This window comes from Camarhynchus parvulus, chromosome 5, assembly GCF_901933205.1.
Source record: "Camarhynchus parvulus chromosome 5, STF_HiC, whole genome shotgun sequence".
NCBI lineage: Eukaryota > Metazoa > Chordata > Aves > Passeriformes > Thraupidae > Camarhynchus > Camarhynchus parvulus.
The window spans coordinates 32,523,763-32,595,851 of record NC_044575.1 but is presented as its reverse complement, the minus strand read 5'-3'; the positions used below and the strand labels follow the sequence as shown (position 1 = coordinate 32,595,851).

At 36.8% G+C, this 72,089-nt stretch overlaps 1 protein-coding gene across 1 annotated transcript; it reads right to left on the bottom strand.

Annotated features, from left to right (window-relative positions):
* Window positions 1-22,652: 22,652 nt before the first annotated feature.
* AQR (aquarius intron-binding spliceosomal factor) lies at window positions 22,653-69,294 on the bottom strand. Its single transcript, XM_030949368.1, has 35 exons — window positions 69,116-69,294; window positions 68,099-68,155; window positions 67,257-67,297; window positions 66,230-66,265; window positions 65,056-65,176; window positions 63,616-63,756; window positions 61,971-62,039; window positions 61,394-61,494; window positions 60,658-60,734; window positions 59,381-59,445; window positions 57,380-57,496; window positions 55,808-55,921; window positions 54,939-55,042; window positions 54,330-54,432; window positions 53,208-53,328; window positions 51,338-51,479; window positions 50,458-50,636; window positions 48,508-48,675; window positions 47,938-48,107; window positions 44,548-44,789; window positions 42,906-43,049; window positions 42,318-42,387; window positions 41,271-41,381; window positions 40,020-40,129; window positions 38,547-38,682; window positions 36,648-36,857; window positions 35,707-35,844; window positions 34,774-34,845; window positions 33,184-33,371; window positions 31,411-31,582; window positions 29,003-29,173; window positions 28,134-28,219; window positions 27,167-27,341; window positions 25,742-25,855; window positions 22,653-23,174 (listed from the first exon to the last, which is right to left on the bottom strand). Exons 1-35 carry the CDS (start codon window positions 69,209-69,211, stop codon window positions 22,929-22,931), a joined length of 4,407 nt encoding a protein of 1,468 aa, XP_030805228.1. The 5' UTR covers window positions 69,212-69,294; the 3' UTR covers window positions 22,653-22,928.
* Between the last annotated feature and the right edge of the window lie 2,795 nt (window positions 69,295-72,089).

Sequence of the window (72,089 nt, the reverse complement as noted above, 5' to 3'; positions counted from 1 at the left end):
CATCCTACATTCCCTCTGGCTAGGGAGAGACAGACTCTCCTGAAACTGAGACAGAGCCAGCTCTCACTGAAAAATCTATGAAACTATTTGTATTTTCTTGTTTACTGCCCAACTAAATTTTTGCTTTCTCTACTATCTCCTCAAGTTTTACATTTCTAATCCAGCAGGACTCACAGTTAGGATCCTGGTGCATTTGAGAACTCACCAGTCCACACACCAACACACTCCCATATATTGCAAGGTCAAATGAAAAGGGCACCACACAACATACGTAATTCCAAAATATCATTTCCTTCCTTGTAGCCACTTGAAAATTGCCCATCTAAAGTTATTCCTTAGGCCAAAATAATTCTGCTTTCTGCAATAAAGTGTCATCACAGACTCAAGTAAACCAGAGAAGCAAAAACCTACCGATGGGTTATGCATTGTATGTTATGCAATGTCATCTACAGGAATAACACTCCAGCAGCTCTGGCTGACCGGGGCCCCCACATGCTGTGTACATTTCTCATGACTTAGCTGTTGGGAGTGACCCCAGGGACAAGGGAAACACAGGCAGTACAGGGTGCTGGAGAGCAGACAGATCTGCAGTGGACGTGCTCTGCATGTCCCTAGAACAGCCTGAACACACAGGAGCATGAAGCCTCAATGTGTGTGATTATTAATAGGAGAGCAAAACTAAATACATGTATGTCTGTATATATATATAGATGTATATATATATATATCTAGGAGACACATGCATATAGGCAATACTGGGTGTGTTGTTCAACCAACAAGACACTGTTGTGGCTGCAGTCAAAATGAGAACAAGTCCTTACCTTTGCATGGTAAAAATGTGAACAAAAAAAATCACACTGAGATCTTATGATGCCTAGAAATCCTCACAACAGCTATTCAGCTTTTGACTAAAAAAAAAAAAATACAAAAGCTTAAAAATATAGCCATGATTCTTTAAAAGCTTTAAAGCATAGAACATCTATTACAACAGACTTCAGATTATTTACATATTTAGCAATGCATTCAGAAATTGCAAATGTGTAGGATCAGATCCTCTCTGTATTTTTAGTTCAGCCTTTCAGTTTATTATTTTTTTCTGTAAATTTCCCAATAAAATCAATAAATTTTTCATAATATACCAAACAATTTTATATACAGTATATCCCGACCTATCAGATTCTACAGCAACTTCTCACTTAAAATCTGCTCTTTCTAAATCCAATGGATGTTGACGTATAAAATCTGTCCTAGCACAGAGCCAAATGTTACCTCTCTTAAGCCTCAGGCCAGTGTAGTCTTTGAAAGAAACTTAACATTTTCAAGAATAAGAAGCAAATGCCATTCTGACAGGTTTTCTTTTGTCTCTTTTGTCTCACAACAGCTGTTTGGAACTATGTGGTCTTTAGAAATATAAGCAGCATTGCAGCAGAGTCTTGTTGATGGGCAGAAGTCCTGATGAGATAAGAATGCCAAACATGCAATATATGATGAAAATCACTGTCATGAAGGAGTCACTGTCACGAAGGAGCCATGTGTTGTTATCAATGTCTGTGCAGTTATGAATCTCCCTGTGAATGCAGACATACCAAGAGAAGACAGAGAAGACAGTTCTGCAGTCACCACAAATCTGAAATTATTCCCTATGAAGCTACTGAAATCTTGAACCTTCCAAGTGAGAAATCTTTCTCCTAGAAGAGTCTCCCAGCTTAATAATTACATTGTCTGGTAAACTTTTCCAGAGAATTCACTGGGTGTTCCCTTTTCTTAGTTATGTCTCATCCACCCTAGTACTAGCCCATGTTTCATGCTTTATATATTCCTTGTCTTCTCAGCATTTAAACCCTTCACATAATTGCAAGCTCTTATCATCTCCCTGCAAGTCTCTCTCCCTCACTCATGTGCTGCTGCACTTCTATAATTAACCTAAAACATCCTAAGTGTGCGCTGAAAGGGTAAAATCAGGAGGTGGGCACTGGGAGTCAGACATGCAGCTAAAACATCTTGTTATAAATAGGCAGGGGCAGCGTAAGTGGAGGGGAGTGGCTGTCAGAGGAGTTTGTTCTTCTAAGTCTCTCACTCTCCAGGGGTATTATTTGCCACATGTCAGTTCCAAAGAAAGGATGGAAGGATGGGATTCTTACATGCATTCTGTGCCTCTCCTATGAGGAAAAGCTGAGAGAATTGGGAGTGCTCAGCCTGGAAAAAAAAGAAGGCTTTGGGGTGACCTAATTGTGTCCTTCCAGTACCTGGAAGTAGCCGACAAGAAAAATGGAGAGGAAGTTCCTAAAAGGGCCTGGAGTAACAGGATGGGGGGGAATAACTTCACATTGGACGAGACTAGATTTAGATTAGACATTAGGAAGAAATTATTTTAATTTGAAACTAAAAGACCCTGAATCTGCCAGCTGCTGCAAAGTAAGGCGAGAGTATCCAGATTGTTTGTCAGCTGCCTTTTCATTTTCCAGAATCAGAGACAGATGTCTCATGATTACAACAAAAGCAGCAATTTAACAATCTTTTTTAATTGCATTCTCACTAAAGAATTACCCTTTAATAGAGGAAACCATCAAATCCTTTCTTTTCTGTTAACCTTTTTACTTGCATTTGCTTCTACTGTGTGTGAAAGCAGGAGGACCAACATTTCTTAATCTGCATAGACTAAGGAGAGAAGGAAGTGATGCTTTACAGATGAGAAGCTAAGCTTCAGCAGGATGAAGTCACACTGGAAATTAGCAGTTTCTGTAAGAATTGAATCCTGCTCCTGAAGACCAGTTCTGCCATTGAATAAGAAGCACTCCATTGCTCTCAGATATGAGTACATAAGATTTTCAGAATCTGTGGTGTGTGCAGAGAGTTTGCTTTGCCACAATTCATAGATATATCTTTCTGAAGAAAAGTTGTGTTACAAGACCCATGGATCCTGCTGATGCTAAAAGGAATTCAAAGATATTTGATAAGTCTCATAAAATTGTGATGGTTCCCGCATACAATTTTGCTAAGCTGTGAGATGATTTAGATAAAAAAATCTCAGTTATTTACAGAGGGTGTAGCTGCACTGTGTTACATGGAGTTGAAGTAAGTGGATTCAAGTGTAAAACTGGATGATGCAGACATTGGCTTGGAACTTTCTGTAAAAAATATTTATCTTGCTAGAAAACCAAAGCTCCATCAAAATACATTTACCCCAGAAGTTTGTCACTCCATTTTTCAAAGAATGCTCTCAAGTCAGCTCATTTTACTTTCTTACAATTTAAAAAAATCCAGAAAGCTAAAGATTTACTTTGCAGAAAATTACTAAGAAAAAAATTATTTGACGGGAACTATTTTTTCACAAATTTTCTTTCTAAGTATTTTGATATTTTTTCCCCCAGACAAATTCAGCAGAAAAATTTCTTTTGTCTCACTGTTTTCAAATGATGAAAATTAATAATAAATAATAATAATTTATTAATAATAAACTTAACAGTTTATTAAGCAAAGCTAAAATTCTGATAACGAAAATGAAAATTCTCTGGAATCTTGCTGACCATTAGATTCCCTTGAAAATTGAGCAATTAGCAATTAAGCAACTTGCTACAAGATTGAAGAAGCTTTGCAATGTTACCTTATAAAGAGCCTATGTAATAGAAAACCAAAATCTTATAAGAGTAAACTCATATATTGTATATTGTATTGTATGTAAATTCAAATATTTTATGTATGTAAATTCAAATATTTTATATTGTGGTTGCATATCATGTTACAAATGCAAATTTTATCCAACTTTTCCCTCCTTTTGCATAATAAGAGAGAGAGAAAGATTGAGAGAGAAAGCATAATTCAAAAATCTACATTTACCAGGGAAGGAACATGTAATATGGGTTCCATTTCCTGAATTTTCACTCAGCCACTGGATCACAAATTTTGCTTTCACAGGGAACCTATAGTATGGCTACCTTTTTTGGGCAGGTATGGCTTAGGCTTTTTACCAGATTTTATCAATCATATGTGCAACATTTTAACAGTACTGACTAGACTTTTAACATCTCAGACAGCATTTATTAAGTTACTCCCATTAAGTACCTACAGGCTAAGAAAATCAATACCACAACAAAAAATCAGAGTGAAATGAGAATAGCAAACCCACATTTTAAGCCATTATAGAATGCTTGGTGATGGAAACAATCTCAGCGGACTAAAAGGAGATTACATTCAGGGTTTAATAATTTTCTAAATAGTATTCTAGAATGACAGTGGGAAATATTTTCTACCAGTACTTATTTTGTCAGTTATGTATTCAAAGTCCCAACTACAGAAAAAAATAAGTCGGGGTGTCCCTCATTTTCTTGCTAAAAGCCCTGTTTTATACACGACTAAGCATTTGCCAAGATTTAATTAACATGATAGAAAATGGGGCATTTCTGAGTTAATTGTAGAACAGAATACTAGATTTCCAATGTATTGGAATACATTATTTGAGGTGCTGTCATCCTTAACATAGGAAGATATGTTACTGGCTCATCAAACTTAGTAATTATTTATGCTTGCTACAAAGGTGTCCAAAATTCAAATTTCAATTAGCATTTTGTATAAAGTTGTCCAGTATGTACTACAGGTAGGAGTTGTAGACAGCAGCAATAGAATTTTCCATTTAAAATACTGTTAAGGCATAGCTAAAATTTCTATTGATTGTCATTTATCCAGTAAAGAAATCACTAACAGGAGCTATTCTAAGCTTGGGTACAATGATCCATTGCAGGTGGGGGTTTGAATCATTGCAAAACCCTGAAAAAACTTACGGGGAAAAAAGGGTCAAATTTGAAAGGTTAAATACATATTCAAGGAACAGGTAATCAACCTAAAATCTCAGTAATTCAAGATCAGAGAAAGTACCAGACGGAAATCATCAAAATCTCACTGGCAAAAGTTCATCAAGTCGACTGGGGAAAGTATTGCTGAAAACACAGTTTTAATAGGTTGCCTTAAGCATAGTAGATGTTCAGGGGAAAAAAAGGAAAGGTCAGTTCAATGGTTCATAAAGCAATTATTTCCCCATAAAATATTTTTGAAAATAATACACATAGTACAACCAAAGGCAGTTACCATAAGGAAAATCTAAATATTTGCCTACTTTGAAAAATGGTATATTAACTACCAGGCCACAAGAGGAATGCCCTCAGAGGAATGGCTGTCATGATAAGCAGTTGTTTCCCAGTGCCAAATGTCTTGTCTTGGATTGTATTGTCTTCATGACATAGCTTTTCATGAAGAAAATTTCAAATATAGCATATTGCATTTCAAAATGAGATAAAAGGGCCTTAAAACAAATGATTCAGCAAAAAGTAGTAAAAAAGAGCAGTTACTTGCTGAGGGTTCCAAGCCATCTCACATATTGCAGGTGGAACCAACACACCTATGCCAATTCTCTAGACTCCTGCTGAGTGAGAGGCAACTAAGAATTAGGTATGCAGCACCTCCAGCCTTCCTTACATTTAGCACACTACACATATTTTTTTTGAAAGTAACAATTAAAATCTATGATGCTTTCAAAAAAGATACCATTTTAAATCTAAAGGCCTTAAATACAAGAATCTCTTCTGAAATATAAATTTTGTTAAAGATTTTGGAAACTGAAAATAAATACTTTGTATTCTGTAAGACTCATCTGCATTGTTTCCTTTTTCTGTCATTCATGCTCGAGCTGATTCCCAGTGAGCACCCTATGACAACTCAGATGGAAATTATCTAGAATGCAGGTTCTAAGTACTCCAGTCCAAGAAAAATGGGAATTAATTCCAGGAAATTCAGAAACATGGTATGTTTGAGAGAAAATCTTTAGAAGAAAGCTTAAGGAGTTCACAAAAACAGCACCAAAATTCTTAATAAACTCTCACTGAATATATTGTCTTTGAAATAAGCCCGAGAAGAATTGTCTAGGGTATATTGCTTTCCTATCAATTTAAGAAGGACACAACAACTATTTATAGTTAAATAGAAGGCATAAATGCCCAAGGATAAAGAAATATTTGTTTGGTAGAACTATAAGTAGCATATTTAATCTGGCCATTAATTATGAATCATTCTGTACCCTACAAAACTGTTAATTTAGGTTGTCACCTTGGAAGGATACTGGAAGAGTTCAGACCACAGCAGAAACTGGACTATTCCTGTTGAACTAAGCAGCTGACATATTATTTTGCTGAGTCAATTTCCATAACACCAGAGAGAAGACGTATTTCCATACAAGAATAAAATAAATTCAAGATTAAATAAATAATAGGATGAATATTGAAAATATTGTGTCTAAATATACTCTGAAAATTCCAGTTGGCCTGGAAGCATATACACTATGAAGTTTACATATAAACTAAATGAGTTCTCAAAGCCTGAACATTAGGAGAAAAATATAGAATATGCACTGTAATTACAGTCTTGGGCTAGCTAACAGCCTGCCTCTGTCCTAAAGTCAGTAGTTCTCTGGATCTTCAGAGGTCTTTTGGTCTGATATAACTATGATGTTTATGCGTCTTAGTGAATTTTACGTTCCCAAAATTCCTGTGAGGCTTCTATGCATAAAGCAGTGAGGTACAGGTTAAATGATTTATTGATAAACAAAATATTTATCAATTGTTTATCAACCCAAAAATAGGAAAAAAATCTTCTTAGAAGTACCACTCCAGTGTTTTAAGCATCAGTCCTACAGTCCTCAAATTTTCTAAATACCCCCCATTCCTTCGAGTGTTTTGGGGCATGCAGTTTTACAGATGACATTAACATGATGACATAGTTGTCAGCATGAGGAAACTCCTTTGCTCAGCCATGTTTTCCAAGCTGATCTTGAAAGCCCTGGAAAGTACTGCTGGTTTCAGCAGTTATATCCACCTGAAGCCAAAGAGCAGTAAGAGTCTGCTTTCAATTATTAATAAAAAGGAAACTAAATTCTGGAGGCCTTACCTTACGGAAAATTATCTGTGCAGTATTCAAATGAAAAAAAAATATTTTGAGCACAGAAACACAAGGGGTTTGAAAATCACAGCTTAACATATATTCTTGGTTTACCTCCTGGTTTTGGAACTGTTGGGAGAATGTAGTTGGATATAAAAATGTCACTGCTAGCAAAGCAACCTGTATGATATCATGAGAGATTAATTACTTAGAATGGAAAAAATATGTGAGATAGGTGAACTCTAAAGGGAAAACTGAAGAAATTATCCTAGAAATCTGAGGTAGGGAAAAGAATGTTACAAAAGGTAAATGCTGTGGGATGCAAGGACCAAAGGGGGTGCACAAGACAATCCACTGGGGCGCAGGAAGAACATATTCATTGTACCATTAATAGATAAGATAAAAAATATTTTTTAAATTGTGTTTGTTTCATCTTCATCTCATTCACTGTCTAATTTTCTTTTTAAATAGGTTTTATAGTGTACAGAATGTGTTATTACAGTAGCACTCATACATAAGTTATACCTTAATAAATATACATAGATTGGATGTGCTCACTTAACATTTTTACTGACAGAGGTGTGCAATCAAAAAAGTTTGGAGACCACCAGCCTAGAACACTTAATGCTGGAAGCCCATTCCAACTAGGAAACAGTAAACAATAGGATGTAGCCCAAAATCTGATCAAGGATGGCTGAACAAGAAAGCTTAATAACATAAGGTTTAACAGACTGTGATCCAAAAAACACAACAAAAAACCAAAGCACCACAACACAAAATAAAATGCAACAACCCCTTAAGACATACTCAGCACAAGGAATTCTACAATTGCTATGTCAGGCATAAAAGCAGCTTTTTAAATATAAAAGGGACTTTAACAAAGTGTGTAATGGAGAAGGTAGAAAATATAATTAAGGTAGAAAATATAATGAAGGAAAATAAAATCTACTTTAAAAATCTTTAAAAAACTAAAAATCTTACAAGAAAAAAAAAGAGAATGCAAATTACAATGAACTAAACAAAAACCCAGCAAAAACAGGAAAAATAGAGGAAAGACTTAAAGAGACTAAAGATGGATAGCACATTAAGAGTGAAAGGGAAGGGAAAAGAATGAAGGCTATTCTGACAGACATTTACATCTGTATTGATTGGTGGGCTCCAAAACTCATTGCAATCCAAAAGTTTTTGAGCAATCACCTACTAATTTTTAATTTGAGGGAGATGGGGAGGGAAGAGCAGATTAAAGAGGTGCTCATAGAGATCACTCAACATTCTAATTCCCCGTGTACTTCTCACAAATCCCCCTGGGACTCTGGGCCACAGACACAGCCTTGACACGTTGGTGCCCTGTGGGTGTGTAACTGGGTGTGTGACAGAAGTGACACAGAGCCAACCAGCTACTGCTCCAGCACTCCCAGGCAGCACCTGCTAGGCTTGAGTAGCTTAAAGATGTTTGTACATTGGAGGTTCCATTTTACCAGCCAGTGCAATCACTGTTGGAAGTCACAGAGCAACATTTATTATTGACAAGGAAATCTAATTACAAGATTGATTTTTAGAAAGTGGACTTCTATGCAGAAGAAAAATTAACACATACAGATATTTCAAAATCAGCTTTTGACAAAAAAATATGTTTTTTCAGAAGTTTTTCTCAATTCTGTTTGATTATTATGGATCTATAAAAGAGGGAGAAAAGAGAAAATATCTGAGTCATTCTGTCTGTGCTAAATAAGTCAAACAAAAAATATGCTTTCATTCCAGCACTTAAAAACCAACATATAGCGAGTCCCTCACATGAACCACATTCTAAGTTTAGGGTTTGAGTTTTGAGTATTTATTTCTCTTATTTTTAACATCAAAAACATATACTGTGCCCAATCTAAATCTCATATTTCCACCTGATGTATTAACATGAATGTTAGATGAATGTTTAAGGTCTAAGTTTTATTCAGTTTTATCTGTCTGCTCTGCCCTAGCAGAATTCACAGCTTCCATGTTAATACACAGGGGAAGTTAAATGTTTCAGAGAACAGAATCAGCAAAAAAACCCCCCAGTGAATCACCTCAGTCAGCATTGTGTATTCTCTGATTCTATCCTCTAAAATATTAAATTTCTCCTGTGTATCATCACCCAGTTCAGCATAAGATGATGCTTGAAGGTTGAGGCTAAATGAGGACAAGGGTATTTCTGAAATACCATTCATCTTCAAAGCTTAGACGCTTTTTTTTGCCAGTTTGGATTCACAGCCTGAAACCACCTTCTCAGGGCTAAAAAATGCATCAGTTATGGCCAACTTTATTTTCCAAAGGCTTTTTAATTGCAGTAGCTTATTCATAAATAGCTTATTCTCAAATAGTGTATGTAATCCTTTTGTGTTCCGACTGAGGTAGAAATACGTATCACTGCCTCTCAGAGCCAAGTTCAAGGTAGTTCTAGACAGAAGCTATTACAAGAGTTATTATGGGTAGCTCTACACAGGATTGGATCTCTCACTATACCCTGATGATTATGTGCATCATCAAAAATAGGTAATATTTGAGATATCAAGAGAGATATTTGGGGGTTGTTTCTCTATCTATTCTTCCTCTCCAGTAGCTAAAAAGTAACTGCATTACATAAACACTGTAAACAGCCTTAGAGATGGTTCTCTAAGCTGTAGGCTGGAGAAGATGGACTCTGGTTTCCTCAAGCGTTTTCCTGTACCCTTCTTCACCAGAGAGTTTTCCGAGGGTCCTGCAGAACAAGATGATACATTAATCTCCACATATGAAAAGCTCTGGAATAGGTTTGAATAAAATTAAAGTCTGAAGCATCCGACCCATAGCACATCCCTGTGGTGATACCAAAACCCCTGCTGAAGAAAATATATGCAGTTATTTAACTTCTACTTAAGCAGTAAGAGGAACATTCCTGACTTTGGATTCTTGACTTTGCAAGCATGGTATACTTTCACTGAATTGTCTTTGCACAAAGTCTTCAGGGAGATTTAAAAAAGGAAGCTGAAATTCAGAAGTGACATCATATAGCACCATAATGCTTTTTTCCCCAGCGAGGTTTGGGTATTTACTTTCACCAATATTACTGTCACAGAAATATGTGTGTTTCCCACAACCATGTTGGAGATTAGTATCATTCCTGTGTGTATTGTTTTCCTCTAAGTCTTTCAACAACATCTCATCAGCCCTATAACCTCATTCTTAGTTACATTCAAGTCTATCTCCACAGTATAACCTCGGCTACCCTATTCTCCTGTTTTCAATCTTTTCTAATTAATTAGGTTTTGACACTGAGTTCAAAACCTGAAAAATGCATATATAGCTACCTTTTCCAAGTGAACTACCTTCTAAAAGTACAAGGTATCATTACTCATTTTTGCTACAATAGCAATTTTAGGAGACAAACCTCTGGATTGTTAAGGTTTCTGTGACATGCTCAAGAGAAAGGTTGTTCAGACCTGAAAAACAAGGATTAACAGAGTAAACTCTGAAATCCAACAGCCTACAGCTGAGAGCTGCTCTGATGCAGAGTTGTCTGCACTGCCTGGCACAGGAGCTGCCCGTTGCATGCATTGTGAGCACGCTGCCTCCCCAGCAACACTTTGCCCTTCAGTGACACTTCGCTTCATTCATCAGCTCCTGTTGAAGCCAAGGGAGGAGAAAGGAATCCAGGGAGGGCACACAAGGCTACTCCTATGGGCCAGCCAAGAAACACCAACAAAATAAGGCATGAGGCAAAATAATCTCCTTGATATGCAGATGGCAGCGGTTTCTGCCATCTGAAACCACTGACATGGAAAAGAAGGGTTGATTTTGACTGCAAGTGCATATAGAGATATATAGATAGACCTCTTTTGTTTGAATTTTTTTTTTTTGAGGGAAGGAGTGAAAGATATTTTCAGCCAAGAAAGAGCTGTTTCCTCTATTTAGCAAAAGTCTAATTTAAAAAATACCAAGTCACACATGCCTTTTGGGGTTTCTTCCTGAGGAAGAAAGGAAAATACCAGATTCCCTTTAATGTGTAGCATTCTAGAGCAGAATGACTTAGACGCAAACTTTTAACACAGCTCTACAGAGATAAGTTTCAATGTACCTTCAGTGTATGATAAAATATGGCTATAGATGAAGAATAAAATTAATATATGGAAGACCATACATTTGGAAACAATACATTATTAAAATCCCAAGAATAAGACTGTGGCTAGTCTATAAAGCTGCAGGACATTGCAGGCTGACAACATTGCTTATTTTCTGGCTTAACGAGGAATAGGTTGCACACAACCAGTAGCAGGTTAATTAAGTTTGCATATCTGCTGGTTCTTTTCATTATCACCTATTCCCTGTGATGAGCTTTGAGACTATGTGCTTTATTTAACAGATCCATCAAGCCTATTATCCACTAAGAATATTAACAGCTATCTCCCCAATGACTGAGATGTGTTGTGAGCTGTCAGACTATTTTATTTCTGCCGTGCTCATTCTTTCAGCAGACTGGAAAATTACAGATATATTTATGATAACACCACACAATTGAAAACACAACCTGCCGTTTTCTGATGGTCTTGTGAGAGGTCCAACAACTAAATAAACCTAAAAAAAGGATACAATGGAAAAATAAAGTATCATATCTAAAATACGGAGACATTTCTCAGTGTTTCATTTTTAATAATTCATAATTGAGATTTCATGTTAAAAATACAAGCTGCTCAGGAAATTTTTTTAAAATTAGAATCCAAGAACTCTGTACACTCTTGGTTATCAGATGACTGCTATTAACTACTTATATATACAAGGTGATAAAGGGGTAAAACATCAAGGAGAGAGAAAGAGAAGAAAAAATTGGGGTAGTAAAAAGCAGTATTACTCAGCCTAATGAGAGATAACTGGATATGGTACAGTATTATTGAGTTAAACAGATTGCTCTAATTCAGATGTTCATGAAATACATGAACAACATACAGGAGGCACTTCTTTAAAATCATGACGAAGTAAACAATGACATGAAAAATAAGAGTATCTGGGTGTATGGGCAACATACACAGTTCCATTTCTTCAGACAAGTTCTGCTTATAAAGCATTTAAAGTATGATCAGAAAGAATGCTTTCTTGAACAGTATAGCTTTACCTAGAGAGTGTTGCTCGTGGGCAAATTTCATAGCAATCACACTAATCGTACTAACACAATCACACAATCTAACATACTAATCTAACATACTAATGCAGTTTTCATCATTCCTGCTAATGAAAATGGACCAAAGAAGGGCTTGAAGATCAGAAGGTGTGGATTAACTAGCTGAATTTTTACTGCCTTATGATATCATACTGTAAAGTACACAAATTTATCAATTATGAGTAAAACCAGAAAAATATATGGGAAACAGCCTTCCTTACCTTGACAGCACAGATTAATAGCTTTCTAAATGATCATATTTTCTCCAGTGATCATTCACCAAGGCAGGAAAGCAATGTGAATACGATGTTTGTCACCCTCCTGTCTCCTCTTGTGTCACATGAACACCATGAACCCCACTGTAGCCAAAACACAGCCATGCCACAGCCACAGATGTGGTCTCAGCAAGTGGCTCATGCCTCAGGAGGGCTGCAGGGGATGGAGGGACTTCTGTAGAGAGCAAATGTCTCTCAGGAACAGAGGTGCTCCTGAGCCTGACATTCCCCAACACTCACACCTGTAAACTCAGGAAATATCTTTGTGCTGGCTCATGGAATCCCAGCTGGTGGCTGGGCTATCTGGAGCTGCTGGGCAAGGACAGAAATGTGCAGAAGTCACCAGCATCAGCCAGAGACTGCACATTCCAAGAGGTATTGATGGCTGCCCTGGTAAGGCCCTTGTATGTCACCTATTCTGAAGAGCTGAAGATGCAGCTTCCACCTCAGCCATGGTTTGGCAGATGCGTTTCAGTGAATACAGTAAGTTTCTTCTGATCTCAGCTACAAAACATGAGGCAAGGAAACTAAAACAGACACTAATGCATGTACATGCTGTGTTTTGATTAGTGAAAACTTCTGGAGGAGAGACATGGCACACCTGAAGATATTAAAAATTATTCCCTCCATTCCTTCCATGACAGGAATAGAAAAATAAGGAGGGCTAGAAAAATTTTGCAGTGATCTTACAGGAAACTTCACTATGATCACTGTGAAACAGCATATTCTTCATGTCATTCACAAGGCATGAATCAGATCAGGTTTAGATTGGACATCAGAAAAATGTTCTTCCCCCAGAGGCACTGGAACAGGCTCCCCAGGGAGCACCAAGCCTGACAGAGCTCAAGAAATGTTTGGACAATGCTCTCAGGCACAGGGTGTGACCCTTGGGGATGGTGCTGTGCAGGGCCAGGAGCTGGACTCAGTGGGGCCTTTTCAACCCAAATATTCTGCGATTCTGTGATTTTGGTAGAGGCATACCAAAGAAACAGGAAACAACCAGACAGGGAGGAAAACATGTCCCAAAACCCCTATGCCAAAGTTTCTGCTTTTATTCATCATACAAGCACTTCCTCAAATCCTCCAATTTACTTGTCTTTGCCATCATTTTGCCAGATGACAATAACATTCTATGGCTTCCAGGGAATGCTCAGTCTGTATTTCTGTTAGCCCATTTGGTAATTTTTTAAAAGGCATTTAACAAATGCTTTTGTATTGACAGCTTTTTTATAATTCAATAACGTTTATGCTTCAGAAAATTCTGTTAAAATCCACTTAGACTATATTAAATCACATCAGAGTGAAATGCTGTAAGATGTTCTAAGTAACTTTCTTCTTGTAGAGATATCTCAAAGAAAGTCTCTGCCACAAAATGAGTTGAGCATTTTTTTTAACAAAACATCTTGTAGTCAATGTAAATATATGTTGATTTGAACTATGTCAATTTTTTTTTTTCACAGTGTATATGAAGAAGTCAGGTTTTTTCCATAAATTTATTCCATCAATGAAGTTGCAAAACAAATATTTTTGTTGAAAATTTAAGTATATGGATGTCATGATATTCACAGTTATAATGCTGCTGGCAAGGTGACAGCTTGTCAGCTGAAATTTTAAACACGCAGCCAACTTAAGCAAAAGAACAAATTAAAATAAAGGAAATGCACCAGACACAGCAAAATAATAGCACTGTATCTTCAGTCTCATATTTGCTGAACAGGCCCTTAACAATAATTTGGGGGTGGTCTGAGTTTTTTCTTCCAATTGAAAACAAACAAAACCTTCACTCTGAACATGTACCCACAGAAAAAAACATTGCAAATTGGTGCTTAATTTCTGATTGCTTTTCCTAAACAATTAAATAGCTAATTAAATCTGTCTTCAAAGTTCTTAGTTATGAATATATTTACAATGTCCCAAGTCTGGCTTCAAGCTAGAGCAAGAGAAGAAAGTACATTCTTTCTTGTTCTATTGAGTGAGGGACTTCCCTATTTTAAACAGATTTTACAAGTGATAGTCAAAAAATTTAATTAAAACATTATGAATACAGTCAAGTATTTTCTCAGAATTACCCAGATTGTTATGAATAATTGTTCCTTGTCTTCAAGACTGCTGATTTGAAAAGATACTGATACCCATAACAGCATAGAGGTAGATTTGAAAGGAAAAACCCCTATCCAAACCAAAACTTTTGTGAATACAACAGCATGTAAACATCAAAGTCAAAACCCATAACCTGAAAATCTGCATATATCTCCTACCTAATGCCACAGGGTTGTGTGGCTTAAGAGAGGCTTTGATGTACATGGCTGACATCGAGTCAGGCAGTGGCAGTTTGACACTTTAGTGTTACAATTACCCTTATAAACAGAATTTGCTTATGAGCAAATTAATTCTTTTTGACATTAATCTCTCAGAGGCTCACCTTGCAAGGTGAAGCTTATCCCCTCAACTGTGTGTTGAATGCAGCCACACCTAGAGTGCAAAAATCTGCAAAACTCATTCAGCAAAGTTTCCAAGCTGAGGAGTTCCTATCAACAGCAAACTGAGGCAGAAGGCAGAGGGTACAGGAAGATTCCCACTAAGACTTTTCTGGTTGACTTGAGGAGAGCTTGGCTATGCAGGCATCAGTGTGAAAACAGTAACAAACATAGTTGCCTCTTGCTTCTCAAAGGAGAAAAGTAGCCTAAGGTGCAGACAGGTGCCAGCTGGGAAAATATTTTATCAAAGCAGATGTATTTATAGCTCATTTACAAGATGTTGCCAGAAGAAACACAGAGCTGTTCTTACATTCATAAATTAAAGCTAAACCACTGAGGTACACATTTAGCTCACTGCCACACATTACTGGGCATCTCCTCATGCTGTGCTCATGGCTTATTATGCACCTTTGATCTAAAGGTCTCACCAGTTTATACCTTTTACCTTCCAGGTCCCAGTTACTCGCAGCCATGCAATCCCTTATGAAAAAGTTTGGGTAGCAATTTTTAGGATGAATTTATATGTGGGTAAATTTATCATCTTTCTCTAAGGTCTAGGAGAATCAAGATAAATAGTTTAGATCGAAAGCCTCATTAGCTTGGGTGAAACTTGCTTTCCTCTAGTACTCTCCTTTCCTGGTAGAATTCAGAAATGTAAGAGAGGGATTGCCTTGTCTTGCCTTCACACCTCCTCCATGGTAGAGAAGCATTAGCAATAACAATAATTTGCATTGGCCCTTTATTCCACTGTATTCATTTTGGAACACTGTAAGGTATCGTTTCTAAATGTAATAAAAAGATGCAAATAGAATAACTTTAAATTTGAGGACAAACCCTTTTATGTAGCTTAAATTGAAAGGTTTTTTGCATATTTACATAGGAAGAAAGCACATTCACTCAGTTCCTTAAAATGAAATAGTATCAAAAAGCTGGTTTAAACTAATAATGTACAAAATAGGCTTTACCTTATATTTATATAAAATCTCAGACTTCATACTGGCAAAACTGAACACATTTGTGATAATAGTAAGAAATTCTCCTTAGAATCAGCTTGATATAAATTTACCACTACACAAGGTATGCATGTGTACTTCCTCTGACATTTGTGTTTCAATAGATAAAAATTTAAAGTATTATACCTGCTGTGTTTGCACAGTATTTGTTTCCAATTTACAGTGATTGTTTCAGCTCAGAGTCACAGGAAGGTACTGAGCACCGAGATGAGTCAGGAGCAGCAGCTGTCCTCAGTGTCTGCTCTCATTGCGCAGCTCAGACTGACAGAGCGCCAGCGGGTGAGCACTGCAGGAGCAGGGAGCAATCTAGGACAACTGTCCCATCACTGAAGTATCTGTGCATGCAGGAACAAGATTAGCTCATAGTACATTAGAGATCAAATGAGATAAAGAACTGAGCCTGTGAAAATTTCTTAGCATTTCTTAGCTCTGAGTAAAACTAGCAGGTGCCTCAAACATGGACACAGTGGACCAGGAAAAAACAGTACGATACTACATCTTTTACCAGGACGGGAAGGCAGGGCATTTAGGACAATTCCAATACCTTGAACTTTATGAAGGTTATAGTGAATCACCCACTTCTGCACAGAGATTGGCCATTTTTCAAAACTGGGACACAAATGGTAGTGCAGGAATGGTTCAACATTCAAACATATTTGACCAGAGCTGGTCATAGTTTGATGTTTCCATTTTGTGTGAAACTCCAAATTTTAAATTCCTTTCAGTGCTAATTGGATCAACAAACAAAACAAAACCACAGAAATTTTAAACAATCAAACATGTTGGGGTGGTTTTTTTGGTGTGGATGGGGCTTTTTGTTTGATTGGTTGATTCCTTTAGTTTGCTTTTGGTGTTTTTCAATATTGTACCTTTTACTTTCTATTTCATCCCTTGACTTCCTAAAAATGTATAATTCATGTAAGGGAAAAGTACACTACTAAAGGCTTGAACAGTTTCTATTTGTTGTTTGTTTTTAAATAAGTGCCCAACAAATTGCAACATTAATGCAACAGTTTGGAAAAGGCATTGCTTTGGGAAAGTTGTCATCATGTCTAGAACCCCATTATTTTTGAAAACAATATCCCACAGGAGTTCCCAAATAATGTAATTTATTTTCTGTTTGAAAACCCATAGCTCATCACTTAAAAGTTTATGTAAAACACGTGTTGCAATAGTTCAGATACAAAGTTATACTACAGAATTTAACTGGAAGCCCTGGGTTCTGGCCTTGCTCTCCACAAGATTTCTCACTACTACACATCAACAGAGATAAGAGAATCCAGATCTCTTATCAGGCTAAAAGTAAAAAAACAGTCTGCAAAATAAGAACTCACTATTTTCTTGAAGGTGAATATGTAGCATTCTCCTCTAGAATCTGTATGAAACCACAGAACTCCTAATAGAGACTTAGTAAACATTTTAATCAAATAATAGTAATTTTCAGTATATCATTCTCATATGCAAAACCATTATCTCTTCTTATCTTAAATTTAGTGATTCTTAGGTTTAATTCAGAGCTATACAGATGCAATATTTGGATTTGCATGAATTCTCTTCAAATTTAGATCATATGTTACATTGCATAATTACAATAGAGCAGTTTTTTTATTTAACCCTGATCACATTTCCAGGGGTTGTCAGTGACAGACAGCAAGAAAACCTTTCCACAGTTGGAGTTTTTTTTCATCCCAGTTAGCGCTGTTCCAGTGCTCTTGAATGTGTCCTCAGCAGAGGAAGATTATTGGTGAGTCGATTTCTCCCCTCTCTGACTCAGCTTGCAAAACATGGTCTCATTTTAGAAAACAGGTATTGCCCAATAGGACATGACTGCTGCTGCCAAAATTCACTCTGAAAAAAATAGGGCAAGCCTAAACTGCTGTGGCTTGTGGTCAGAAACAGAATCTTTGTGCCTCTGTACTGAGCTTTTCCCTGCCCACTTCTGCTGCAACTGAACTACTTCCTTTCTTCCTTTACAGCAGTTAAGGCACGTTCTGTCCCTAAGGACTGTCCCATCTAAAAATAAGTGCTCTTGACACACAAGAGATGTCAGACTAGCATAGCAGGATGCTGAAGCGTCTCTAGATGTGCAGCAGGGCTTCTCTTACAGTGGGTTGCAGCAATTTAGGAATTCACACTTGATAAATGCAATACGGGCGGCTTCTCTTTATCTCTTGCAAATGGTGCCAGGACTGATGTATTCCTGATCCTTATTTGGCAATCCAGCTTGCTTCTTTTATGCTGTTCCTTGGAATCACAAATTTCTAATGTTTGATTAAGCAAACATGCACTGTTATTGTATATAGCTTTTTCACTGACATCTAAGGTGAACTAAGTCATTGTCAGCTTCTGCCTCAACCTTTTGTTTGGGTCTACATTTTGTTAGACCATACTTGTACAGAAACATACTCTGCTCTGACGGTGTTTCTAAAGAAGAAAGATAACACCTGAACTCTGGGAAGTTTCTCACCTATAGCTGGAACAACTCCTCTTCAGCTTCTTTTTGAATCTCGTTTTCCAGATACAGCGATATAGCAACAGGCTATTCTGTATTATACACAATTAATGCTATTACTTGATTCAATTATCTTTGCCCTTTCTTCTTTTTCAAGGTGAGTGAAAATCATAATGGCAGCTAAATAAAACACATTATCTTTCTTAATAGCAACATATTACATTGTCCCTTATATTGTTTAGATTAAGCTAAAGCCCTGCCAGAGCAAGGCCTGGAGAGATGATCTGTCTTTCTTACCTACCGTAAGTGTGGGGAAAAAAATCACTTTCTTATTACTGTAGTAGTGTTTAGTCAGAAAAAATTATTGTTTCTCTCTCTTCTTTTCTCTTCAATGTAGCCATTTTGTAGATGCTCATGTTTGCAAGGTTTGGAAGTTTATGTACTGTCCTTTTTCAGATACCTCCCAAAAACTTAGGAAAATACTTAATTTACAGAGGATACTTAGCTGAAAGTCTTTCAAGAATGTTCTGCAATTTGCAATGGAAACAGCATTCTTTGAAAACATTATAGCATATGATCATTACACTGTAATTGGGCTTTTCCAACAGCTACCTAAGCAACCAATACTTTGCGGAGAAGGATTGCAAAAGGACTACGCTTGAGAAACTGCGTAGCAAAGGAAACACTAAGGGCCATAAAAACAGCTTCCAAAACTCCCACAAAAACATTAATTTTCAATTGATTTTCTCTCCTGAGAGCATTACCATATTTGGCAAAGGAAACTATGTTGTCATCTATCTTAACAGCACTCACAGCTTCTTGACTGCTGTGGGTTGTGATTCATTTATTGACCAGGACATTCCTTTTTGTTTGCTTGCTACAAGATTTCAAGCGTTACCTACTTCTCATTTCAATCGAATTTTATGTCACTGTGTTTATCCAGCATGTGATTGTCACCACCTCTAGGTCTTCTTTCAAAAGAATTCAGTGATTTCAGAAAGCTGGTCACCCTTGTCCTGTCAGCAAAGTAATTCTGTTAAAAAAAAAAGACAAACACCTTAATTTCTACTCCTTGTGAGAATACTTTTCTTCAGGATCCATAGCCTTTTACATGCTAGGAAATGGCAAGATCCATTCCAAGAGGGAAGGGAAACGGCCAGTGTTTGCTTCCCCTCCAAAGGAAGTTAGGTTCTACCTTACTGAACACACAGAGCAGTACTTGGTATAAACTACTAAAGCAAATACAATGTAGGGTAGCAAAAAGTAATGGACCTGTCTTTAGAAGTTTATCATATATTATTATATTTAATATTACAGATTATATATATTGTATGTCTTACATTTAATTGTCCCTTCTTTTCCCCTTGGCAAAACTGCTCCTGAATGTTCTAGTCCTGACCTACCCACCACCTTTGCCAAGCCCTTTCAAAGTCCATACTAAAAACTAAAGCAAAAGCAAACTGTGCTCTGAGAGTTCCCAAGGCATTTTCTTTGATAATACCAAAACCTGCACTTACTGCATTGGTTCGGTCACAGACAGAAACCAGCCTGGATTTATATAGCATTATTTCACCTATATATGGATGACAGAGCTCAAAGTAACTTGCTCTTTACCTTTCTTTTTCTGGCTATTAGAGAAATGAACAGGACCTTGCCTTACAGTATCATTTTTGCATTAGCACTACATCAGCAGCCAAGGGTTCAGCTGTTCCCAAACCAGTCTCTAAGCAAGACTGGAAAGTAGTAACTAAATTGTTTTACAGGTTCGGTGTAAGAGGAAAATAAGGCAATTCATGTAAGGGTTAGCTAAATAGATATGAAGAAAAACCCCTAATTGCGCTTTAGTTTCACTCAAATGTCCTTAATGGATTCCTTACTCTTTAGCTTTGGAACAATAAAATAAAGCAATGTTCTATCTTTTCCCCAGTTCATACCCTTAGGGGACCTTGCCCTCAGAAAGATGTTAATTTTGTTCACTAAGTTTTCATGCACTGCTATAATCTTTGCAATAATGTTTAAAAATACTTTTTTTTTAACAATTAACAATTATTTTGTTCATTTAAAGGTTCTGTCTTTTTAAAGTAATTAAATTTGGTTTTTTTTATTTCAATACATATAGTTTAACAACTGGATATTGTTGTTCACTTGAATAGAAACGCTAAGTCCTGAGAAAATATTGCCATTGGAAAGCAAACCACATAGATCAAAATTACAGCTTTAGACTCCTTCACTTCTCCCACCTAATCTTTCTTGAAAGAAAAGGTGCATCAATCATAAAAGACTAGTTTGGTGGAAAAGACAAAGTTTATCCTTTACCAAAAATTAAAAACAGAACTAAAAAGCTTTGGAAGTAAAAGGCCCCAAACCCAACCTCACTCTCCAAGGCAAAAAGCCTCAAGAACTTTCCAACCATTGCTAGAATGACAATGTGATTTTCCCAAATTCCTAAGGATGTATTCTCCGAACATGTCTGTGAAAAAAAGTCAATTTTAACACGTGGAAGATGGCATTAAGGATAATGAAGGAGCTGCTCTGCTCAAGTTACCTCAACAAAACCCTCCACTTGTTTTACAGGTGGTGCTTGGGGCATCAGAAAGCTGCACATTAAAACTGTTCAAGCTTTTACAATTGTTTGCAGTTCCACTGCCTCTTCCTGCACTTTAGCCAGAAACAACCTCCATTGCCACTCCTCTCCTGACTTCAGGGCACCACCGAGGTCAGTCTGGGACAGCTCCATCCTTGGCTGCTGCTCTGCAAGGACTGAGCCAAAGCGACCAGGCACACCTGGGGCCTGCACACAGAGCACAGCGTGGCACAGCCAGCTGTGGACAGTCCCCTGCAAACTGCACAACTCAAAAAGGTCTGCAGCCCCCTTCAGCTTCAGGTGTTCATTAAGAGACATTCTGCCCTAATTTTTTATAGAATCTCTGTCAGTTAAATTATTCCTTTTAGAACAAAACCTCAAGCAACTGGAGAATCCTTTTCAAATTCCTAAAATACTAAAGCAAGTGAATTATTGTCAAACTCAGTATTTATAGGAAATTAGCTGGAAAACAAAGATGACAACCCTCATCTGAGCTAGTTGCTTGTGGCTGAAGGCTGAGTATTATTAAATTCTGCACGAACATGATTGTTACTGCATGAAACTTAATACCCATATGTTCAACACAATTAGTTCTTCCAAGGCAGGCAATTGAGTAATAAACAGTACCATCCTTTAAATCAAAACACAAAACAAGGATGGAATACAAATTCTGCATTATTATTAGTTTCTTGTTTGAGAAAACTTCATTTCAGCAAAGGAAGAACATTAAAGAACATCGTGTACTGAAGGTAAGTACACGCTACTCCTGAGCTTCACTCTGAGAGAAGAGAGAGAATGATTTCAGGATGAGGGGCAGATGAGATCCCAGCACACACACACTGGTATGCAATAGATGAACTTCAAGGAGCTTGGCATACATTTAACTTGATACTGTTTTTTCCTGTACTATACTTTAAAAATATTAAGGAAAAAAACCTAAACTTCAGTGCTGTTAAAAAAAGCTTGGAACTTAATTATTTTCTAATCATTCTAGCAAGTCCATCTGGCAGCTTCACAACTGCAACACTTGAAATCCAAGAGTTTTCCCTTTGCCAGCAAAAGGTGTTCTTATTGCTATTGTTGTGTTTGAAAATCTACTTGGAAATTCCGAAGTCTCATTAAATCACTGACTGATATGACAAGATGGCAAGTATTCATAATGAATCAGAGACAAATCATTTCTCTGATCACTTTATGAAATGTGCACCCTCAGAAGTTACCCTAAAAAAACCCCACTCAACCGTTATGTCATTAATATAAATATTGCGTGTTTTACATATCCTGCATTCAGAGAACTACTTTCTCTTTTCTTCCTCGTGTGGCTTTAGCCTGGGCAATTACTGTGTCTTCTTCAAACAAGAGAAATTTATTTCAAAACACTGATTTAGAACCCAGTGCTGTTGAAAAGCTGCATCCTGCCTTCTTATGTACAGAATAAAAACAGCATCAGAAGAATGATAAGAATGATAAGAAATTGCTACACGTATGTGGATCCTGAGAATCCAATAAGGTCAAAATTCAATAAAGCTTTTGATCACTTCCAAGTCCCATGACAATTCACATTTCTCAGACATACAATCAGATATCTTAATGAACTTGAGCCTATGCCTAAAATACCATCTCAGTGTATACAAGCACAGTTCTGCATAAGGAATTCTCCATGGAAAAATACTAAGGAAACCATAAGCCATGTCTGACCAATACTGAATATACCTAGTGAGGTTTAGTGGGTGACTGAATTAAGAGTCAAATATTCAAAATTGGTATAAAAAGCATCTTTACTGAACTTATAAAAAAGGAAAATGCATATAATTTGAGACCATTAAACAAATTACATTACCAATAGTGATAAGAACTCAGTAGAATGTTTGCCAAATACCTTGCTTGTCCACAAAGTATTCATTGAAAAATATACCAACCAAGTATTACAGAGGCAACCATTTAATGAAAGTCAATGTAAAAATCGCAATTATTTTTCCAACTGCTCTTTTCCCTGCCAATTTCCCAAAATGCATTAAGGAAAAGGATTCCATCAATCACTTTTCAGTCTCATTCTCAGGTTCACTGTCTCCACTATCACTGTCTCTTCCAGGGTGTTCTGGCATTTTTCGATGTTCATCAATTTCATCCACATTCAATTCTCCTTCCTTCATCATTTCTTCCACTACTTCACTTTCTTCTGCTGCATCTTCCTGCATGCCCTGAACTTCACCTTCTGCTTCAGTCTCTCCAGTTGGTGTCGGTTCTGGTTCTTCAATCATGGCAGGTGGGGGCAGTAAATGCTAGATGATTGAAAAAGGAAGGATTTTAAGATTTTACACTTTAGCTTGAACTGCTCATCTCATATTTAGAATTTTGCATTAGATAACAAATTAACAACAAACACTTAAAATTTAGAAGTCATAATGATTTGTAAGCAATTCACACCTATATATAAAAAGAATTAGCATAATGGTCACAACATAGTCATCTTAGATACATTTTTTTTTAAGAGGGTGTAAAAAATCTCAGGACTTCCAATTTAAGGACAGAAAACACATTTCATTGTCTCAAACACTCAGACAAGTAATAGGGTTATGGTAAATCCCTACTTGGAGCAATATGCGTATTTCTACCCAAATCTCGTCTGTCACCATTTCAAACTCCAAGATATGTTTAACTTGGTTTTTGATGCCTTCAACAGGCCTGTCTTTAACAACTCATATCCATAATTTCCCCTGGCAGCATCTTATAAAATAGTATGTGAATGTTATCTGTACTTACACAATTCGAGTTTCACTAACAGTTAAACAATGCTTAAATATTTTCACACAATACTTCTGAAAATGTAATTTCATGTATTCACAGTGTTCTGCTTACCAAAGAAATAGTTTGTAAAACCTTATAGGCTGGAATCATAGCCAAGTAACACAAGTGGACAAAAAATACCAGGAATACATTGAGCTGATGAGTATGGATGAATGCTATACAACTGGAGGCTGAACAGAAGCACTCACACTTCTTGCAGCCTGACATTATTCAATGACATGATGGATATTTCTTTAGAATACTTTGGATCATTTTAATGAAATGCAATCTTGAAAAACTTGACCATTTGTTTTGCTCAAAAAGCAACTTTGTATCACATGACAAATGAGGTGCTTAATTACAGTGACGTTTTACTTTCAATTAGATGACACTAATATTAAAAAATTGCATAGGCAAATCTACAAATCAATTATGATTACCAGCAGAGATATAAAAACTATTTTCTATAGACCTTGAAGTTATCAGACTGGTCTCTATATCCATCTGTACACAGGAAAGTGTAGTTCCCAACCAAAGATCACCAACTATATTAGACAAACTAGCTTCAAAGCAATTCTTGTCAGGTGCTTATAGGACTGGTTTTCTAAAAAAACAGTGTGGATTTACTTCACTACTATAAAAAAAATTACAGTAAGAAGAAATTCTAGTAGTGTCCTCTTTGTATATCCCCTTTTTTATAGCACACAGGTAATTACAGCATTTCTTCAAAATAGTGAGAAGTATCCTCTCTGTTCAGACAGCCTGGAAAAGGATTTTTCTGGGTAACAAAACACTTCAAATTTGGCTGAAGATTTCTCTCAAAAATAAAAATAAAATCCAGAAGTTACTGGGTAAGAACTGCAGAGAAAAATAAATTTTCGGAAAGTCTGACATTCAGTTAGTTTTGGGTTCTGATCTCTGCTGATTACACTGTTCCATATTAGATGAAACATGGAAGAAAAAAAGGAAGAGGATGTGACAGAGACATCCCTGCACTAAAAAACAGGACCTAGATCTCTTAGACTATCTGTTCAAGGACAGTCATGTTCACATTCTGTTCCCACAGTCAGCTAATACAGAGAAAGCAATGTCCTTTTACATCAATTTTGTCCACTTTCAGAAATCTTTCAGAAGAGCAAAAACCAGTAAGGGAAATTCAGAGTACCAGGAAAGAATAAATTATAGGTAATACAATATATAGGTGTTATATAATATATGAGAATAATAGAAAGATGTAGGTAATATAAAGATGACAGGTAATATAAAGATGACAGACCCTAGACACTGTGTGAAAGCTGATGCAGTTAAGGGGGAGCATTTAAGACCATTCCCTTTTGGTTTAACTACTTCTAGGCTTTACAGCTCCAAGTATGCTAAAGGCAGCTTTCTGCTCAGCACACTATCTAAGCTACCTCAATTCTCCACTCACTTACATGAGACTACTAAGACTTTCTGATGGGTTCTGAATTCTGCTTCAGGGATTAAACAGTGACAAAACTAGGTACAGAAGTGTCTACAACTGCTTCCAACCCCATGCAATTCTCATTGATGTTGAAATATGGCTGAAAAAAATTGCTCCAGAACAAAAAACACTACAGTTGCAAACCAATCTGGATAACAGGGAGATTCAACAGGATCAAAATGGTTTCAAGACATGATCTGATGTTTCCCTTACAAAACATTACTACATCATGCACTGGTGTTATAATCCAACTAGCTGAAATCCCACACTTACCTGAAATGTAAGACACAAGTCTCCCTCAAATTAGCACCAGACAAGCTAGTTCTTTAGTATTAATGAACAGCATTTTTGGCCCAGACAAAGCCATCAATGCACTTGTCATCAATTACTGATAGGTTTGGGTCCTTAAACTGGGGCTTTAACTACTAGAAGATATAACTTTTGCTACAGCAACATTTTACAGGACCTTAATATTCTTTCAGTCACGAACACTTCTTGAATTTTAAATATAACAGAAACAGACTCAAATCTCAACAGTTTTCATGCCATTTACAAAAAAATTATTTATTTTAAATGCATTCCAAAACAGAAGTTCCTTACCTGTTGATGGTGGCGTGTACTCTGTATCATGTGCATATACATATTGTACACAAAGTTAGCCATTTGAGGCATGTTCTTAATAACATGTATTTGGTGAGCTGGTCTTTCTCCATTCTAAGGAAGGGGAAAAACATTGACATTCAGCAAATAAAGCAAAACAACCACAATTCAGAGGTTATTTAACTATATTAGAAGTCAAAAGCCCCAAGAAATTAAATAATGCTTTTCAAAGAAAAAAAAGAATTGGTGAATTCTTTGGAAAGTTAGGAAGCATAGGTCTTACATTTTGGGGAACTGGACCAATCATGATACTGCAGCCTGAAGAAGAAACTTCAAAAGGAGCGGCTGGATTCTGTCCATGAAGTACATTTTGGACTCGAGTAATTTAATATATTAAAGGCACAAATTGTTTATGATCAGATTAGGATTTAGCCTCTTGCCTGTCACAGCCCAGCTCCTTGCTCACACTCACTGACCACGCTTGTTGCATTCTTGTTGCACAGTTGATCTGAAAGTTTCAACTGAAAGGGCTCCCTCCCAAACTTGTCAACAGCATTTAAGACCAGAGAAGGAGCTGTAACCAAGTTTTGGGTGCATGCAGGCATCCCTTCTCAAAGCTTCAGAAAGCAGAGCAGATATGCTCCTTTGTGTCTTCATTTAGCATCCTGCTGTGTGCCCTGTGCTTAGATTCTCAACACGAACCTTTCCCCTAAAGATCTAGTGCAGTATTACAAATTAGGTTTTTGTACTTATGAACCTATCTCAGCAAAACTTATGAACCTATCTCAGCAAAACTCTCATGATATTGAAACCAATTTTAAGAGAAAAAAAATTGTAATCCTGAGTTACTCGGTTACATGTAATTTTACCTATTTAAGTGAGAAATTAGTATCTTTATGTAGCTTCACTTGAGAAATAACATAATTTTGTTTCATAACAAGACCAAAAACATGTAAGAACTAAAAAACTATTTTGCTCACAAAAAGAAGAATACTAAATCATTCAGACAGGCAGAATTCAGGAAAAAGCAGGCACAACAGCTACTGATAATTAAATTATACTGATAATTAACTTTTGTGGAAACATCTGGTGTGTATCATGACAAAAGATAACTCCAAGGAGTTATTTGTAGACTCACAGAATCATTAAGGTTGGAAAAGACCTCTAGTATCAACAAAATCCAATCATCAAGTGGCACTGAGAGTTCACCACTAAACCATACCCTCAACTGCCACATCCACACCTTTTTTTAAATACTTCCAGGGATGGTGATTCCATCATTTCCCTGGGCATCTTGGTCCAAAGCCAAGAAGCAGATGCACCAGTCTAGCAGAGAAAACAGTTTCACCTCTTTCACCACTCAAAAAAAGTGTGCAAACACAAACACCCATTACAGATACCAAAATCCAGCGCAGCTGCTCCTACCTGTCTTGCCGTTGGAAAACATTCTGCGGGAACAATATGGAGGTGAAGTGGTCGAGCTGTGAGTTGGCTGAAAGCTGGAGTTAGCTCAAAACAGTTCTGAAATAGTGATACCCTTGCAAAGATATAAAGTCCAAGTCTGGCTCTTGACATGGCAACGACTAATCGTCGGACATCCCTTCAGAAAATAAAATCCAATGTTATTTTCTACTGATGACACACTTGCAATAAAAATAAGTAGACATACACAGGAGTCTTAATTAAAAGAAATATAAAATCACCTGCCCAAGTACTATCTTGTCTTTAGTTTTTTCCCCTACACATTGTTCCAGTAACTAGCAAATCCTAGTACCATTATACAGAAACATAAATATATTGGTTCAATGTACCAATACCACTATGAAAAAACCACCCTCTACCGTTTTCCTGCACCTCAAAAGTTGAGAGTAAACATTGAGAAGAAAATCCCAATAGCATTTCTTTATCTAAACAAGAAAAGATGAATTTGATAACTCATCTATCTACCTAAGATTAGACAAACCAAAAGTGAAAACATTTAAAACTACACACAATAATGCAACTTATGCAACGATCAAACACTTCCGATGCAAAATAAAATCTTCATTACAGGAAAGGATCTATGAGAAAATTTAAGCCTGCATTTGCTCAACAGTACTACAGTCCTATCATTCTACTAGGGTGAAACCAAGAACAGCCCATCTGCAGCAATATAAACTAATTATAGGGTAAGAGCCATTACCAAAGGATAAAGTATTTGAGAAGAGGGTACCAGACAGTTATAAAATTAAGTCTGTCTGAACTTCATTATATACACAGCATTAGCATAGAACTTAATTTCTACCACACACTCATACAATAGGATTTTTCGTATAATGTAATATAAACATTTCTGTATCTGATACAGAGTACAAGTACTGCTATGGCATCACAGGAAGATGTTCTTACATACCTAAGGTGGCCTACAGCTTTGGTACGCACTAGGGAAAGCAGAATGTAATCGTTCTGCTGGCCTTGAAACCTGTCCACAGTTGTTACCTAGAGAATCAAAAAATAAGGAAAAAACTCTATAGGTTAATCCTTGCCATTTCAATTAAAACATGACACCAAAATTTTAACATTGACTTTGGACTGAGATTGCAGTAAACACAAAGAGAAAATTCTTTAACTGATTTAGCTGGCCTCTAACAAAAAGCCTGGGTTTTTTTCTGGAATACCTTGGGAGGAGCTTTTGTCTCTGACTGTATACTGTTTCTTTTACTTCTTTTTGTTTAAATTTGGACAGAGAAGTGAGGTGCTAATACCAAAAGATTATGGAAAGCCATTAGCTTTGTACAATAGTTTTAACCTGCAGAATTAGCACCAGATATTTATAACTATATTCTTTATGTGTTTCTTCAGATTCATGATCATACATTCTATCAAATAATTTCTACCTTGGGTGGATCTTTCTAATGATGCGATTTTGGGGAATGATGTTATTTTTTATCATTTGTGATAAAAAATACAAATTATAAAAAAAGAGTTATTCTGTCCCACACAGCCTATAGTCTTTTCGCCTTCATCAACTTCACTCTGTCAAATTATCAACAGGCAAAAACAAGGGCACTAATCTATGAAATTCCATAGAATATAGGTTCATAAATACGCGATTAAAGACAAAATACTTCCACAGATACCTGTATAAGTATAGCTTAAATTAACCTGATTTGCCATATGACAATTTGAAAACCAGAAATTGACAACTGACAATATGACAATAGAAAAATATGACAACGGAAACCAGAACTACTGCAATGACTGATACATTTTCAAAGTCACCTTGTTTGGCCTTCCAATCAGAGGATTGTTTCCACATCGCTGATTAATGACATCACGGATCAGGTGTTTCTGTCCATTATATGTTGTCAGGATACTTATCCTGTCTGCAGGATAACCAAGCAGGCACATATACATGAAGACTGCCACAACATACTCTGCCTCACCAAGATTCTGAAGATTAAAGTAAGAGAAAAAAAATGACAAAAAAAGACAAAAAAAGGGTTACTCATCTTGTAACGTTACAAAGAATAACACCTGTGACATTGTCTGGTATTTAGAAAAATATTTTAGTGCTGAGAGAAATGTCCCTAGATCTGATGATTGTTTGCTCACTTCAGACAAGCCACTTTGAAAGAATGAAAGAACCACAAGTAGGTTTAATACCTTCAGTCTCATTCCTTTTCAGACAACTGTTAAAAATATCTACATCAATATTATTGTTAGTCATTGATTGAAACTTCACAATATTTACTCAGAAAAGATGCAATGACTCACTCCCCAGTAAACTGAAAGTAAGAACTAGTTGCACTAGTATAAATAAAGTCCTTTTAAGTATTAATTAGGAGACAGACCTCTGGACTATCAAATCCAGTTATTTCCACTGCAGGCCATCCTATTCAATTACAAATTACCAGCTGTTATTTTGTATATTGTAACTTTCTCTCTCTGTCATTACTTTATGAGCCTGTCCCAAAGTACCACTCTTCTGGCTATAGGAAGCTTTGTTCTATTTCAAGACTGATGTTATTCATAGGCTATTTAAATCCATTTTCTGTCAATAAAAATTATCTTTCAGGTTAAAAAGTTGTTCTCAAATGGTGACATTTACTCCTGCTCTATTTATACAAGGAATTTTATCCCCACTTGGCGTATGTTTGAATAGGCTGGACATACCAGCCTCATTTATTTTTTCTTACTAAGTGGGCTCTGCATTACTTGGAAAATGCAGTTGCCAGGCATATCAAACACCTGTGGGTGTAAAGCTATTCTACAAATTTTAATCCCCTTTAACTCTGGAAAGAAAAGCCCAAATTCACAAAGAGAATTATACATGACAATAATCTCTCATCTCATGAAAAACCTTGAATGCCACCAACATACTCTGCTAAATATCTTTCAATTATTAAGATCACCAAAAAAAAAAAAAAAGTAATGGTAGGAAGTATTAGAAGAGTGTGCACATGAGAGTATTGATATAATAAGAAGTGTGTTCTATGTCTTCATGGCAGTGTTCTTAATCTTCTTTAGCCAAAGAGTGGTTTAAAGCAGTGCTCACACTCTCAATTATGAGGCACTCCTTTCAGCTGTTTGTGTTCCACTGGACAACTTTTTACTACTTGCATGTTAGAGTTTCAAAAACAAAACCAAAATAGTATCTCCAAGCAATTCTGTCCTCAATCTAGCAATGGGATAAAGTGGATTATGATTAACCTTTGCTTTCTTCTCTAGTAGCACACTAATTTATACTGAAAAAGTATTGAGAAGAACCCAAGCAAAACCTACGAATATGTTTCATACCTTTTTAAAAACAGAGATTCACATGTGTCTCACTGATCTTCAGAGGGAAAAATGAACATGAATATTATCATCATAAAGTATATTGTTTGCTTTCCATAATATTAAGCGAAATACAAGGTGTTAACTCCATGTTTGAATTAAACTCCTTAACTTGCACATCACTCCAGCTCCAATTTTTCCAAAGTCCAAGTTTGCTATTTTACGCACCATAGTTTGTTTCACCGGTTTTTAAAACAAGAAAAATAAAACTACTGAAAATATAAGTATCTCATTACAAGCATAAAATGTTTTCTTAATTTAAGAGAAATAGAGACTGTTGATGATGGCTTAATTCCAAAATTTAGTTGTGAGTTTAGAAATTCCAAAATTAAGGTTTTTGGCAATTTACTTCACCCTCAATGTCCCTACACCTCTTATGTATATTACTAGCAGTACTGTTTTATTTTTTAATGAATGGGCATTTTAGCATTCCTACCTATAGAATAAATAACACAGTGACTCTTCAAACTCAGGTAGGAGCAACCAAGCAAACTTCAATTCTTTGTGTTCAGGGGAAGTGCTATAGTTTTTCCACTATCATTGTACAGCTGAATTACAATGGATTTTAATTTGCCTTAGGTCAAAATTACATTTTGTAATGAATTACACCAAGTCTCATCCCTCCCTTAACAATGAGAAAACAAAGTAATTCACTGAGCAAAAGCTCCAACACCATATTTTCATTTTCAACATTCAAATTTCATTAAGAGGAGGAAAAAATCATACATATGACTCAATTATCAGAGAACATGAACTGAATGTCAGTTTACTGTTTTTGATAGTCTGTCTTCATTGCAGATCTAACAAGCACTCTTCAAGTTAATTAATAACACATGTAGTACTTCCCTTACCTGATAGAAATAAGGATTGGGTTCAGACTCTCCTACACCGTTGAAGTCTTCTACATTTATAAGCTGGAAGTCATACAAAAAGCCAGCATTGGCTGTTCTGAACTCTGGCAGAAGCTGCACGTGAGGCAGGTTACCCAGGTTCTTGTAGCGCCAGTTGTAGAGGTTACACAAACTGTTCAAAACCACACAGAAACAAAGCACACAGAGTGAGCTACAGCAGGCTCTTCTACTCATCCAAGAGAATTTACATGCATATGAGATCAGAGCTTCTGTAGGTTTTCAGTGAAAAGAGTAATTCTGCTAGGCAGCCTGTACATATATAAATGAACACACCCGAACAATCTATCCAGCAACATTATTTTTAGGTCGTGATTCTGTTTTGTTCTCTCTCACTGAAAACTTCAGATGTCATGTCAATGTGGCACACTTGGGTTTAAGTCTGTTCCTCCCGATCAAGCTACAGATTTTGCGAGAATTCTAGCGAAAACTTTCATGGGTAACAAAACTTAAGGAATATTAGTCCTTCTTTACAAAACAGAAGGAATAAGGAAAGTAGTACTTTCTGCGTTAACTGCGGTAAAGCTTCTTACAGTAAAAAGAAATTGATTTCCTTATTTATTTTGTGTATTGCCTAGTATTAACACGAGACATGAATGGAAACAAACAAAATCTACCTAATTCTGAATGATTCCTGATATTTCTAGGGACAGTAATACTAACAAAATGCCTCATTCACAAATGCCAAATAATATCCAGACAAGATTAAGAAGCAGATAGCTCATAGGGAAACTACCTGTGATCACAAAAGACAAAGCATAGGAAGTAATTTCTTGATCAAGAAATTACTTGCAAAGCTAAGAACTTTTGCTCTCTTATCACTAAGAAGTTCACTAAGATTTTGAAAAATAAACTTCATTCACCAGCACATTCAGATAAAATCTTCATTTTAAAAATCATATTGAACTGTCATTCATAAGACTAGAAAATAATATTCCAGATTCCAAACGTTTCCTACGTGAAAAAATTGAAGTTATCCTTTATATTGCTGACTACACTTTATGCCTAAAATAAAGATTTAGAACTAAACTTAGAGTAGCAAGATTTTATATGGAGTAATTTTCTCTTATTTGGTGCTATTTTTCCTTCTTAACATGACACAAATATGCAATGTACACAATCAATAAATCTGGTATTTAAATTACCACAGTGAAATGACAAATACATAGATAAAAAAGAAAAGCTATTACACTACAGAGTCGCAGCATCTCCTGTATAAGAACAAAAAACCTTTTTTATAATAAGAACAACCTGAATGTGCCCAATCTCTGGATGCATCTCTCCTGAAATACTACAGAAAAACAGTCTTTTACAGTCTTTAAGGGAATTATTATATATTCAATGTTAAATAAATCAGATTTTTATTTAACTTTGAATATACTAAATGTTAGTTTAGCAAAGAAAGATTATGCAGTTTCATTTGTAAAAAACACTGAACACTTAAGACGAGTAAGTACCTTTAAATATAATTTTCATTAAAGTATTCATGCAACAGCGGAGTACTACTATATAACAATAACAATGAAGAAATAATCTGATTGCATTTCAGAGAAGTAAAATCTGCCTTCCTAGTCTAAGCTAAAATTAATGGAACCAAATTCCAGTTTTGCAAACTCCTGTCCTAACAATAAAAACCAGCTTCCCTAGGTGTGTGCGCTCTTCTCATTTTTAACTTGTTACTTTCTTACAAGCTAGACAAAGGATTTCTTGCCTTACCTTGCTCTAGCTCTTCCTTGTGCATCCAAGTCAACAGTTGGCACTCCAACACGAACAAACCGTGTAAAAAGCGACTGTTCCATGTTGGAGTACTTCTGAAAAGCCATGTTCTTAATAACTGGTGGCAACTGATGATGGTCACCAATCATAATCCACCGCTTCAAACGACTGAATCCATCCTGGGGGTTCTAGAATTGAACAGTTACACCATTGCAACCATTACAATATAATCAAGGCACTCAACACAGTAAGAGTGAGATTGTCTGCCTTTGTCTTAGCCCTTCAACATTTGTTTTTAAGCTACACTGAACTTCAGTCTTTTTAAAGACTGCTAGCTTCCATCCAATCAGAGAGTAGAACTGTAAATAAAGTCTCTTTTCTTATAAAACAAGTATCTTTATCTACTAAAATTAGCAGAGAAATATCAGAATAAAGATCCTATTATATTGCTTTAAAGGCCAAAACCCCTGACTACTTCATAGTAATAGCAGTTAACCCAGAACTGTCCCCTGAACTTTATTTTTGGATTCTGAGGTCGTGAATATGAAGCATCTGAAACAGGTTTTAGTGTTCAGATGTCTGAAGCAACACTGAACCTGCCTTTCAAGTGTCTCTGTAGTTCATGCTTACTTCTGTAATTCTCAAATAGCCTCTTCCATGACCAGGATGTGCCCCTAACTAATTCCCATCTTGGCTCTTGGACTGAATGCTCTTCACAATTAGCATCCTGGAGACTTCCAGCTGTCAGATCCTCATTACACACTCCTGTGATAATTCCCTTTCCTCATGGGAACACTATTTGAGACAGAGCATAAAGCTCCTTTTCCTGCCACTTGAAGTGGAAGAGCACTGAAGCAGTTTCTGATCAGACAGCAAGGAAAGAAAACTGAACTCTGGACTGTCCAATCCCTCAAGCCTGAAAATGCCTTAGAAAGAGGATGGAAATAATTTTTATTAGCAAGAATAAAAAAACCCCACAAAAACCCAAAGCTTACTGTCTTTTTTTTACTCACTCCCAGAAGTTTCTTCTTTGCAGATGATGAAACATTCTATATAGTTTTCTGTATGTATCAGCCATTTAAATCTTGGACAAAGATGCCCCCCAAAATTCTGTTTTTAAAAATTTCTGAATGAATTGCAAATAAAGAAATCAAGTACTGCCACTCTGGAAGGCTAGATCCTTAGGTTTTGTTAAAATTAAAACCCACTCAATTTTCAAGGACTATATGGATGCCTCACATAAATAAACTCACGGAATATCCCCCATAATATGCCTCTATGGTGAAATGGTCTAATGATACAAACTCTTCAGTTTCGGCATTGCTCACATATAATTATTTTCCCTCACCTGCCAGATGCAGCTGGTTATTCAACGCTCATTTAAATATTTGAAAAAAATAAGATGCTTACTTCATTGCATAAAATAATTTCATAATTAAAAATCAAATCAGTCAAATCAATGTGAAAGGTCTTACTAGCAAATATCAGTTCTGGGTTACTTTCTGCACATGATATTTTTAATATTCAATACTGTTCAAGAGCACAGAGACTTTTTTATCTTTTTAAGATCTTTTATGTTTCAAGTCTAACCTGCAACAGGAGAGGTATAAAGGTTTCTATCTCCAGAATCTGAGCAGACTCTTCCATTAAGATGTTGTCATACTGAGAAAAAAAAAGTACAGAGATATCCATAAACACAGTAACACAATCAAATGCATTTATTCAGCCTACCAAAATAAATTATCTATTACTTGTTCAGATTTTGCCAGGTGGGACAGTTACAGCAAGATTTCACCTTATAGGCAAAATAACAGCATTACCAAAGAGGTGAAGTCCTACTACACCAATGGCAGATCTCTCTGTACCTGTCAGGGCTTATACATAGAAGGAATCCATGACAGAATTACATTACACGCTTCCTATATGCCATAACCACAAGAGAAAAGTTTTCTGCAGCGGAGCAAACTAATTTGGTATCTCTGCACTGAAGCTGAAGAGGAGCCATTTTGTGATCCGATACAGTACATGATCGGTGCAAAATAATACTGAAAGAAGTACTGGTGACTGGCTTTTCTCAGAATAAAAGACTGCACTAAATTAATAGTTATAGTTACCACTGCAGAGTGAAACAGCATTACATCATAGTTCTTTTTCCTCAAATTGTTAATTTTTTAGGTAAACAAAGGTGTAACAGCCACGTTTTTCTACCCAGTTCTGCCTCTATTTTATTAATCCTATCACTGCTGTTTATCATGTAATATGGCAAAACTGACTTTTTTAAAAAAGCATTATTTACCATTTTTTGTATATACAGTAACTTAAAAGTGATTTAATCTTTTACTGACAGAAGTTATATTTTTCTTCAGTAAAATAAAAAAATTGAAACATACAGGTAAAAAAACACAACTCTGAATAATCTAACTGCCTAGATTTGGGGCAGATAAAAAGATTCGTATGGGGTGGGGAATAGGGGAGAACCAACACCAAAATCAAGCACTACAGTAGCAGTAGTATAGTCATTACTTTGAAACCTAATTCAACCAGGTCCCGTCGTTTCAGAGCAGCATGAGTACAAGTCATGGCAATGATTTTTGCTTCTTTCACCAACAGGTATTTGGATCTATCCAGGCCACTGCGGAGAAGCTCAAATGCTCTGAATTCCTATGGAGGACAAAAGAAAAGTCTTGAAAGTCAGAATAGGAAAAAATATCACTTAAAAAATTAATCCACTCAAACTATGTGACCGCCTTCTTGATATAATTAAACAAGAACATTCTGAGGGTATGTACTGTTAACAATCGCATCTGAATAATTTATTGTGGTTTCTAGGCTTAGCGTATTTTGAAAAACAATCTTGTAAAAACTATGAAAGAAGTTTTCCAACCTGTATGTACATATAAATTTACAGAAAAATATTCAAGTAATTCTGGGGAACCCTCTCAGAATCCCCCAAATTTTTTTTTTACTGTATCTTCTTGTTTCCTACTTTACTGCATCATAACATGACATCAAATTCAGTAGCAGAAAGACCATTACAGTTAATATAATCAAATGATCACAAGTCACCTTTATCCTAATTTTTAATGGCCTCTAAAGCAATTCTGGCAAAACCAGAAGATAATCTGTTACTTTTAGGTTATCTGATTAAAGGCAACTCACTGTAAATACAAAGACCCTGTGAGGATCAGAGGAGCAGTGCTAGGTGTACCAATCCTTGTAACTTCATCAGTGAAAACGGATGCAGAATGACTGTTTCCCACAATCCAACTAAAAGAGACCCTTGCCCCTAGTGTGTGACATATCTATTCTACCCAAAGGTGGAAATTCTCCCCTTGCAAGGTAATGAAGCTGCCTAGACATGTATATTTCTTCTAGGATGTAGGGAAAATGAGAATTTTGGAGTTGTGTAATTTTTCTACAAGATTAGCCAGATTCACTTGCCTTTTAACAGTTACATGTCTTACCTCAAGCTGAGTGAATATTTTCTTAATATGTCTAAAACACCCTTCAGCAATTTCCATATCTTCTTCATATGATTTGCCTTTGAAAACTGGTTGAGGAGCATTTGCAAAATACTGGTGAAAAGGAAAGAAACTGGAGACGTCTGCAACATCTGGTGATTTTCCACCTTTAACCTTCACTTTACTGATATACTCCTCCCAACGAGACATAACCTACGACAAAGCAAGGTGGGTTTATATCATAAGGTATTTGGCAATATAAAGGCTTGCAGCATAGCATTAAAAAAATTATCACAGAAGTAATGTATGTCTTAGGTAGCATTTGACCTTGTGTCAGAATAACATTTTTGAAGTTGTGGTGGGTTGAGCTTGGCTGGCTGCTAGACTCCCATCCAGTTTCTCTCACTCTCCCTCTTCAACAGGGCAGTGGGAGAAATTAAGACAGAAAAGCTTTTGGGTTGAGATAAAAGCTGGGAGATTGCTTAGCAAGTAGCATCACAGACAAAACAAAGAAAATTAATTTCATTTATTGCAAATTAAAAACAGAGCAAGATGATGAGCAACAAAGACAAAACCAAAACCATCTTTCTTCTCCACTCCCTCTTTGTTCCCAAGCTTAATTTCATTGTCAATTTTTTTACTTCCTCCCTACCCTGAGCAATACAGAAATAATGGTGCTGTCATTCAAGTTCACAACACCACATCTCTGCCACCCCTTCCTATTCACACTTCTTCCCTGCTCCAGCATGGGATTCTGACATGCTACCTCTTCCTTCAGGATACATCCACCTGCTCAGCATGGGGAACTCTATGGGCTGCAGTGTCGGTATCTGCCCTGCCACAGCCTCTCCACTGCAGGTGCTGCAGGTGGAAAACCTGCTTTACCATGGCTGTCTCCACAAGCTATGGGGAACCTGTGCTCTGATGCCTGGAGCACCTCCTGCCCCCTCATTTTCTTCTGTCCTGGGTATATGGGGTTGTTTCTCACACCTCCCTCTCCGCCCTCAGCTGCTGCTGGTTTTTGACCTCTTCTCAAAGAGGTTTTCACAGTGGCACCCCCAGTTTCACTGTGGATTCAGCTTTGGTCAGCAGTGGGTCTGCTCGAGCTGGCTGGGTCCTGCACAGGGCAGCCCCTGGCCTCTTCTCCAAGGTCATTCCTACAGCCACCTGCTACCAAAACCTTGCCACATAAACCCAATACAGAAGTAAACTTCTTTATTATCTCCACTTACACTACTGTGATTGAAATACCAAGTGGGATTCATTTAGGAGGAAACTGAACCAGAAGATGACCTCTAGCAGTGCTCCTTGCACTCTTCATCTAATGTCAATTTAATGTTAAGGTCCACACTAAAGCTAGCCCAGAGTAACTTCTGTAAAAACATACACAAGTAAGTGCATTCAGTCCTAAGTACCAGTCTGTAAACCTCCTTATGCAACACTAATTGCAAATGTAGACCACATCACTGAAAAATACATGGAGGAGAAATGAGGGACATGCAACATACCATTTTGTACACTGTACATTTGATTTCACATTGGCATTTAATGCTATAAACGCCTCCTCTATCAGGACCACCAAGTAGCTGCTCTAATGCTTGTCCAAAAGATAAAGCAGCCCACAGATTTTTCTATCTGAAGGAGAAGCTTCAGGTTAGAATCTTTGCCAGCATTCATGAAGGGCAGCAATGACTTGGTGAGTCAGCAGGCAGGATTTAAAACAATAGCAACACAAGCAAGTCATGCTGCAATTTTAACTTTAGCTCTTACTGTATTGTGAATCATCAAGGAAAATGCTTTTTGCTTTTACTCTCGACTCTGAAAAATTCATTGCAAGTTTTACACAGTGTTTCGTAACATATTTAGGTCATACAGTCTCTGCAAAAGTATTTCAGTCCTTACTTGGTATAAGAAAAAGTGGCCAGCTGTTTCACAAGTGTAAGATACATCTCCTGGGACTCCAAGACTCTCTTGTAATCGCCCAACTTCTCGCAGAAGTTCAAGTCTTCGAGCCAGCACATAATTGACTCTTCCATACCTACAAAACAGATTACATATAACATATGTAATACATAATAATAATTTTTATTAAACTCAAAATAGTATCCCAGTATCACAATGAGAGATCACAGAAAACCCCAGCACCCTGCCAAAACACTGTCACAACTACAACCCTGTTCCAAAACCTAAGAATTTGTTACATGCTGACTATTTTTATCAGTAGAGCCCTAACAATTCACACAGCTAAGCTAATGAGAAATAAAGTTCTCAGAGTAGTGCAGCCCACCTTCAAATATATTCCTCAACCTTTACCCCTCCCTTTTGAACTGCCAGAACTCATAGTGCTTGCACAAATATCCCACAGGTCTGGAGTTACCTTGAGAAAGTGTGAAAACAGATAACATAGTGTCAGAAAGAAAATTCCTTTTAATGATGAATGCTACAATTCAAGGAATATACTAAACTATGGATACTACTAAATAAATATCTGCTATGGCATCATTCTGTAAGCTTTTGGCTATCAAATTTCTGGAATAATTTGACTACGTCAAAGTATTCAATTTAAAAGGACAAAAATCACAAGGTATTTATTTCACTAAATACTGAACTATGTATATGTGGGCAGCTTCTAGTGACTATATATAATTTTTACTACAGCTTTTGAAGTCAAAGTATTGCTATGATAATCCAGTACTGGACAGTTCAGATATTTCCAGTGCACGACCATTATACCCCGCTTACACTCATGAATGTGTGTAATCCGACTGACGTCAATTGGACTAATGCACAACAAACATACAAATATTTAGAAGAACAGGTTCTTAAGTCTTTGTACTGACACGGAGTTCATAGCTTTCCTTACATATGTACGCTTCAAAATGTGTTATCAATTAAATAAGCCACTTTGATGTTAAGCAAAGTTCAAGAAGAATTTAAAGCAGAAAGTTTAATTTCATGTTTATTAATGCAAAAATCACCATGACAGCAGAAGTGATACCATATTTGAACAAAAAAACTGTAGCTCTAAAAATCCACCTCATCATTTTAATTTCTCTCACAGATTAATTGTACGGAAGGTATAAGGGCCAAAAAATATATATAATTATCTATTATTCAAGCAGTTGATTTTGTGAAAAAGGAACTGACTGTCTTTAGATGCTCAAGGGAGCACAGCTTCTGTACAGAGAAAGAACCAAAATTACTAAACCTGGTACTGGAAAATAGTGCAGTCTGTGTTACTGGGATTGAATAATATAAGAAGGGTAAAACTTGTCCACCCCAGCTCCTTCATATGGGAGGCAGAGTGGATTCAACAGAGACATCTTGCTGCCATGTTTATACAAGGGAGTTTATCATTAGCATCTCCTTCCTCACCTGCTGAAATCTTTCTCTGTCTCTAATTCCTCTTCTCCGTGACCCAGACGCAGAAGGTGACGCTCATCAATGTCTAATGCCATGATTTTTTCGAACAGCTGGTTCAAAGCCTAAAGATTGACAAGAACAGGAGAAAAGGTAGATTTTAGAAGTTCAGAGGCACTTGCAGGGGAAAATGGAGGAATTACTTGTAAGTAAGTAAGTAAGTAAGAGATTTTGCCTATTTTAGTATAAATGAAACAAACAAAAATAATTTTGTTTTGACAAAACAAAGTTAATACTGAAACTCCTAATCTTGACAACAAGGAAATTAGCCTATTAACACCCTTTTATTTGCATACTTTATACAACAATTACATTTGATTTTACAATTTCAAAATTTAATTCTATCATATAGTTAACTTAGTTGATAAAGCTATCAATTTACAAAACTGTCTCACAAACACCAATTTTTGTATGATGACATTAAACAATTTAACTTTTACTGTACATGAGAGAAGTATGATCTGGTACTGACTGTCAGGTACTGGGACTCTATCCCATTTTGGATAACTGAATTTTGCTTAACTAAACTTCTAGGTGTGCTACATCTTCTACCTTAAACTCTTCAGTTCTCTAGTGGCTTACTATCAACTAACTCGTTTATTTCAAAGGAGCAAGTTTGTAAGCACTGGATCATCAAGTTTTGAAAATAAGAATAAACACAAACAAGCTCCACTTGCAGCTGCAAATGACGTAAACATCTTAAAGTGCAGCATCAAAGCATGGGTAATGTACCCTGCTGAGATACAGTTAATTTCCCAGGGTACAATTTCAAGTTAATGTCTTCATTAAAGTCTGGTCTAGTAAGAAGTCTTCTATCTGCCTCAAAGTATTTCCTTCTTTTTCTCCTCAATGGACATGTTCTCAATCCTTTCTCCCAACTGTCGCTCTCTTGCCACCCATTGCAGACTGGCCTGTATTATTCCAGGCTATAAATCCTCACTAAAATGATACTTTTTCAAAAATACTTTCTTATTTTTGACCTCCAACCAATTAAACACATTGAAAACTTCAGACAAATACTTTAGAACTACACACCTGAAATTCAAAAATTTAATTTCTCGTTATCAAACTGGCAAAACTGCACGTAAGTTGACTCAAGTTTCCATTGTTAGGAGACAAATGCAATTCCCAAACTACTGATCTCAATACCTACTGCTCTTCTACGCTGAAATTACAGGAAAATTCCACACATGATTGACACTTTACCTGATTAGAGTGGGTAACTATTAGAGTTCGTTGTTCTGGGAAATTATGATAAAGATTGGATATTATCTGGACTGCTACATCAGTTTTTCCAGTACCAGGTGGACCCACTACCTAAAATCAAACACACACACACACACAAAAATAAAACCAAACAAAAATCAATACACAATTTATCAGAATACTTCAAAATAAAGAAAAACAGAGTTGGCTGGGGAAGAAAAAAACCCAGAACAATCTCACTAGACACTGACATTACACATTGCTCCCTGGCTCTGGAGTACTTTCAGACCAAATACAACATATTATAAAAGATTCCTTTAGACTATTTTGGCAGATTCCTGACTAAAAGGAATACGGTAATCCAGCACAGGAAGTACTATAAGAAAACAGATGTTCTCAGAGAAAAAAGGCAGTTTAGCCTCAGAACAGGCTTTACAGGGGGGAAACAGTAAAAAGAGAATCAAGACACACAGTTGAAAAACAATAAGGTGAAACAGACATAAAGAATAGGAAAAATTTTAAAAAAGAGAGAGTTCATTCCTTCTATTTACTCAGAAATCTACAACTGATGATACAGACATATAATAACAATTAATGTTTTCATAGGCTCAATTCTACAAACACTCCAAAACTGACACCTCAGACATTTTAAAGGTATCCAAGTATTATAAAGAAAGCATCTCAAAATAATTTTTGCATGATTAAGAAGCACAGCATAGCAGTTTTCATAAGTGTCTAAACATAAAATTACAAATTGCTATGAAATAATTCCTGCTTTATTTAAAGACTCTCCAACCACTTCAAAAGCAAATTCAATTGCTGTGGAAAGCCTTCAGCAACTGAAACACAAGATTCAGAGATGTGTTGCTCTATGATTTTGTGAGGATTGGAGCATGTTGAGCCTCTGAAAGTTAATTTTTCATATGCTTAAACTATTAATAGAAATTACCTCAGCAAGGCTACAGAAAGGGGCATTACTAGGATTTCACTGAATGTACCTAAGGCCAGAATTAAATAAGAGTATAGAATCCTTAAAAACATCCTTACCATAGTTAGTCCAGGCTGCATTCCTGCACGGATGGCTTCAATCTGAGTATGGGTAAATTGAATAGTATTGCTGTAACAAAGCAAAACGAGACCAGATAATTGATAGATTTTGCCAACAATTTTGATAAAAGCAATTGTTTTAACAAGTTTTATTTCAATTAATTGTTTGTATCTTTCCTGAACTACACATTTGCAAACTTTTGCACAAATTAAATCAGCATTACAATTATCTTTTTATAGATACAAGACTCTTGAAATTTCTGAGCAAGACCGTAAATCATGCTGTCCATGTGACAACAAACTCCACCTAAAAGCCTGTTTGTCTTTAGTCATTATTTGCAGAGAATGTTATAAAATTATTTAGGAATTACTTTCCTAATATTCAAATTCCTCAGACAAAAACCACTAAAGACTGTATTTCTCACTGTTCTTCAAGGGACTCTTTTCATAGATGGGGGACAATAAAATAAATTTTTCACAGATGGGGGACAATTTTGATTCAAATATAAAACAAACAAGTCTCATTTCTGAAAATGGACTGCTATGCATGTGCTATAATTTGAAAATAAGTTCCCATCCCTTTTTTACCGTTTTGGTTGATTATATGGATATGGTCCTCTGTTTGGGATAACATGAGGCTCTACAATCAGTGTTTTAGCTTCTTCAGGGTTTTCTTCACTTCCATCCTCTTTTCTTTTCGTTCCTTTACCTTCCTTCATTGGGAAAGTTATCCTGCAACGCATAATTTAAAGTTACAGTTCACTATGACATAGACTGTCTCAGAAGGTGATAAAGATTTTTTTCTCACCATTAAGACAAACTTTCATACAACAGGGAAACAACTGCTGCAAATGACAAAGTTTCAAGGAGAATAAAGAAAAGAAATGACAAGTGAATTGATGAAGCTGATTAAACAAAAAGTGTGTCAAAAGCACTCTTTTCATAACTGGAAAAGCCAGGAGCAGTGCTGAGAGCCAGCTGGAAGAACACTGAAGACAAGAAGCTCATAAGTGAAAATGAAAGGGACATGAGAACAGCTATCACAGAACATAAGCTATGTCAGTGTTCCAAACTATTCCAACAGATGAAGGTTTTTATCCTCCAATTTCAAATTTTTATAGCCTTCTATATATATTAGCAAGTTTCTCTAATTCAGAAACAAATCACAGGTGAAGAAATCCCAATGCCCATCCAAAATGCAGACACCTATAAAAATAATAATCTCTTACAGGACAAATGTAGCAGTAGGAAGAGCAACAGCTCTTCGTAAAGAGCAGTATCTCTCTTAAATAGGAACTGAAACTGAACAACAGGTCATTGAGGAAAACTGACTGTGAGATCTTTTCCTGATACCTTCAGACTATTTTTATATCATTATATAGTGTTAGTGCCTTCTCCACACAAATTCTCCATGCAGTGTTTCCAAAAAAAGCTCGGGAGATTAACTCCCTGCTTTTCAAGATTCAATTTAGTCACGATAAAAGCTGACTGCTGCAGGGGAAAGGTGTCTTTTCCCCCCACATATTTATTCCTTCACAAGGAAAAGATGTAGTTTTTCCAGCTGAAGGAACTGTTCTCCAATACTATGCACTGTGAAATTCAGTTGTCAAAATTCAAGGAAGTGCACCAGGAGAGGCAGAATTGTCAAGTCTAAAAATGTTGGACAATAGCACCACTAAAACAAAACGAGTAAATCTCATTTACCTGCCAACGGCATCCTATTTCAGAAATCATTTCTAAAAATAAGCATGATGGGATTTCAGACTTAATCCTTTATGTTGATTGAACGGTGTTTCCAAAAGCTCAAATTTTAACTGGTGTTGAAATTGCTGTTCTTAGCTTGTTGTAATGAGACATGTAAGGAGACTATGTAATTAAAATTCTCTAGTCTGATCTTGAGGAGGCTAGATACGATAATACAGAAGAGAGTACTATGTGTCTTGATTCTATCTCATACTTTTGTTTTTTGCATATATTCTGTAGGCTGATCTACAAGCACTGCTCTGATGCATTTTTGTACAGAAGAGAACACAAGCTGGTCCTGTGTCTTGCTGTGGTACAGTTAACTCTATCATGTAACTATCTAAATCTTACATATCTAAATATAATCTAAACATATCGCCATCTTTTTTTAAAAGAAAGAGCATCTCCTTTCAACCCCTGAACATAACGCCACCTGAAAACACATTTCAGCAAGAATATCAAGAAGTACTTGAAATATTGAGATCACCTGAAGGGGGGTACATGCAGATCTGGATTGTCAACAGTGACTTTAACATTGTACCCAGGAAAGCTAGCTTTTAAATGATCAATGGACAGGAAAGTGTCATTAAAATCCAGAGTTGCAATCTGATTGGGCATTTTTGAATAGTGTGCACTACTTGGGTCTCCATATCCAAGAATGATGTCATGTAGCCAGTCAGGAACCACACAATCTGTGTTCATCAGGTTCCTAATAGTCTCCAGAAGAGCCTATAAATAAGAAAAGCCAGAAAAAATAGGATTGAAGAGACTGACATTTTACCAAGTAAAAATCATACTGAAGATCAATCAAATCTGTTTTAAGATTATAGAATAGAACTCTTTAATTGACAGTGTTTGGTTAGATTGAGTCAATATAGGACAGTGTACATATGCAACAAAACATCAGTATCAAAGCACGGGATTCTTAAACTAAGAATAAAATAAGAGGTAGTAAAGATGACCATAATCATCAGTAAAGTTTTCATCCCAGAACATTCACAGCAAGGGAAAAACACATAGAAGATCCCCATGCAGTTTAAGGTTTCCTCTTACATGCCTATAAACTTCACCCTTGCAGTCAGCTTAAAGCCTCCCTTCAAGCATTTGCTCTTCACCCACTAATTAATTTATCTAATCATCTGCGATTATGTAAGTTTTCTCTCCTATCCCCTCTTGTGAAAATACCAATGCTCCAGACCCCAGATTTGCACACAAGGTGTGCTTTTTAACTAAGAGGTAGCTGAATCTTAGCCTTCCTGTTAAAAGGCTACTACTTCTGTGGCAAGTAGCCCTTTAACAGGAAGGCTAAAAATTCTATAAGAACCATCTCACTTGAAACATGGCATTTGCTCACCATGTATCTGCACTGACTTCCAGACCCCCTGACTTCCTATGCCACCAAACATGGACACAAATGAATGGCAAACACAGAGCATCAGCTGTCCACACCAGAATACAATACAGAACCTTCAAATGCCAAACTTGTAAAAGAACAGCCAGTCAAATCAAAGTACAGAATTTTATTCAGATAGTCTACATTTATATATCCACCTCCAAAGGGTAGGATTTTACTTTCCTGCTTATATTGTACCATTCAAAGAGTCAAGTAATGTGATCACCGTCCCTGCTTAGTCAACCTCTATTAAGGTCCTGATTCCTCCCCAGTACTCAGCGTGGGTGAGACCACATCTGGAGGGCTCTGGCCAGTGCTGGGCTCCTCAGGACAGCAGACACAGACATAGTGGAATGGGTCTAGCAAAGAGCCACTAAGATGAGTAAGGGATTGGAGAATCTATTGTTTGGCAAGCTGAGAGAGCTGGGATTGTTCATCCTCAAGAATACAAAACTCAAGGAGCATTGGAGAATTTGACTGATTTGTATTAAAAAAAAATGCAGTGGGAGGAAGTAAGGTCAATGGAATGAGAGTCCACTCAGTAGTGCCCTGTGAAAGGAAAAGGGGCAATGGACATGAATTATGGGAAATTCCACTTAAATACACCAAAATATTTTTACTGTACAGGTAATGCAACACTGGAACAGGTTGTCTAGACTGGCTATGTAGTTTCCATCACTGGACATATCCAATTCCCACTACATAGCCACAAGATCTTGAACAAATTGCTCTAGCTGACTCTGCTTTAAGCAGGTCTTGGACTAAATCAACTCCTAAGGTCCCTCTAACCTTAACCATTCTTTGAATATGTTTCTTCCAGTCACAATCATGCTGTGGATTCTGTGACAGACTTGCAAAGCTACAAAGTTGAAGGCATCTTACACGTCTGAAGCCTGAATTACTTCAAGGATATATGGATGGACAAGTCCCATTTTAAATAAGAATTTTTATATTTTTGTTGCAAATATAGAACAAGTACTCCTGGCTCAAACAAATATTAAGCACAGCATAATATGTTTGTGCTAAGAAAAACACAAAGAAATCAGACAATGTCACATTTTCAGGTAGTATTTCTAAACCCAGTGATCAGTTTCTAAGAGGAAGCAAGAAATATGTTCCTAGCAGCAAATGTGGTGTTTCTACATCACAAAAACTTTGCTTCAGCTTTTCAAAAAGTAATTTATATGCATGTAAAAATAGTAACATTCATTCCTGTAAGAACTAACACTGCTGACCAATTGTAGTGACACCGTGGTGTCACCTCCAGCAAACACACTGTATTTGCACTTTCTCTGCTGTCTCATCTGCTTAATTTACAAGGACTGTACAAGAGCTCCCTTGTCTTCTCTCCTACAAGCTCAGCTTTAAACTTCAAGCTGCCTTCCATCTGCTGCATACACTGTCTACACTAATCACAGCATCATCTTGTTTTCTTTTCTCCAGCTGAAGTTAGAAAGGTTTGCAAATGACATGGAATGCACATACCTAAACTGGTAGCAATGTGATAAATGTGGAAATGCCTTAGAATGCCTGGAAAAATGAAGGTATGAGACTTTCATAAATGCCAGCATAAAATGGCTTGCATTGGGATTTGCCTGTAAATTAGCTGCAAGAACACAGCACAAATGATGGCACCACAATGGTCCATGCAGATTGCAAGCTGCTGCTTCACACCAGAGCTATCTTTCTAGATAGAGAAAGGAAAAAAAAAAAGTCCAAGTCCTCCTGCCTACTTGTTAATCCATTTACACAGAACTTGCTACAGAATCCCTCAAAATGAAAATCACTTCAATTCTGCAGTGTATGATTTTAAGGCACCAAAAGAAATGTAGTTTTTCATTCATGCTGCTTTTCCAAAATGGAAAACTCAAGGAACATTAATGACTCAGAGGTCTAAAAAGCAAAGAAACTGAGTAAGAAATATTTTGAGGTGTATAAAATTATGCACCCTCACAGTGAAGGTGGCCTACAGCACTTTGTGCTACAGTACGAATTTGCCCAGCAGGTGAAGGGAAGTGGCTCCTTCCTTTCTGCTCAGCACTGTTGAGGCTGAATCATATAGTAGTTTTTGCTGAAAGGAACTTTTAAAACTCATCTAGTCCACCCCCCTGCAATAAGCAGGTACATCATCAAGCAGACCAGGTTTCTCAAGAGCCCTGTCCAACCTGACCTTTAAAATTTCCAGGGATGGGGCATCTACCACCTCTGGGCAACCTGTTCCAGCATTTCACCACCCTCATCATGAAATATTTTTCTTATATCTGGTCTGCATCTACCATCTTTTAGTTATTAAACAATCCCCCTTGTACTACCACTATAAGAAAGTTAGTCCTGATCTTTCTTATAAGCCCCCTTCCTGAAAGGGTGCAGTCAGATCTCCCTGAAACCTTCTCTTCTCCAGACTAAACAACTCCAACTCAGGCTTGCCCCGCAGAAGAGGTGCTCCATCCCTCTGACCTAAGAGCTAAGAGGCAAGTATCTTACCTTGAAATTGTTTTCTTTTGGTTTTCTTCTCATTATTATATTAAATGTCTCATAGACATCTTCTGCTCCATTTTGGATTGTGTTGGTCATGTCCTGCTGATACTGGTTTGGGTCCAGAAATACTCTGTATGTTCTGCAATCACCTTTAAGTCTTGGTTTTGGTTCAGGTCCTGCCCATAATGTAACAGCAATATTAGAATTTGACTCAGTGCTAAAAGCAAATTATCATTCAAATAAGTGATCCATAATTGTTCCTCAAATGAAATTCAGACAAGTTCATATGATGAAACTAATTTCTGCATAGCTATGGATACATTTTCACTGCATTATTCTAATAGTTTTTGAACAGAATCTCTTTTACTCCTTAACTCAATACTGGATTTATTTAATTAAGATAGCTACATTAGATTTTACCAGAGGAAACTAGTTAACTTTTCACAGGCTGAAACTGGTTTGTTTTTTCCACGTATGTAACTAATTCAAGAGAGAAAAATTATCAATTAGGCTGTTAAATATAAAAAAACAGAGACAGAAAGATAAATCTCTTGAACAAGTTTTGGGATATCATACCTTCTTCAATGACACGCCCCTTCTCATCCAACATGCCCTGAATTTCACAGCCTCTGACATACACCAGGCCAGTCTGCTCCACGAAAGGCTGTCTCCTGTCAAACTTGGTGCCGTAGGGCTGCATGGGACGCACCGTGATCAGGAAGCAGACGTCATGCTTGCGCAGACCTGAGCCCCAGAAGGAACAGGCAGGGATTTGATTGAATGGCACTGTCCTCATCAACTCCTTAACATGTATATAAAAGAACGCCCTCAAATTTCTTTTAAATAAAATCCCACCTGTATATATTTTGTTTTGCTTAAAATATGCCTTGAACTTAAGAGAATACAAAACCATAGGACACTGTGATATAATAGATATAAAAAGTAGAAGTTGAATGCTTTTTTCATAAGAAACAACATTATTTCAAGATTATTCTTCTCCCAGTAATCTTACTCCAGTTATTTTTACCTAGTTATTTTCAATCATCCCTAAAGAAGTGTAGCATTAACATCTTATTCTCATTGCTTCCCTCTCGACAAACCTCCAGTTCCTTTCTTTTTTCTACAACAAGTGCAGTGCCTAGAACTGGGCACAAAACCCTAAACCAAGTTACTTTAGTTATTTAGAGTAAAAGGTCACTTAACCAAGTTACTTGTTTACTGTAATATTCCGGTTTATAAATTCCAATATAACTTGAGATTTTGTCTTTTTCCCTCAGTACTAACACAATGTTGGGGAATCACATTCACTTGTTAGCAATGACGACCTCTGATCTTTCTGTTCTGCAGAGGTACTGCCTGGTAAGTTATTCCCCCAGCGTGTATTTGTACAGTGACTTGTTCTTGCTTAATCATCCCTGTTGAAATACATCCTACTTGTAAAATGCTGCTTCTCCAATTTGCTAACATAATTCTGAACACTAAATTTTCTCTCCAGTACACCTCCAGAGTCTCAGAGATCTAAGACACCTTCAAATTTCAGAAAACATGCTGTATTTTTCATGAGACAAATAATTCCTCATTAAGCACCAGATACTGTTCCACAGAAGGCAGTTTCATCAAGATCCTGTTAAGTCAGGCAATGATTTATGAATTCTTCATCTCAGTTTTGATTTAGTTAAAATATGATTTTTTACAAATCATAGAGGCTGTTTTAGTATTTAAAAAGCTAGGTGCATCACGATATAGATACCATCATTATAGTGAATTCTCTGCCATCGTCCTAGATTTTCTACTTTAAGAGAAATCTACAGCCCCAAAGCAGCATCTGCTCATTTATCACACAGTCCAGCTTTAGCATTTGTGCTACGTGACCTGCAATCACACTATGCAGCTCCAGCACGTTTATCAGGTTTCTCTAACAAAAGAGAAAGGAGTGACATTTACTGATAATACAAGTACAACTGCATGCTTCTATGTGACTTGCCAACACAGTCAAACAAAGTTCAATTCCCCAAGCAAAAGAAGTGTCGCCTGTGGATACTTACAAGAAACAGTATTTGGTACAGTCAGCACTTCATAATATTCAAACACACTGTAAACTGCTGAAATGCACTGGTTTGAAATAAATAAAAATCTGCCCTCTCCATTTGTGTATGAGACAGACATCACCTTCCCCACACTTTTCAATATGACATTTTTAGCATACACATAATTTAAAATGCTAAACTAACTTTCCACAGTCCTGTAAAGGACAGCATTTTGCAGTTGGTCACTGACTGACATCAGTCTGAAGTAATAAACATTCTGTTCCCAATGAAACATCTAAGTAATTATTTCAAACGTCACTTTATGAAAATATAAACTCCTTAAACTTGGAATTTGAGTAACTGTCTTCTAAACAGTGTATTAGGATTGACAAATCTGTACCATGGATTAAAACCTCCTTTTCTCACAAATAAGACTACATCAAAATGTATTTTGACGAGCACCTGTTCTGAGCACTTTATTTCAAAGCATGTTAAGTACCTTCCCATTCATCTTTGATGTTATCTCGGACATTCAAATTAATTGTAACGTCTGCTCGCACTCGCATGGGCCAGTTTTCACCAATGTTGGGCTTGGCCACCTCCACCACTGTGAAAGAGACAATGGGCTGTGCCATCCTAGCCCATCCACCAAAGACCACACCTCCATATTCTGACAACCTAAGAAATAAACACCAAAATTTTGTTAGTCATTAGCTGATAACAGATTAAATTCTTTTTTAAACTATGAAAAAATTTACCCCACAGTAACTTTTAAGAGAAAGTAGAATTCTTAACTTTATGTGCTACTGAATTAGATTCATGGAATTCTGCATTTTAGAATCAAAGTATAACATGACTTATATTTCAAAAAACAAAGGCAAATTATGCTAGCATTATTCAAAAATACTCACAGAGACAGAAGATAAAGGAAAGGTAACAAAAAGCAAGTACTGAATATAAAAGATATCACACCAAATAAGCCTTTTAAACCAAAAGAGGTTTAAAATGTGGCAGATGGCAAATTCAAGAATACTCAGTAACATCTCCCACAAACAGACGAGTTTATGACGTTTGTGTATTTTGTCAATTCAGCGGAAAATTAACTCATCCATCTTAACACAACTAAGGCTCTTTGTTAGCATCCAGCATGCTGCCTTTAACATACCTGCAGGTATACATAACCACAAACCCTTAAAATATCAACCCTTGGCATGGCAACACCTTATGGAAGGAGTAAGTACAAACCACAGTATCTATGTAGTAATTTTAAACACATTTGTTACTATGTACTTAGTACAAACACAGTATCAGTTTTTGATTCCTAAACACACTTTGATTAGAAGGGAACTGACTGGTTTGCACCAGTTAATAAATATTACCATGGTTTCATCCTACTGACACTATCTTCAATGTCCTGTCTGATCTCATAGGTGGACTCCAAGCGGAAAAGATTGAAGTTCCTCAGCAGGTAGTCATGGAGAGTCAAGAACTGTAGATTCAACTTGGGGAGTGCAAGGCAGCCTAAGGATTTACGGGATGATGGACAAACAAAAAAAAAAGGATGAATTAATACACTGTTTCTATGAATTCATACATATATACACACTTTATTTACAACTGCCATAGCTGTTATCCTTGGAGATTCTAAAAATTACCCATTTTATCAATACACACCTCTAAAAAGCATGTATTTTTCAGGTTCTCTCTAAAAGAATCTGCACAAGATTGAAGGAATTTTCATCCTTCTAGCACTAATACAGTGAACTACTTAAATATTAAATCCATCCATGTATTCAGACAACTAAATGAAGTTTAGAAAATCAAATGCACAACAAAGTAACAGTCTTTGGAAATGCAACAATTAAGTTAGCATTAAAAAATTATGAAAAAGTCTAATAAAATAATAAAAACCATCCAACAATTTCCCTATTCCCATGCTTTATGTTTATTAGATGCCATAAAAACCATTAATGTAGAAAAAAGCGTTAAGTCAATAAATCAAATTTTAACACACATCTCTAAAGCTTCTGTTACTGGTTTGTTTATCAAACGAGAAAGAAAAACATAGGAAGATTAGATCTTATTACACAAAGAGTCTTAGAATTCCTAGACAGGTCCTAAAGCTTTTTCCATTGTTTTAGGATAGCCTTAGATGCAAATTTTCCATAATTTTAATTCCTGTAAGCTACTCATCTAACATTCCTGGACTACTATTCCAGTTTGATACCTATGTTTAAGACCTGTGAAACCATCTTGCTTTTGAAACTTGCAATATCATTGTTGAAACCTTTCTCTGGTATAGGTACTACATATTGATTTCACATGCACTGAGATAGAACAGCAGTGAAGAAAGGCAGCAGAAAACAGTAATTTATATTGTGGAAAGCCTGATGGTGATAAAATACTTGAACACATTTCCCAACACCAAGTAAGAAACCCTGTCCTGTAAAGCTAGTTATATGCATAAAGGGCAAGGTGTGAAGCAACACCTCTTTAAGGCTTCACAGTGTTCATCAGAGAGACATTCTTCTTCCCTCATTTTCTAAAAGGAAAAAGAAACAACACTCCTAACATTCTTGGGTTAAAATTACTCTTACATAAATTTTAGACCAAACTTATTTAGTTACTTTTAAGATCACAAAAAAACCCCTTAAAATACCACAAAACCAACACTGTCTTGTTCGAAACCAGGACAGGAGGATACATGGAGATGAAAAAGTGTAAACTAAACTAAGAAGCAAAATAGAAAAAAATACTTTTAACAGTCTGACAGCAAAAGAAATACTTCACAACAGCACCACCAATACCATAATTCCAAAAGTGTTCACCACAGGAGGAAATATTTCTACTAGTAACCAATGTTACTTGACAAAATTACATCTCGTCATTAACAAAATTTCTTTAATTCTTTATTAAAGTCACAAGGATCATCTGCCTTCTCCTCCTGCCCCCTCTCCCCTCCCCCACAGTAAGCCATATTGCCATTAATACATTTGGCTGATCAAACACAACCACACAGCACACAGAAGCCAACCACCCAAAACAGGATGAATGACAGTAGAGCTGCTCTGACCTGCATTTAAGAACCTGAATAGTTCAGAGCATTAGAACAACGCATCATACCCCCTGATCTTACTCTAAGATACTGGAAGATGCCAAACTACTGCATGTGAGTTTCTTGGACAGAATAAACATAATACATCAGAATTCCTTTTTTACTTGCAGCATTTACTGAACTACTAATCATACCTTCTCCAGAGTAATATTCAGTCGGCACAATATTTTCATCCCAAATAATCTTCTCTGTGGGATAGAGAGGCATCTGGTTGAGCTGCTGAATTTGAGATATTCGTCGCTCATGACGGGAAACCTATAAAAGGAAGCATTTCAAACCTCTGAGTAAAAAAGGAACAATAAAGATACTTTTGAAACAAACAATAATTCATAAGGTGGTCACTTGAGTTTTCTCCATCAATATTTTTCTAATTAAATATTTTAATATAACTAAATGCAAACAGTGACATCAGAAGATGAACAAACACATAGTCCAACTACTCGTCATAGTACAAGAATCAAACAATCCTTTGGGTATTCAGCAGACCAAAAATGGCACAACAGAATTGAAAATACTCAGTCAAGGCTCAGTAGAGAATCAACTTCAAGGACAACTTATTTTACTTTCCATTAAAAATATGGTCAGTACCTAACTAATACTACTCATTCAGTAACAGTTAGTCTTTGGTTCCTCTTTGGGACACAAAAAAATCTATCCAATACTATAATATGTTATCTGAACATATATCTTTCCATGGCAGCCATAGCACATCACTACCCTCAATACGTCAGAAAACCACACGAACTGTTTTTAAAAAAATCAACCACAAAAAAACCTCATGAATGAGATTTTAAAAAACAGCTACAGTATTCTGATATCAAATTAGAAGCCTACAATAGTATTGCTACACCTTGAATATCCAAAAAACCATGATGTGCATCAAACAATATTTCAAATTGGTTTGGGGCCCAAATAGATACTGAATATCTAGATCTACTTTAGCAGATCTTTTTGGTTTTAAATGGGACAAAAACTTTTTCAGAAGAACTCAAAACTGTTTCCAAGGCTCTCCTTATTGACCTAAAAAACCACATAAATATAGAAACTATATTTATGAATAGGCATTTTCGAATACTTAATTTATATGCTTTTGAACCCCATCTTAACATTCCAATTACTGCAAAAACACTGCTGTGGCTCACAGGTGATTCAGAAAACATTCTAAACGACTACTGTACTGCAGTGTAGCTGCTGGATGTAGCTATGCCTTGAGTTTTCAACAGAAGAAGTGCAAGGAGCATTAATCATGTTTTTACCAGCAATTCCAGCAGGAACTCCTTCTCGTGGCTCGTGTCCTCCCCCTCGGGCAGCGGCGGCAGCAGGCACAGGTACGACGCCACCTGGTGGAGAACGTTGGAGCTGCACAGCGAAAGGAAAACAAGAAGCCTCTGTCACACTGAAACCAGGGAGAGCATTACTGAAGCTGCTTTTTCCTTAAAGAAAACTCCAGCTGTCTGATTCGACCAGAGCTAAACAATTACGGGTCAGGCTTTTAAGTGAAGTTTGTGTATAAGGTGTAAGCTGAACCCCTCACCTACAATATACATGGCAAGGGGTGGATATTTTTGTATTATTTCAAGACCTGACACAGAAGCAAGCAACAAAGCATACACTGCCTTTGTCAAAATACATACTGCTATCCTTTTACTCACAGCATTTACAATACAGTACAGTTAATACAGTGGCATGCTTTCATGATTTCTGTTGTAGTTCTTCTACAGAACAGAGTAAAAAAAATAAAGTAAACAAGTTAGATGTTAACTACTGGCTACGCACATGAGAAGTCAGAAGAAAAAAAGCCTGGAAACTTGTTAAGTTTAATCATACTGAGAACCAAGAATTTCAATTTCAGTTTGCTAACTTACCTAAGAGGTCCAAATAACTTCACCAGCGCATCACGAGTATCTACTGCAGCTACATTTGAGAGTGCAAAGTCGTACAACTCTGGGAAATGTGCAAACGCTGCTCTCTGCAAAGGATTCATGCATGAAAAGTGGATGTAAGCATATTAATGAAATGATTTAATAACAGTTTAAATACTTAGAAAAAAGCACAGCTTCTTCTGGTTCAGAACATGAACCACTCTATGGACCCCACCAGGATAGAAATACAAGCCAGATTGAATCTTCGTTTTTCCTAACGCCACCTATTTGTTACTCCTCTACTTCTGACACAGTATCTTCCTTACTACACCCTTCTACCACCATTTGTTGTCATTAAAATAAAACATAAGGAAGCAGATACACAGCTTTGCAAGCAACTAAGAAAAGCCAGGAACAAGTTTAACTTAACCATGCTTCCTTGAATTGTTCTGTTAAAACTGATGCAAACAATTCTAAAAAGTGTGAGTGAATTTGTACAAGGGACCACTGTAGGCACATGTGCACAGTGATCTTGAGGAAATGCTGCCACCTACTGCATCACCACGGGGTCCTACAGCATTCTGCTTCCCCTTAACAGACTTAACAGGAACAGTTCATTTTGGTAACACAAGGTCAAAAATGCTGATGTTTTGCTAGAGCATATTAATTAGTTATAGTCTCATCCACCATGCTGAAGCATTACACATCTTCAATTGCTACAGACAGCCAAGCTACAGTTATTCCTGTAACTCAAGAGGGAAAATAAGGGGTTTGATTTAGGAAATAACCTCCTGCCTATTCCAAATGCAAATTAGACTACAACAGCAAAACCAAATCCTCTGTCTCTCACAAGCACTTCATCCTCTACTTACCTGCAGAGAAGTAATTCTGTCATAGTGAATTGTAGTCATCTCATTCTCTGTCAAAGCATTTCCAGTCTGATCATTGATTTCAAAGCCAGTGTAGAATTTGAGCATATCTAAAAGCTGAGACATCATCAATATAAATTAGTGGATTAACAATAAGAGACACCCCATGAACACTACAAACAAAACCACAGTTCAAGAGGACAAATGCACAAACAAGAACTCCTCAAAGTTCTAGAAGAACTGGGAGTAGTATCTGAATTTTATACTTGGCTGATGCACAAAATCGTTTTTGTTAGGTATCTCATCTGCAAGCCATCAAAATTTCAGTATTGTCCACAAGCAGTGTGGTTTCTTGATATACTAGGGCTTGAAATTGAAACTCATCACAGTAAGGTGATCTAGCCAGAGGCTGTCATAGAACCCAACTTACAGCTTCCTGCTACAGAAAGGGAGAGGCCTTGTGCCTTTCTGCCCTCTCTGATGGCAGCTCTGAAGTTCATCTGACCTTTCAATAGGATTATTTAACTTGGAGGAAGAAAATTATTCAGATGTGCTGCTGCCTTTGTGTACCATCAATACTGACCCTCAGAGAAAATGAACAAGCGGCAGAGATGGGGGACAGCAAACAGCAGGAAAAGCAGCTGAGATGCAGGAAAGGGGACAGATCTTCAGATCCTGCCATATAAAAAACAATGTACTAGCTATGAGAGAGTAAACTGAAGTACAGAAGTGAAAAACAGCTGCACTGCAAAACTGTGTGAAGTCAAAATGAATGAGAGAAGAATGCAGTGGTGACAACTTCTGCTCTGTGTGTCGTAAAGCATGCCAGAAGCTGCACTGCTTTCTAGCTTGTACTTTTAAGAACTCAAAAATCAGAAGCAGAAATATTACGCTGCTCTTGTGAGACCCCACCTGCAGTACTGTGTCCAGCTCTGGGATCTCCAGCACTAAAAACCTTGTTGGAAAATGTCCAGAGAGTTTACTGTAGGGCCCAACCACCTCTTCTGTAACAACAGGCTGAGAGTTCAGACTGTCCAGCCTGAAGAAGGCTCCAGGGAGACCCTATAGCTTCCTTTAAAGTATCTAAACAGAGCTACAAGAAGGATGGAGAAGGATTTTTCACAGAACATGTAGTCACAGAACAAGAGGGAACGGCCTTAAGCTGAAGGAGGGCAGGTTTAGATTAGACAGCAGGATAAAACTTTTCACTGTGAGGATGGTGAGGCACTGGAACTGGGTGCCCACAGATGCCCCATCTCTGGAGCTGTTCATGACCAGGTTGGATGGGATTCTGAGTAACCTGACCTAGTTGAAGGTGTCCCTGTCCTTGGCAGGGGCATTGGAAATGGATGATCTTTAAGGTCTGTTCCAACCCAAGCCATCCTGTGATTCCATGAAATGCTATGTGAGTAGTCACACACATAGGTACAGGTAAGAAAAAAATACTGTGTGACAGATTTAAATAAAGATGTAGTTTGCATCAAACAAAAGCCTATTTTTAATCAAAAGAAACCAACTGCAGCATTCAGAAACAAAGGGAATGAAAAAGTTCTTTTCAAGAACTTTGTATCTCACCTGGCAGAAGAGATGACCCTCTTTTTCTCTTTTAGCAAGACTAGACAGGTAACAGTGAACAACAAGATGGGAGTCATCCAACACTGTATTAAACCAGCGCCGTGTGGGAAGCAAAGCCTGTGGTAAATAACATCATGTTAATACAACCGACTCCTTAAAAAGTAAGAAGTCCTGGCTTCTCAGGATTTTCCACTGCAAGAAGGCATATTAAGATAGATTGCTGCAGTTATTTGCATACCTAATACCCTCACAGAGGTATTAAAGCAGCAGTTATGTATGCCAAGACACTGGGTTGATGCAGGTAAGCTGCTAGGAACAGTGCTTTATGTAACAGGAAGCATGACATGAACTTGCCATAAGTGAGAATTCATCCTGCCAGTCAAAAAGTAAATTAAATAAAGCAATTATTCTACTACCAAATGTCTACAGAATGATTGTGTGCTACAAATGATAAGTCAAACTGCTTCAGCATTGTTTTAAATGTCTGTTTTCTACACTAACTTAATGAATTTTAAGCTTGAGGTCCTTAAAATTGTCAACTGCTGCTTCTAAATATGATAGGGTATCTTCTCTTCTTTGCAAAATACTCAAGTATTTTTCAAATCTTTAGTAACAACACAAATAGAGATCTTTTCTTCTCAGTGTAAATAGATTAAGCTTCTATATATAGCAAATGTTGAACAGCATACAGTAGAAGACCACAACAATTTAAGTGAAAAATTAGCTGCTCTCTACAGACTGAATTTAGAAAGCCAAAATGCCATCAGCATGATGTTTAGAACTGAGATGAAGAAAATAAAAGAATCTGTAGTAGAAAATGCTGGTTGCCCTGTACAATAATTATGAAAACAAACTCATAAAACCGTAACAACTCTCCATTGAATTATTACTTTCAAATTATCAAATCACCAGTTTTGATATGCAGCATATACACTGTAATATGAAACAGTAATATTCTGAAAAAAGCCAAGTAAAAAGAGCCCATTAACTCAGTACATGCTACAAAGGCAATAAGACTTGAATTTACAGCTAATTTCTCGTTTGTTTGTTACAGTCACTTGAACAGGCTTTATAAACCTATCTGAATTCTAATCTTTCTGTAATGCCTAGAGGGAACCAATCTTAAAAATGCTTCTAAGCATTTTAAGTCAGACAGACTTTAGTTCACCTTCCAACATGTTTTCTCTCACCAGAGTATATTACATACATAAGACAGCAAGCTCTAATTTAAATTATTCAATCTATTGCAACTACAAGCACAGACTACTTCAGTGATTTAAAAGAGTGAGCCTGCAGAAATTCACCACAAAAGCATTTTAAAGTTCCCTGTGATACTGTTTCAGAAAACGCTTGTTTTATTTGACAATGCCTTCTGAATCTGAAGTTACTCTAAAATAATTACTCATGCAAAAAATTGCAAATTAATGCCATTTAATACTGGTACCGTGGCGCTTCAAACTGTCTCACTTCCTCGGTATCGGCTGAAAAACTTCACAAAACCTTGCTCCACACCTTATGACTCTAATAAACTGCAGATCCCCAGACTTGGTACTTCTAAATAATGAAGTCTAGCCAAATGGGAATAGTTTGTATTTCAGACTACTGCTGCTTTCTGGGATTTAACCCAACAACACAAAAGAGACTTTAAGTGACCTGTTATGCACTGGGAAGAATAATTCTGAATTATTCCTACCAGATTAAAGCATTACACATTTTCAGAAATGGCCAGTATTATTACCTCTATTCCAATTAAACCCTCATCACTGAGCACTTTAGGATCCTAGCTTTGTCTACTGGCTTATCAACATTGCTGGTCAGCTCCCAGTATGGATGCAATGCTACAACTTCTTATTTACAGATGGAAAATCACTTTTAAACAACCATATGCAAAGCTGTGACATAATCACCTCCCATTTGGAATAAGGCTGTAATAATTACTTCATGCACTTCAACCCTAGAAAAGTACACCTGGAAACTGGCTGAATCCATTTAAAAACTTACCTCAAGGTCTAGCATGAGTTCAATAAACCTCTCACAATAATGAACTTTGTCCATAGAAATAGGACCTAGACAAAAAAATTTTAAAAAGTTTAAATTGATCCACATCACAATATACTTACACTTGAACAACTCCTTAAAAACTAAATAAATGCTACAAATATAAAAGTATTAATTTTAATCTTGTTAAAAGCTAATTAAAATATTATTCTCTTTTTAAAACAATCCTTTCTTATATTAAAAATTCTGGTTAACAATGAAAGAGTAACAGAACCAGAATTTCAGGAATGATTTTATCTGCTTTGAAAAACCTTGAATATAACAAACAAAAATGCTCACTTCCACAAGGTATCACTTGCCCATTATGTTTGTTAAGAACTTTTAATGCCAGGTACTCAAAAATACATTTTTAAAAGCTGCAAACAAGATGTGTGCAAAAGGCCTTGACCATATTCAAAGGTACTCAGAGGTGACTACTAAGGGGCCTTTAGAACTGTGTCAAAACACACTACATCTCCCTTAATGACTTTCCAACTCTTACAGCCTCCAAAGCAATGCTGAAGTAAATTTCCTAAAACAGGTTTAGTATAATTAGGAAAACAGAAGGGATAAGTATCCTTTCTGAGGAAGCCACATTACAAAATTTACAGCTCAGGTAAGAGCTGAAGTTTGCTAAGAGTTTAACAGAAAAAGCAAAGCTCTGGAAACTGATTTCACCCAAATTGTGCTGTGCTTAGAGCATAATAATCCTTTTCTGTTAAAAGGCTAACACCTTCCTCCACAAACACTTTTCCTTTCTAAATCAGGCAAGGAGATAATTTTGCTTGTCACAATGACTCAAGAGCAGCCAAATCTTACAGAATTTCACTTCACTTAGGCTTTTGTTCTTACTGTAAATCAACAGTATGAACAGACAGAGCCTTATGATACCTATTTATACCATCTATTTAACGAGGTAAAGTACTTAAGTAAGTAAGCTTTAAGGCTCTAAGCACACAGTAAAGAATATAAATTCCCAGAAATATTGTTTTTACTAAGTACATACTGAATAGAAGGAGATTTAAAGTAGCTTTTTACTGTTTAATTTTTAAGGAATATACAGATTTGAATATTCATTTTGATATGAAATCCATGCAGACAGGCATAGTGTTCCCTGCAAGCCTCAACTCAGTAAGCTCTCCAACCTCAGGCTGATATCCTAAGGACTAGTTGCTTCAGCAACACAAAAAGATTTTCAAACAGATTACCAGATAACAAAGTAACATAAGAAAGACAGTTACCTGAGACAGGTATTGACTTTAGAACAGAAATGAATTTCTGAATGAGCTGTGAAAGAAATCTTCTCTCTCGATATGCTCTAAAATTGGACATATGACAAAAGAATTAATACTCCTTAAATGCAGACTAGAATAGTATATTGTAGCTTTCACAAATACAAAGTTAGCTGCTTCAAAATTATTATACTGATAGTAGGTTGCTTTGAAACACACCTAAACTATTTAGATGATAACTTTTCTCTCTGCACTCAGGAAGACAGATTAGCAGCCTACATTTTTGGGCACAGAAACTGATTAACAACCTATGCTTCTTACTGTGTCAAGAAGAAGTCAGTCCCCTCCTACACATTAGCACACTGCAGCACAAAGGCATTGGAACATTTAATTTTGGTGAAATAGACACACATTTATTGAAATACTTGCATAAGCTATATATACCTAAGAGTGAAACACTTGCTAAAGGTCATGAAAAGAAGCAAGTAGCGACATGAATATTCTTTTGTGCTTTCATCCTTTAGTTCTAACATTTGAAATCACAAATTCACTGACCAAATAAAATATGAAGTTCTATAACAGTATTTTACATAAAGACTAGTGAAAAACAGAACAGCTTCCAGGAGACCACATATGATGAATCCTCATTGGCCACAGGTTTTCAAAAACCACATTTTTCATTGAAACAATTTATTTTAGCTGAAACACAATGAATGCATTAAGGAAAAAAGGCTTCTGTACATACTGCGTTCTTGACTCTTCATCCATTTTTGCATCATTTTTCTTAATTAGATTCCAGAATTTTCTTAGTTTTGGTGTCTTTTTCAACTCTTGTTCCAATCGATTCTGTAATGTTAAAGTGATATTCAGTCACCAAGGAACCTTGTTTTCATGAGATAAAAATACAGTCCAGTCTTTTTATTAAAACAAAGGAAAAAATATATAACAAACTGAAATAAAGAACTGTCTCTGGCTACTCTCACTAAGTATCACTGTGAAACAAAAATGAAATCATGCTAAAGAGTCCAGTCCTGACTAGATGTCAACTCCATTGCCTCCCTGTGACCTCATGGCCTTGTCTATAAATTATAGCTTGAAGAAGCCATAAACAACAAAGCTCAGTTTTCTGAAAAATTACATAAAAAACATTATTACATGGAAATTTGCAATAAAAAAAGGATTTAGCAAAGCAGACAAAAATGTAATTCCATAGCAATGCTGTAAATATTAGAGTTCCTCAACAGTATTCCATGAGAATTTACTGTACAGGATTTGGACACTGCCTAGAAAACTGCTCTGCCAGTTAACAGTGTTATGCTTACAGGTTGTAGAGCCATCCACATGGGTAAGGAAATCAGCTGCTGCACCTGTCCTCTGATCAAATCCACCTCCTGTTAGAAAGTCACAGATGATAAAAATTTTTAGAACATTCTTATGTTTTCTGATACGCCTGTCTTACAAAATACATCTATGTACAAATCTGACAAAAATATTTATATTGTTTTATCAGATTTCACAATTTCCTAACAGGAACCTGCACGATAACCCTACTCAGAGGCAACTCTGTATTTTAGGTTCTTTTCATGGAGTCTGTCAGTTCTTAACACTTCACCATGGGCCCCATCCATGCAAGTACTTTTAGGACGAAAGCTGCTGAGAACTGATGTTCCTTCTTTCACCATTTCTTATTCCTGAACTCACCCACCGTGCTTTCTCTACTTGTTTTTAAGCAGTTCTTTGTCTCCTGGAGCCCTTAATTTATCAAGTTTCTCTCACTTCTACACTCTTCCCATTGTCTGAAACAAACCATATTGCCCATGTCAGTTCAAATGTGCTCTCTCCAACTATGCCTATGCTCTGGATCCACAAAGTTTTCCTTCTTTCCTGAGCTACTGAAAAATTTCAATTAACATCTTAAGTACGTCTTCATGGACAAATACTCCATTCTCAGCATTCTGAAACTTCAAACTTCAATGCTCTTCACTAAAAACACTTCTGTGACTATTCCATTCTGCCTTTCATAAAAAAGGGCAGCTTCTAATAATAGTGTGCTTTTACAGGCACACTTTCAACAGCTTCCCTATCATGTTGTATTAGAAATATGCTCTGCAAGAAGGATTCTGTAGTCACCATCAAACTATTTAAAATGAAGATTCATTGTATCATGGCCACTACAGAAAAACAGTATCTCAATAAACTATACACTTAAAATTCAAGATGGTTACTGGCTCCCAAAATCATTCCCAAAATCAACTAATACACTTTTTATGTTGTTTTATCTGAGAGACAATTTTATTTCTGCAGACCCTGATTTTGGATAATACACCCCACATGAAATATAAGGAAAAAGCCCAGTAGCAAAAGAGGTTAGAGAGCATTGCTACATATAACAGGTAAAGTGTTCTTCCTGCTTGCTACTTAGGATCTTTAACTCTGTTTTAACCATAAATTGAGAACACAAGTTGGTCTAATGCTTTCTTAAAACTAACTCAGGAGAACTGCAGATAAAAATTGTATCTAAACCTGGTTTCAAAAGTGAAAAAAGCCTCACTGTCTTTCTCAATAATTAATGGAAATAATTTTTGCGCTATTTCTTAGGCAAACTAAAGAGAGCACAGTAGTAACTAATCAGTTTTAAATGTAAAGCATCTTTTCAAATATAAATACATAAATTTTACAATACCATTTTTAAAACAAAAATTTATATCAAATCCTGTCTTTTAATTGTCTAACTGCCAATCCTTCAGTTGCAAGTCTCATCTACGACCTTATGTCAGAGAAAAGCAAATGTGCAGAGAGAGATAAGTCAGGGTCAAAACAGAGGGTAAAAGCCCTCTGGTAGTGTGTTTTCCTTAAATCGGAATTTTGCTTCATCTGTCTTGTAAGAAGAAACTGCTCAAATTAAACTGCTACAAACACAAAGCAGCATAAACACACTGGAAATATTTACATTTACTTTTAACATACCAAACTATTGAAGCAGTGATCAAGGAAAAGCAGCAGGACTGTCTGTTCATGCAGAGAGTACTCACTCTCATTTTCGACCAGCGATGCTTCCAGTATGCGTTTGAAAAAGAAAGGAAAATGTTCTGGCCTTTTTTTGAATGTCTAGGAATAGAAGAGGAAGGTAACTTTGAATCAAGTTGATAGAAATAATTTCAATCTTCATTCACATAACATAGCTGAAGTTCTCTAAATCCATTTAAATCTCTAAAAGAAGGGATCAGTTTTTTTCATTTTCATTTATTCTAACCAGGCAGCACAAGCAAAACAGACTAATGATATCCTTCTGACAAGGGATTCTCCCCCTAAACCTTCTGCATAGTCTAACAGGTGATGCACAGGACAAACTAAACAAGAAGCACAGGTGAAGTCTTGTGGGGATGTTCACCTCGTGACTGCACAGAAATACTCTAACATCTCCCAGCTAGAAGATAAATGGTAGGTTTTGGCCAATGCTATGGCAGCTTTAAGTGACATGCAAAAAGTGAGCAAGTAAAAACCACCAGAGATTAATTATAGTCCTGGAACTTCCATTGAGCTACCTGAGCAGGAAAAAGATAAACTGAATAATTACCAAGATAAAGTAGTCCCTTTACAAGGGCAGTCATGTACCAAATAAATTTAACTAGGCTGCTTGGAACATAACGTGCACCTGTCATTTTATTTCTAGTACGTATGCCAGAAGAAAAGCACACAGATAATATTAAGTTATTAATCAAGTTATTAATCCTTTGTGCTTTGCCAACACTCAAGTAATGGCACACACATTGAACTAAGTGTGCTTCTGAAATAATGCCAGCAAAGAATGCATAAGTAGGCTTCTGTCGTTGAGATGGCCTGTAAAATCTGGATTGTTTGTAGAAACATTAAACAATTTCTAAACCTATTATTACCAAAAAAAAAAAAACCAAAACCAAACCAAACAAACAATATGCACAAAAGAAGAGTAAGACATTATTTTAATATAAAGCAAAAAAGGTAGAAACCAATATGCACGTTTTAAGCAAGGCTTTATTGGATAATGCATTAAACTTTCGTGGTGCCTTACTGAATATACAGATATAGAAATCCTTCTTTTTCCTTCAATATCAGAACAAGAACTTCTCTGTAAATACCCAGCCTCTGTCAAGTGGCAAAAAAGTAAATGCTGGTGATAATGCTCAGCATCTCACAGCAGAACCAAAGACTTTCACACCAGAAGGAATCAAGTAATTTTTCACCTGTCCATTCCCTTCTCCAAAAAAGAACACCAAATTTGAAACACCATATGAGGTATTCCAGCTGAGGCACCATTCCTTTTTAACTCTACAAGCTCTTCTACCTTCTGTCACTGTAAGTGAGCACACTGTAAAAGCTGCAACTTGCAGATCAAAGTCAATTCTAGCTGCAATTGAAATCAGTTACCTCCCACGCAGGGACATTCTCTCTGAACTTCTCATTCACCATACAGCAGATTGACATTAAATATGCCTTACTGGACACCTCTGGAGAATAATTCATCCATAGGTAATTTTCAAGGTACTGACTGTGAAGAGATAAAGAGTATTTCATTAGTTGCAGCCACCCACATAATCTGTCACTCATTTAAAAAAGCAGTTATCCACAAGGTTTTTTTTCCCCTCCTTCCCCCAAAAGCCATCTTCATAGTTTGTGAGTAGTTCCTCAAGTTACCTCTCATCTAGGTCACTGAAGCAAAACTTGTTAGACTCAGTAACTGATGATACTAACAATGTTCACAGAAAGGACAGGAACCTCTGACTCTGTGCTACTGCTGACATACAAATTCCAGAAGTCCATTGCGTGCCATTTGTTAGTGTCAAACCCTTAACCACAATTGACATTTATTCTTCTGCACTTTTTCTAATTAAGATGCAAAAAAAAACCCAAGGGAAGTTTGTCCTTTTGGAGTTACTGGTGCTAACTTAGGGACTTGAGCCTTTCTGAAATATATAATGCATCTCAAACAAAAAACATCTCATATTTTTTCTTAAGATTTGAGAGATATAAGAACCAAACAGAACATAATATATTGTGGTTTTAAGTACATACTGCTAATATTTATTTTACATCTTTTTATACATACTCTGTAAATTCTTCCAGGAAAGTCTGAAGCAGTTGTGAACTACAAATAGATAAATAGATTTCCATTCTTTTTCATGAGAAGAAAACATTAATGACGCTGCTGCACCACAATCCATTTTTAATCTCATACTAAGAGACATAATCCAAAAACTTCTCTGATTTCAGTGAGTTCTGATTTAAGGCTTAATGATACATTCCAAATTACAGACCCAAGTTTTTCACTTATTTCATTCATACTCTTTTTCTCGGTGCTCCACTTACACTAGAAATTGAGAATCACAGAACAAGACACTCTGAGATGTCACTTACATTTATGGAATTATTTCCTCTTTAAACTAACGTCTCCTCACTTAATTTTCCTCAGTACACAATTCAAGGCCTTACAAAGTATGAATCAATACACTACCTTCAAACTGTCTTACTGCCCTGCATTTGCTTCTCACTTTTACAGGTTCCTAGGAAAATATAACTCCAAATTTCCCTCCCATTAGCTCACCTGAATTCAAGAAGCATTATCTTTCTAATCGCAAACCTAAAAAGGAAAAATTAATCAATTAACACAGGAAAGAAAGTCTCCCAGACACAGCTGCATAGAAAATGACTATATTTTCCTTTATTTCATTATATAAGGAAACTTGTAGAAACCCTCAGGAATTACTTCTGTCCTGACATTTCCATGCAATAGCAACCACTTGAATGCAGAAGCAACTGCTGTAACACTGGAGATGCTAAAGTTCATAGAGAGCCATTAAGCAATTACATTCACATTTAAAAGAGATTAATGTAGGCCTTTCAAATATAAAAACACCACTTCTAATAGCCTTGATGATACAAACTGCTAGCGGATGAGAGCATCTCCTGGAAATCTACAATTATATATTTAATCTGTTCATAATGGTGTTTTTTTCTTAGTGACTGGCAATGGAAGTTTGCTTTGACTCCATATGACAAATTCTTAGATTGTTTTCATACAGGAATAATACAGAGAATTCTCTGCAGAGCTCAATCTTCCCCAAAAAGCTCCAGCTACAGTTACACCTCTTTTCTGCACAGAGAGTTGCAGAATGCAGTGTATCTTGGATTCTTCTAACAGTACAATTCACTGAAACCACTTTCCCTTAATGAATCTGGTAAGAGCAGCCAGAACAGAGGAGGAAGCTAGAGGCAGTGCACTCTGCAGCAGTTTTTTTCTTTACATTCCTTAGAGACAAAAGAAGAGATCAGCCTTCTATAACTACCACAACAAAACCAACATAAAAGACAACAGACCACCAAGGAAAGGGTCTGAAAAATATTCACTCCAACCATCACGTTTAAGGTTTATGGGCTTAGGAACTCTCTTGTTACTACATTCAGACTTTGAAATACCATCATGGTTAAATTACTTAAATGCACTTGAGTCATTTTCATCTGCTTTCAACATATAGATGAGTTTGAAAGTACTCTATCAAACATTAGAAACAACTCCAACATTGATAATGTTGGAATGGTAGTAAATAAGAGAAAGCAGCCGGTCTACTTACTTTGACCTGACAATTTCTTTTGTATATATATCTTCAATGACCTATGGAAAAAAAATTTAAGAGACTTTTATATACCCACTAATGTGATTCAAAATGTATTAAGACATTTTACTCTGAATTAGATACCTTCTGCTTGCAGCTATTAAAATACTTTCAATAAATTTTTCCAACAAGAATGAAAGAACCTGCACTATAAGTCGTAACAGACTTACAGTCTGGCACATTTTGACACCACATGACACAGAGATGCAGTTCAGCTGTTGATATACACCCTAACAATCTACAGTCCTAACTATCACAAATACTACAAAACAAACTGAGGCTAAACGGAGATTTAGGCAAACATCCACAAGGAAAAGAAACTTAACAATTAAGTACCCTGCAACACACTATGCCAAATTTTAAACATTCAAAATGCACATATCCACCAGAATGGCAATAAAGTTGTCGGATGGAAGGTTACCAAAGAAGCTTTTAGAAAGAATACAGTTCAGTAATACCTGCATCTTTCATCCTCATTTGATTTCTAAGAGTAGAACCCCCTCAAGCATCTTTTCACCTCAAAGGAGATGCATGAAAGTCTTTTGCCCTCATAACTTTGGGCAAAATAAACCTAATAGAATACAAAATAACTGCATGCCACAGCATACCTTCCTGACAGTGCCTACATTTATAAATTACAAATACATAACAAATTACAGTGTCTCAAGCAACAGTTGACCTTCGAAGCAGTCTCCTAATAGTCTCATATAAAATAAGCAACACTAAATATTGGCACATCACAGACTGGTTGATTGTCATTCCTTTACAGCCCCCAACAAAATTCCAGTAGAAGTAATTACCTTTACATCAAAAGACAATGTTTTCTTCACATGTGGAGCCCAGTATTTATTTGCTAACTGCACAAGGAAAAAAAAAAGAAAGGTTAAATACATACATTTTCATGTCAATGATACAACATCTCTACAACATATCCCATCCCCAAACATATCCCATCCCCAAACTTTATTCCAGTAGTATCTTGCTTAACTTGCTTAACTTCATGCTAACTACAAGTAACAAAATTATGTTTCTTTAACAGCAATACTTATCAACCATTTAAGGTTGATAACCATTGCTGTTTATAGGCTTTTATGCTTAAACCTCTTTCAACAGAAATGTGAGTCTTAGGAAAAATTTCAGATGCATAGGCTGCTATGTAACCAACATTTCCTATTCTGAACTTATGTCTAACAAATCCATCAAAAATAAGCCATGATCTTTCAGGAACTGCAAATCCCAAATGGCTAGTGCTTATGCTTCCTTGAGGAATCTGACAAGTAACTAGAGGTGATATAGAAAAGCCTTGCATTTTAAGGCTCTTAGCTGCGGCCATCACTTCACCAATACTCCTGAGCAATGGTGACACAAGAGCTTCCTGTGTAACTTTATTCAAGCTTCTTTATGTTCTGGAAGAGGAAGGACAGCAGATTTTCAAGGAAAAAAAAAAAAAAAAAAAAAAAAAAATGAAAAAAGAAGGAAAAAAAGAAAGAAGACTTGTAGGAAATCACTTAGAACTTTCACCATCACGGAACTCTCGGTAGCTTTTCACACATTAAAACACGCCTTACAGCGATGCGCAGTGTACTGCACAGACGCGTTTGGTAGCGCTACTTTGTAAATCCCGCCGGTCCGGAAGCGCGGGGGGAAGCACCCTCTCGTACAGGACAGAGGCGTACATCCCTCACCAGCTGCGACCAAGCAAGACGCTCTCCCCATCACCCACGGCCTGCAAAGGCTATTTCAACACCGCCAGAACGTCCGTTCGAGCCCCGGCTGCGGCCGCAGCAGAGGCGGCCCGGAGGCGCCGCCGGCCCTACCTGTGTCACGTACTCCGCGTTGATCTGCGACACCGTGGGCGCCACGATCTTCTTCGGCGGGGCCGAGGACGCCGCCGTCGCCGCGGCCGCCGCCATGGTGCCGCCGCTGGAGCCGCCCGGCACAGGCCCCGGTGCCCCGGCGCTGCCAGCCCGGGCCAGGCCGAGGGAGGGATCTCCGGGCCGGGAGCAGCGGAGGCGGGAGCGCTTCCGGGGCCGGGAGGGCTGGAGCGGCCGCGGGGAGGCGGGCGGCGGCCGCGCCATCTGCTGCTCCCTCCGTGCCGCTGCAGTTCCGACTTGCACCGCCGCAGTTCCCTCCCTGCACCACTGCTCCCTCCCTGCACCACTGCTCCGTCCCTGCCCCCGGAGGAGTTCAGGAGTCGGTGTTGAAAGGCTACGGGAAAAGGTGAAGGAGGATGTCAGCGCACGGGGTTGCTGCCACACTCAGCCTTCCAACGCTTACGGGGACTCCTATTTTATGTATCACTGAGAGCGCACCTTTCTGTCCATCTAACGTGGAAAAACCACACTCGTTTTAATATCAAACAGTCGGTTTAATATCAAACTGACTCCTGAGCGTGGGTGAGTGCTCTGTCCCATCCACAGGCCCATAATTAAGGCCTTTTACTTAAGAGTTGGCTAGAATGATCCTTACGGGGTCCGTTCCAACTCAGAATACTCTGTTGAATCTCTTGAAATGTGTGCAGGAAAGGCAAAGGTACAAGGGTAAAATTGCATGCTCAAGGAAGTCAACAGTTTGGTAATGCTTTAGAATGGTTTCCAATTAACCTACTCTATTTGGTAAACTAATTAAGGCGGAAATTACCAGACTCCCCAGGGAAGTTACTGTGCTTTGTTTCTGGGCTCATTATCCATCACCTGCCACTTGAGTACTTTAAACTTCCAGGCAGGTCCCATTGAAGTCTGTTTGAATATGACCTCCTTTGTTTTCATATCAAGGTGATCTCCATTTCTTCAAGCAGAGGTTAAACTAAATATTCTTTTTGAAGTTGAATTAGAATGTACAATGGGAATGGGAAAAGTAATGACAGTACCTTGAATAAGATCAGACAATGGCTGCATTCAAATAAATATGCCTACTGCATGACTTTACTTTAGAAGATCCAGGAAAATGAAAACTAGTAAAATTTAAAATTTACAAAAGTACCAATAACAAATTTTGTAAATAACAAAGATTGAAATTGAAGCTACAAAACAGTGATAAAAAAGGACAAAGGTTTATTACCTATAAATATAGGCTGAAAATAGGAAAGTTTCTCAACTGGCTTTCAGATGGAAGTCAGAAGTTTGATTTGTGCTAAGATGGGACAATTAGGAGAAGCAAATGCATTTTGGACTTTGTAAATTTTGTAAAAAAATTTGTGAATTTTCTCGAACAGCCTTGCAAGGCTAACCTAATCTTCTGGTTATGATGGATCATCAGGCCTGTGTCAAAATCCGCAAATTTCCAGATGTTATCAAAGCTATGAAACCTCAAGGAGGAATCCACGTTTACCTAACTTTAGGCATTTGGGTGTCCCAGTGAGGAGGTCAGTTGTCTTCAACCTCACTACAGTCAGTGTGGCAACAGAAGTCCTTCCAAAGGGCAAGTCAGAACTAATGTAAGTGCTCTCATTCTCTGAAGGAGCTTCTGGTATCAGAAACAAATATTAGATGCCTAATGTTAGGCAGTAGGATTACATCCCTCAGTGAAAATGTCAAACCAAGTGACAAAGATCTTCTCCCTATAAATAATATATTAATTTTTTTTCTCTATACAGGGTATTGTTTATTTAGAGAGGGCTGGGGACAGTAGGACTACAAATGAGTAGCAAAAGTATAAATTAATGCTTTGGAAAAATGGATTGCTTTCATCCTCAAGAGCAGGGGAACCTTTAAAGAATTGTGGTGAGACCAAGTATAATGACACCCAGTGTTGCACCTTTGTCCCCATCTGCAAATCTCACCCAGCTCACAACTGTCTTATAAGACTGGTCTCTTGAATTTCTATGCTCAGTTTCCCCCAAGTGGAGGCACATCTGACACTTTCCACTCCAAACTCCTTTGTAACTGAGGAGAAATAAAACCCTGTATCCCATCATCCCAGCAGCCTTCTGTGAAGTTCTCCATCTTTCTATACTCATTGGCTTAATATGTCAAGAAAATCAAACATTCCTTTCAAAAACCTGTTAATTCATTAATGAAGACATGTATTATTTAGAAGTCACATATTTGAGTAGATGCGGTTTTCAAGACTATTACTCCTTTCTAGGCTGTAGTCCTGGTCAATTTATATTCCATGCTGCTTTCTTGCTTAATTAGCTCCTCTTGTTTTGGATGCTTCCCCTTCTACATTATTGTAACCAGGAAAAATAAGCTTTTCTCCTTTATAAACTGTGTAAGGCAAGGTGAGCTGTAAGCTGGCCATTGCTTTTATTTCACTTATACTCTCCTGAGCACAGTTCCACCAGAACAGGAAGTACCTAGTGGTAATCAGCAGGGGTTGAGTCTATGTTCTCTGCTTTCTACCTTGTAGATTATTTTTAATTCTTCCTAGACCCACAGAAAATATTCATTCCTAGCAATGAAAACTCCAGACAATTCATAGATAAAAGATTTCAAACATTAATTGATTTTGTTTGTTACTGTTACAGAGTGATCAGTGAGACATGACCAGTGAATTCAGGAGATTCAGCAGTGCCATAGATTCAGCAGGACCATACTTCTAATGTAAACACTGTCTCACTTTTGACTGTTTGTCTGTCACATGGAGATTTAGACTTCAGCTTCTTAGACATAAACTCTGCTCTAAGACTCTGTGTAAAGAGTCTTACCATCTTGCACCTTTGTATACTCTGATGGGAAAGTTTGGTTCCAAAGCAGGTAAAAAATACCAGCACTGTACTCAGCATGCAAAATGGCATAATCTTGCCCATTCTAATAATCCAATTTTTTCAAAATTATGAACAGGCATCTT

What these genes read in the sequence shown, in the direction of transcription:
- AQR (XM_030949368.1), bottom strand. Translation starts at nt 69,211, where the DNA reads ATGGCGGCGGCCGCGGCGACGGCGGCGTCCTCGGCCCCGCCGAAGAAG. An exon ending in GATGAAGAGTCAAGAACGCA is followed by an intron (nt 60,735 to 61,393) that starts GTATGTACAGAA and finishes GTCCAATTTTAG; the next exon opens with AGCATATCGAGAGAGAAGAT. An exon ending in GTTTTCCAACGGCAAGACAG is followed by an intron (nt 25,856 to 27,166) that starts GTAGGAGCAGCT and finishes CCCCTTCCTTAG; the next exon opens with AATGGAGAAAGACCAGCTCA.